At 34.8% G+C, this 72,089-nt stretch overlaps 1 protein-coding gene across 1 annotated transcript; it reads right to left on the minus strand.

The window, feature by feature from the left end:
* Positions 1-15,677: 15,677 nt before the first annotated feature.
* On the minus strand, positions 15,678-45,420 carry LOC129222274 (intraflagellar transport protein 22 homolog). The gene is made up of 6 exons (XM_054856756.1): positions 45,317-45,420; positions 39,299-39,381; positions 34,197-34,286; positions 31,286-31,384; positions 19,507-19,607; positions 15,678-17,656 (listed from the first exon to the last, which is right to left on the minus strand). Exons 1-6 carry the CDS (start codon positions 45,353-45,355, stop codon positions 17,502-17,504), a joined length of 567 nt encoding a protein of 188 aa, XP_054712731.1. The 5' UTR covers positions 45,356-45,420; the 3' UTR covers positions 15,678-17,501.
* Positions 45,421-72,089: the final 26,669 nt, after the last annotated feature.

The raw sequence follows: 72,089 nt of genomic DNA on the forward strand, positions 1-72,089 counted from the left end.
AGTAAATTGATTGCAAGTTTTTAAATTAAATTAGTTGGATGAAAATTGTAGACGTGATAATGTTTCGAAAAATATCGGAAAAAAAAACGATAAAGTAAAAACAAGCGAGAAAATGATCAAACTCTAAAATATACTAAAAAAAAAAAAAAAAAAATCGAAATCACGAAAAAATAATCTAAGTCTGAAATGCTTGAAATTAGTTAAAGACTAAAAAGTAAGAAAATAGTTAAAGACTGAAAATAATTGAAAAACGCTAAAATAGTGGAAAAAAAAAATCAAAGTTCTAAATGACAGGAAAAAACGTTAAAGTTGTGTGTGAAAGAATATTTAAGTTAATTATTTCTTCGAAAATTTAACAAGTAAGAAAAAATATTTTGTTGTATGAAAGTGAAAAAAAAAAAAAAATTTGATTTCATTTTTATTCGTAATGAAGAAAAAATTATGAATAAGAAAAAATAGTTAAGAAAATTATTTCTTCGAAATTTTAACAAGTTAGAAAAATTATTTTGTAAATTTGACAAAGAAAAAAAATTAGTTGAGAAAATTTAACAAGTTAGAAAAAATATTTTGTTGTATAAAAGTAAAAAAAAGAAAAAAACATATTTAAGATGATTTTAAAAAATTCCGTGAAAAATTGTTAATGATAAGTGTTAATTAATGCTAAGAGTAAATTGATTGCAAGTTTTGAAATTCATGCAAAGAATCAATGCTGTAAAAAAAAAATGATAAAATTTGAAATGCATGAAAAAGAAAATCAAAGTTTAAAATATTGTTACAAATTCTGTAAATAGTAATTATTGTAGGAACGTAACCTGTAAATAGTTTCCCGTAATGAATATACAACCCCTTTTTCATATGGCTAAAATATACGACCCCTATTCCCTTTTTGTTCATTGATAAAATTTGATAACGGTCAACGCATTTCGAGAAGCGTGTGGAATATTTGAGAAAATTCTTTTCGGTGTATTTAAGCCGTTAGCGATGGATAAACAGGGAGTTTCGATTCAGATTTCGAACTGTGAGTGTGTATTAGCTCTGTTTATAGCGAGGCATTTCGCTGTGTTGTTTTCGTATTTGGAAGTAAATACGTGTGTAAACGTTGAGTTTACGGTGTTGTGTGATAATTGCTTTATTGCTGATGAATAATTTAGCAGTTGTTGGCGATCTTTCCTGTACATAGTGTAAATAAATTTCCTGTGTTTTTATCAAGAACTGTGTTTTCATTTCAAGAAAGTGGAAGTCGCACCGAATCCGTTACAATTTGGCGCCCAACGTGGGGCCACTTCAGGACTTTCTTGCAGTAAGTGTGACTTTGGACATTTTTTCATAAAGACTTTTTAAATTTGGACTTTAATTTTATGGTGATTACTCGCGCAATGGATGAACAATTAAAACAACTGCTTGATGCAATCAACTCTGTGAAGAGTGATATGGCGGCTAATCAAGAACAATTAAAAAATGATATGGCGACTAATCAAGAACAATTAAAAAATGATATGGCGGCTAATCAAGAACAATGGAAAAGTGATTTCATGGTGCTGAAAAAGGATTTAGCTTCTAACCAAGAGGAAATTAAAAACGACCTTATTTCGGTAAAGACTGTGATGGAAAATAAATTTAATGAGATAGAGCATCGAGTTGATGCTTTTGATGAAAAATTTGAAACAGTAGAAAACCGTATCGCAACAGTTGAGAATCATGTGGATGAGAAAATTAAAGACATGGAAAGGAGATTGGCGACCGCGGAAAGCAGCTCTGTACAGTTTTGCGCTCCCACATCTGTTGCTCGACCGTCCATTAAACTGGCCACATTTGATGGGAAAAGTTCGTGGCAGGTGTACAAAACCCAATTCATGATAGTGGCGGAAGCGAACGGATGGGACTCTGCTACCAAGGCCTGCCATCTTGCAGCATCCCTGAGAGGTGACGCAGCGGACATTCTTCAGACCCTTCCGGACAGCCAGCGCCTGGATTTCGCCGCCCTCACATCTGCGTTGGAGCTTCGCTTCGGTGAGAAGTGCCAGAAAGATTTCAGCCGACTCCAGTTGAAGTCCCGTTTCCAGAAAACCGGGGAAACCCTGCAAGAGCTAGCGGCGGACGTCGAGAGATTGTCTCATCTTGCTTTTTGTGACTGTCCTGCGGATGTTCGAGACAACCTGGCACTCAACTACTACATCGACGGGGTTCGAGATCCGGAAATCCAGAAAGCTCTACGGATGGCGGATGTCAAAGACCTGAATTCTGCCGTTGTGTATGCGATGAGATACGAGGCCGCCCAAGAAGCAACCCGTGTGGATCGCCATCTAATTCGGACTCAGGAAGCTGATGAGTCTGATTCCAGGTCGTCCCACCTCGCTGAACTTGAGAGACAACTCGGTGACTTGACAAGACATTTGAGCAGCATAACAGCCCAAAAGAAACAAGAGCAGAAGTGCTGGAAATGCGGTAGTGAAGGACACCTGCGAAGGAGTTGTCCGGCTCGCCAAGCTACGCGAGGGAAGGAAATCACCACCACCAGAGCTCTGCAGATTTCCTCTTCTAGTAGTGGCAGTGATGGACTTTTCATTTACGCCCATGTAAATGGGAATCCTTGCAAACTGATTGTCGACACTGGAGCCAATGTGACAATCGTTAGGACAGATGTGGCTCGTGAATTTGGATTGAAACTGCTGTGGACATCGCCACGCGTAAGTCTCCAGACTGTGACAGGTGACAAAATCGAGATTGACGGTAAAGTGGACTTGGAAATAGTGTTTGGGAATGCCACCTACCATCATACGGCATTCGTCGCTAATATCACGGACCCCTTCATTCTCGGATTGGACTTTTTGAAGAAATATGACTTCACTCTCGACTTCAAGACTAATGAGCTGCACTCGATGAGAGAAGACATAGCCGTTTTCCCTGCAGAGAGTGATGTAAAATCCGCTCATCAAATAATAGCTCAAACAGATTTATCGATTCCCTCAAGGTCAGAATCATTAATACCTGGCTCCCTTGAAGAAAGCAATAGTTTTCGATTTGGACTCATTGAATACCCTAACCTAAGCAATAACCTAAAAGGAGTGCTGGTAGCATCTACGCTTGTGGACCTTTCTAAGGATGTAATTCCGGTGAGAGTCGCCAACGTGAGTGAAAGGCCAAGGAATATCCGAAAAGGTGAAGTGCTGGCAACTTGTACTCCAGTAAACTGCATCATTAGAAGAATCAATTCCCCTGAGACTGTGTCTTCTGAGTCCTTGACGTCGAAGTTAATTGGGAGTGCGCCATTATCGAAAGATCAAAGAACTGCTGCGGAACAATTGGTGGACGACTTCAAGCATCTGTTTTCATCTACATCGGAGGATGTTGGCCGTACGAATTTAACGCAGCATAGGATCTACACTGGAGAACACCCCCCTGTTAAACAGCATCCAAGACGACTACCGTTCGCTAAGAAGGAAGAGGTTGAGACCCTCCTGAAAGAGATGAAGGAGAATGATGTAATCGAACCTTCATCCAGTCCCTGATCTTCTCCCATCGTCTTAGTCCGAAAGAAAGATGGCTCCACCAGATTTTGTGTCGATTACCGACGGCTGAATGAAATCACCAAGAAAGACAGTTACCCTCTTCCACGGATAGACGACACCTTGGACACTCTTTCCGGACACAAGTGGTTTTCGACCCTGGACTTGAAGAGCGGCTACTGGCAGGTTGAGATACACCCTGATGACCGAGAGAAGACAGCATTTACAACTGGACAAGGCTTATGGCAGTTTAAAGTGATGCCCTTCGGCCTCTGCAATGCACCAGCTACGTTCGAGCGTCTTATGGAGACAGTGTTAAGAGGACTTTCCTACGAATCCTGTCTGGTCTACTTAGACGATATCATCATCGTGGGACGCAGTTTCGAAGAACATCTGGCAAATCTTAGGAAGGTGCTGCAAAAGCTTAAGGAAGCCAATCTGAAGTTAAGTCCGTCCAAATGTAATTTGTTCCGCCGGGAAGTGAACTATCTTGGTCACATCATCTCTTCTGAGGGTGTGCAAACCGATCCAGAGAAGGTATCTGCGGTCAAGAGTTGGAGTCGTCCCGAAAACATCCATCAGCTGCGAAGTTTCCTGGGGCTCTGCACGTACTATAGGAAGTTTGTGAAGGGTTTTTCCAACATTGCACGACCTTTGCATAAGCTGACGGAGAGCAAGCAAAAGTTTGAATGGTCCAAAGAATGCGAAAATGCATTTCTACGACTGAAGGAGGCTTTAACATCAACGCCTATCCTCGCCTATCCTCAGCCTGAAAAATCCTTCATCCTGGACACTGATGCGAGCAACGAGGGCATCGGAGCTGTTTTATCCCAAGAAATTGACGGAAATGAACATGTCATCGCTTACTGGAGCAAATGCTTATCAAAGTCGGAGCGAAATTACTGCGTCACCAGAAAGGAGTTACTGGCCATAGTGAAAGCTGTAGAACACTTCCATCATTACCTCTACGGCCGAAAATTTCTGCTACGGACAGATCATGCCTCGTTAACTTGGCTTTTGAACTTCAGGAATCCAGAAGGCCAGATAGCCAGGTGGATACAGCGTTTGAAATTTCTGATTTCGTTTTCGAAATCATTCTAGTATAAAGCTGTTCTCAGTTTGTTAACATTGCCAGAAAATATTGTTTGAGGGTATCAATTGCAATGAAGAAACCTTGCGTTGTGGCATACGACTGATTTAATTTATATTTTTCATTAAAAACAGAAATGAATTTGAACTACAGAGAAACCCCGAGTTCACGTTTCTCAGAGGCGTAAATCAAACATAAAATACATAAAATATGGGAAAACGTCAATTCAAATCCAAAAACATAAAATGCCATAACGTAAAATACGAGAAATGTATAAAAAGCAAAAATCAGATAAGGAAACAAAAATAGTAATAAAGGTTGCTACGATGACGCTTATAAAATGTAAAAATGCGATATTTTACGAAAAGAACATTATTGTACACACCAGTTTAGATCATTCTAACACATTAAGTAACGAATTCGGGCATTTAGGTTGAAAATAGTCAGTAATAATGAGTTATTGAATCCAAAGTAAGTAAAGCATCTTCCAGGATTGGAACACTTTGCAAAGTTTTTTTCCTGGTCTTTATAATAAAGAAAATAGTCTTTCACTATTATTAAGCTCTGAAATGTAGTATTGAAAGAAGAGACGAGTTATATTACCTCTTTTTCTTGTTCATCTTCATTGGCGGCCGAAGAGTTCATAAGGTAAGCTACGGATGGAGCAGAAGCGTTTCTGTTTTCATGGATTAACTTTCAGCAGAGTGGATTATGTTTAAAAATGCACAGAGGGAAACACTTCTCCTAATTTTAAACATTTTATTAATTTTTTTTTTATTTTTTTATTTTTTTCATTTCTCTCTTTTTTTTTTAACTGCCAAGGGAAAACGTAAAATGCGGGAAATTCATAAATAACAAACTTTTCATCCGGGTTAAATTAATATTATTAGAGTACGGAAAAACTGGGACCTGATGATAAAAAACGTAAAATGTGGGGAAAACGTAGGATCGAGGGACGTAAAATCGGGGTTTCGCAGTGAATACGATCAGCAAGCATGAAGATAAATACTACCATGCAACAATTTTAACAATGTTCCAAAGCATTTTTTGAGAATATTCAAAGTTATTGAATTTTTTCCGCTTTTTTGTCGTTTTGAACCACTGTGCGACGCTACAAAAACGTGTCCAAAACCTACGATTTTCTTTATTTTACTTTCCTTTGTAATCACAGGAAAATTTTCTATCATTACAGACAGTGGAGTAACTACGTACCGCACGGCCCTGTAACGCGGGGGGCCCGGAGTCAGAAGAGGCTCGAAAATTTTTGAGCTCTATTTTCATTAAATTTTATTACATTTTTCCGTAAATCAAACTTTGTTTGAAAAGCTTATATTGGTTCTGGAGTACCAAAACTTTGCACTTCTTTCCAACATAAATAGAGTTAGGGCCAATTAAGATATCGGGGGCCCCAGGAAAAACCCTTTTTCGGGGCGTCCTTGTAGTCAAACATCACAATGTTTGTCAAGGTTTATATAGGGCTCGATTATCGAGTGAAAGGGGCCCGAACCAGACGCGTCATCTGAGCAATCAAGGAAGTCAGGGAAATCAGATAATATACAATTCTGCATTTTTGCTTGTATTTTGATGCTATTTCCCAAATTTATACCCTTCCCCACCCCCAGGAAAACTTTTAAAATGAAGGATGCGGCCCTAACTTAGTAAATTTCAACAATTTATAGTTGTTGCTTAAATTTCATTAAAAAAATGAACGCAGCTATAAGTTGGATTAAATGACAGTTAACAAATTATTTAGCTACAACGTGGAGCTGATAAGGACAGCAGAGCTATTCCAAGTTCTTAAGCAAGGAGCTGAAAATTAGATTTTGAAACAGAAAAGTTGTGTCGACATTTGGGTTCCTCCTTGATTCTTGGAGGCCCGGATAGAAGAGTTGATAAAAGTTGGGATGTAACGAAAAATTAGATGTTGGGAATTTAAGGATGCCTTATATAGTCACATTTTTAAAACCTGAATTTCAAAAAATTTACGAAGAAGGTAACCAAAATTTTTCCTCTTTGTATTATCACTAAAGTTCGATTAAAATTGCGTGTTTTGGAAATTCAATTTCGAAAAACTACTGGACAGAGCCCCGATTCAATCCTTTCCCCAAATGACCTCAAAGGTGGCCTACGATTGCGTTTTTACGAATTCCATTTCGAAGAATTTCCGGATAGGCCCTCAAACCCTCCCCCTTTCATTAATAGAAACGAAGATTGTTTAAAATTATGTTTTTTGAAACTTTAATATCGAGAGATTTTCGGAAGAGTTTCTGACTCTTTCCCCCAACGGTGGCTCACAATCACACGTATAAAACTTTAAATTCGAAAAATTTATGGGTAGTACCCCCGAATCTAACATCCTCCTAACACCACTGAAGAAGGTTTAAAATCGCTATTTTGGAAATTCAAAACACTCCGGGGCAGAGTTCCAAACCTCATCCATTCATCTGGCGTCATCAAAGGGTGGCCTATTACACTTTTAAAAGTTCACTTTCGAAAAATTTCGAGGGATAACCCCCAAGCTCCGTTGTTTGGGGTTTACTAAATGTCATCGGCGATCTTTTGAAATTGCGTTTTTCGAACTTCAATACCGAAAAATTGCAGGATGAGAGTCAATGACCCCTTCCCATTGCGTTACAAAAAAAATGGCTTACAATCGCGTATTGTTTGAAACAGTACATATCGTTTAAAAATATTGCGGGACCGAAAAACTCCAAAATGTTAATAACAATGTAGATTAATACGATTTTTAGTAGAGGCCCCTAAATCAGATTTTGCGGTGGGGCCGAAAATTTGAAGTTACGCTACTGATTACAGATATCCATATTATAATCATTCAGATAATATTGCTTTTCTAACAAAATTCTAAATGTCAATTTAAAAATAAGTGAAATAATCTTGGCACAATTAATGTTAAAAAAAGATATCGATTACTACCATTTTTTCAAAGCTAATTGCTACTTGTTCACGAGAGAGGGAAAAGGTAAATTATTCATCGCGTATGCTGCATTCGTGATTAAATGTGCCGTTTTTATCCCCCCCTCCCCGCATAAAACGCTGCTACTAATTTAGTTTTTCAAAAGTTGGCTGCTCTGAGTTGGGAACACCACTGTTCTCAGTGTGCAAAGTTTTCCTTTCTGATAGCGCCTCGGATGACAACAGTTGCTAATTTTTGCTATGTTATTACTATTATATTTTCAGAACTTGATGAGGAGCATTTTTACTTCCTTTTACAAAAAAAAAAAAAAAGAAAAGAAAAGAAAAGAAAAGAAAAGAAAAGCAAAAAAAAAAAAAAAGAAGAAGAAGAAGAATCAAGAAATTTGAGCGAAAAAGTTTTCACTCAAAATTTGGCCATAATTTCCATTTTGCTCACCCCCAAATTAATGTTGAGTTTTTTTTTTTTTTCAACCCGACCACTCGCGGATAACTACCTAAGAACGTATAGACACTCGAAATATCCATTTAGACATTATCCGAGTTAATTACAACGACTTTTCTCGTGACGTCCGTATGTACGTATATGCGTATGTATGTCGCATAACTCAAGAACGGTATGTAATAAAAAAGTTGAAATTCGGTACGCAGGCTCCTAGTGGGGTCTAGTTGTGCACCTCCCCTTTTGGTTGCATTCGGGTGTTTCTAAAGGGTTCATCCAGAAGCTCACACTTCTTTGCATTGAAAAAGGTGTTCCTTGTAACACCAAAACACGTGTCTGCAGTACTTTATATTTTTTGTGCTTCAAAACATTGGGTATATACATACATACATACATATATATATATATATATATATATATATATATATATATATATATATATATATATATATATATATATATATATATATATATATATATAACTGATTATTCATGATGCTGGGTCAATTCCCACATTTCAAACTTCTTTAAGAGAAGGGGGAAAAAATTCCATGGTGCTGATATCTGTTGAGTAAAAAGCCAGCTAGAAGTTTTTTAAAAATCAATAGTTTTTTTTTGCAGAGAGCTGTTTATATTTGGAAAAAAAATTGTCAAACATGCGTTCAAGGAAGGGACACTGCTCCTCTAAGCAGGGCCGGATTTGGAAGTGTGGAGCCCCTGGGGCAACGAAGGAGTGGAGGCCCCTAATCAGAGTTCGAAAAGATCATCATATTTTCGAAAATATCCAATACTTTGATATATATCCGAATATTTTGATACATATTGTTACAAATTCTGCAAATAGTAATTATTTTTATGATTAATTTGTCGTAATCTAGCTAAAATTATTGTAGCAACGTAACCTGTAAATAGTTTCTTGTAATGAATATACAGTCCCCCGTACATTCGGCTGAAGTATACGGACCCCTCATTTCTGAATGATAAAATTTGTGAATAAGATAACGGTCTACGATTTTCGGGAATCTTGTGGAATATTTGAGAGTTCTCTTTCGATGTCCATAAATAGCCGTCCCGCATGATAAAAAGTCAATCTCGATTGAGAAGTTGTACTGAGAGTGTATTAGCTCTGTTTATTGTGAGTCATTTCGCTGTGTTGTTTTTCGTATTTGGATGTAAATACGTGTTTAACCATTGAGTTTTTGGTGTTGATTGATATTTGCTTAATTGCTGATGATTAATTTAGCAGTGGTTAACGATCTTTCCTGTACATAGTGTAAATATATCTCCTGTGTTTTCTCAAGAACTGTGTCGTCATTTCAAGAAAGTTGGAAGTTGTATCATGAACTCTTAACAATATGTATATCCGATATTTTCGATCAGCACTTTAATAGTAAATATATCCCATGATCCTTGAAAGTTAGGATATTTGGTAAAAATTTTATTGTGGGGGCCCCTTTGTTGTGGAGGCCCCAGGGCAGTAGCCCAGCCTGCCCTCCCCTAAATCCGGCCCTCCATCTAAGGGTTAGGTATGTGTAAAGCAGTTATAGTTAATTTTGTAAGCTATTTCTCGATAATTGAGTGGTAGAACATCTGTTATCCAATCCAAGAGTCGCAGGCTCGATTGCTGCATGGTATAAAATGAAATGATTAAACCTCACAAATAAAATTGACATAAGGACTAAAAATTTGCAAAATAGAATACTTTCATATGAAACATTTTAAAGGTGACATTAAAAAATTTGAATGTTAAATGAAAGTAACACCAAAAAACATATAAAACAAGTTTTAATTGAGAAATTAAATGAGACAGAGAGACCTATATATGAAATAACTATAATCGTTCAAAAGAACAGTCGCTCATTTTTTTAGGAGGTTGTACTGCATCATTCATTTTAAGGAGTCAGTCTTGTAAAGGGTGTTTTTTTTAGAGGTATAGAACTTTATGTTGGCAATACTGTTTGATATATATGCCATTTTGATAGCTGCCACTTGTTTTGTTTTCAATTCAGTTTGCCATTTCATCATGAATAGACAACAAGGCGGTGCAACATGGCACACAGCGCGTGTCACAATTGATTTATTGAAAGAAGAGATCGGTGAACGAATAATTTCGCGTAATGGACCCGTGAATTGGCCTGCAAGATCATGCGATTTAACACCACTGGACTACTTTTTGTGGGGCTATGAGGAGTCTGTGGTCTGCACCGATAAGCCACAGACGACTGACGCCTTGGAAGAGAACATTCGCCACCTTATTACTGACCTACGGCCTCTATTGCTGCAAAAAGTGAGAAAATTGGACTTTCCGATCGGACTTTCTCCGAGCCAGCCGGGGTAGCCATATGCCAGAAATCATATTTAAATAAAAATGGCAAAGAATCATCTTTCGAATAAAGCAACATTCATGTCAATTAACAAAATTTAACTGTGTTTTATTTGAACCTAAAGTTCTTTACCTCTAAAAAAAAACACCCTTTAGGTCCATTTGTTCATGAACGACACTTCACTTATGAGAATGTTTCTATTGTTCCTTGCCGTGGTCTACAAGCGATGCCACACACAGAACATTTTAAAGCAGTCAGAAGTCGACCATTCTCGTACCATACCACTCCAATGTACCGCCAAACATATTCTTTTAACTTTATGGATTGTCGGGAACAAAAACATTTAAAAATAAATTATTGAAAAAAAAAATTAGCATTAACTAAACAAAAAGTTATTGATAGCACACACACACAAATTAAAATAAAAGAAAATATTTACTTTTTTCGTAACTCAAAAATAACAAAAGACATCATTTGCCGGTAGACCGAAAATCTTCTTTCACTTCCAGAATACTGTTTTTCATCATCATGTACGCTTTTCAAACAAAATAAATAAATAATAATAATAACTAGTATGTTGTGACCATCACAAAACTTTCTTCTATATATCTTTCTTATAATTCTATTCCCTCCCCATGCTTAACGAGGAAGCAATATTCCCAACAAAAACAAAATTATACATGCCAAAACTTGACGACCATCCCAATTCCTGATTTATCTCAAAAGCAAAGCAAAGGATGAAAATTGAAAATTATTTTAAAAATCTTGCTTAAAATAATTACAAACATTTATTTGTTAACAAACACAGGCTGGCAACAGTTAAAAATTTTAAATCATTGAGATAATATTTCCGATCATTTCCATGCAATTAAAATCACGAGATAAACGCAGACGGCAGTCTATTACGATTTATCTTTCTTATTGTTGCAATTATAAAGCTATTTTTATTCACACAAATAAAAACAAATCAGCCCGCCATGGAGCGATTGGCGCCAAAATTGAACCAACGCCTGTTTACATATGGATTCATATTTATTCCAAATATCATCCAGAACATAGTATTACTTCTTGAGATATGGCACTCACAATGGAAAACAAAGAACGTTTGATTGCCCCACCCCCTTTTCAGCTGCTGACGCCAAAATAGAATCATTTCTTATACCCTCTACGGGCTACTTGTCGATAAATTTTTGTTTGATTACGTTCATTATTTCTTGAGATACAGCAGTCACAATTCAAGTCAAAAAACGTTCTATAGCTCAACCCCCGTTTGAGCTATTGACACCAAAATTGAATCAGAACCTGTACCTGTTAGAGGCAATAAATGGAACAAATTTTGTTTGATTCCGCCAGTTACTTCCTGGGGAATAGCAGTCACGCAAAACTCAAAAAACGTCCCATTGCTCCACCCCCCTTGGAGGAATTAGAGTCCAAAAACCAATGGGCATAAGTTCACATAGGGGTACATACGTGTACCAAATTTTGTTCGCTTTCATGCGGTCGTTTTTGCTGTAGAGCGGCCGCAAAAAACTGGTCACACACATACATGACACATACACACACACACACACAGGCAGACATTTTCTAAAAATGGTTGAAATGGACTCGGCACACCTCAAAACGTTCGAATCCGTCAAAATTCGAAAATTTGCACAAATCCAATACTTTCTTCTATATATTAGATATAGAAGAAAGTAAAAATGATGTGACATTTTCTTTTATGAGTTTGATCACTCACTTTTACAGTATAATTTTAAAATAACATTTTACAACTGAGAATCTAAATGGGTATACGCTGTATTGGAAGAATATCCATGTTACAAAGTGATGTAGAATCATGGAATAAAGTAACAAAATAATTTTTGATTTTGTTGTCACATTGAATTACCAGTGCATATTGTGAAATGAATCTGTATAAACAGGATTATAGAGATCGAAAAAATCAAGGGTGATAGGGAGTCTGGACTTCTGGACTTTGTGTGCAGAGTGCGGCACTGACTACGAGAAAATCAAAAACAGTGCAGCTGCACAGAGGAGTATTTCTGCCAAAATTCAAAAATGGAAAATGATGTTTACCTTACTCTAATATTGGTTTTAGCACACAAATACAGAGTAGGAGTGAAAATGACTGACAACGGAAATTTTAGAGCATTTGACTTCCACTCCTTTACCAAAAAATCAGTTTGATTCCTGACTCTACAGCCCTGGGAGTGCTGCGGGCTTGGAGGAAAAAAGACTAACTTTGATTCCGACTCTTGAATTTAAAACCTTAGACTCCCAATTTTGATCCCTTCAAAAAAATATTAAAAAATTAGTCTGATTGCAACCTTAGGTTTTAGAACACCTGATTAGTTGCTAGCTATGACATGTTCGTTCCAATGAACCCTCTGAACCTTCACTAAATGTCATATTAGCACTTTAACACTAATAGAACCAGCAGCGGAGTCTGAGTCAGACTGATTTTGGGATATAGTGGCTAGAGTTGGAGTCGATAGTTTAATATTTCAAGAGTCAGAGTTGGTCATTTTAACTCAAAGTCTGAAGCTCTACCAGTGCTTGCAGAGTTGGACTGATTTTGGGGTAAAGGAGTCGGAGTGGAAGGCTCTAAAATTCCTGCAACGGGAGTCGGTCATTCTTCCTCCGACTCGACTCTGCAGCCCTGACTAGAACTTTGCAAGGCATCATCAGTGGTGTGCAAACTATGATGGGGGCCTACCTATAGTTGAGGCAACCCTAACCAGGCAGCATCCTCTTGTTGTGATTAGGATCTGCATAACTTTCGCAGTGCTGCCAAGTTAGGTAAACCATAACTAAGGAATTAAAACTTTTCCGAAATTTCTAACTATGTACACTAGGTTTACGACTTTTTGAAGTGAAACATTTTATGTAAGGGTTTTGAAATTATGATTGGCAAGCTTTTTGTGTTTCAGAAGTGATATAGTTATTTTTTAATTGTTGCCAAAAACAATGAAAAATAATTGTAAATTCAAAGATTTGTTAATAAATATTACACATTAATTTCAAGGCAGAAAATGAGCATACATATAATTCAAGTCAAGACATCAGTTAAAGCGTAAGTCTTGTGTATATGCCGATAAACTAGAAACATTTGATCAATTGGCGTTTGAGCTATTGCCAACACTGTGAAGAGTGAAAATAAGGCCTCCAGAACACATCAGTTACGCAGGACCGTGTACAAGGGGAGGGTTTTAGGGGTTAAACCCCTCCCATTGGGGGAAAATAATGACAAAAAGCAATTTGAAGCAAATGATATTTAACTTAGTAATAGTATTAATGTTAATGTCAATGCTCTTTTTTAAGTCATTTTCTTTGATTTTTTTCTGCAATTTACGAGTACCCACTCTTCGCTGACTAAAATTGTATGTTAGAAAACCAGTGGCAAAAGAACCACTGAATAGCCTGACAATACAAAACATTAAATACGGAATAATGTTTGGTATACTACAGCATGTAAGAAAAAAATATTTGTGCGAAATTTTCAATACTTTCTGTAATATGCGATGTAGTTAGCAGATAAAAGACTTGATTCTGAAGAAGCTTTAAAACAATATTATATCGACTAGCGTAGCCGGAATTTACCTAACTGGCGAAACCTAAACTTCCCTACATGTATGTAATACTATACTTGTTATCTCTTCCTAGGAATAGTAAAATCAATGGCTCGGTGGCCTTGACCCCTAAAGTACTCCATTGCTTGATTATAACCATAAAACAGAAATGAATTATTTCGTACAAGGGATGTTTTCATGCCACTGCGAGAAATGATTTTTAAAAGATCTTTGAAACCCCTCCCTTTGTGAAATTCTGGACACGGGCCTGCAGTTACGAATTACCCATGGTGGCCACGTGCCAGAAATCATGCTCAAACATTGATGCTAGGTATGCACTGATTAATCTGCCAACTTTTTTCGATTCATCAGTGGAGAAAATATTTTTTAAATTAAATTTTTCTAAGCACACCTTCAACAAGAAACTATGATGAATGCATATATGAATAATAAATAAGTAATTTGCTGCAAACATCATTTTAGAACTGCAGTATGAAAGTGTGTACAGAGTAAAAACATAGTTTAGAAAGTGCGTAAAACTGAATGAAATATTAAAGAATAATTCTCACAGCTGAAATTCACATGACGCTACAAAGAATCATACAGGACATTAAATTGGAATGCAAATATTATTCATCCCATCTAGTCACCCCCCCCCCCCCTGTCCCCTACACTTTTTATATCGCCTGCCTTGCAGCTACTTTTTATTTTTATGTTATTAATGTTATTTCTATCTTTTAAAGGACACAAATGTAACAGAAAAAAAAAAAAAACAAATGTGTATATGATCTCACCTTAACTCTCTCCCCCCCTCCTTAACTCAAAGAAAATCAGGAAAATTTCCTAAAGTTTACGATGATACCCTAACCCCGGCTTTACACAACTTAATTATTTTTTTCATTTATTTTGTTCCTCGTAACTACACATGATTCCATCATACAACTTACTATTTAAATTATAAATTTTTAATTCAACAATTTTTTTTTAATGTTACAAGATGTAAAAAAAATATGTACATACTTTACTTTTTTTTTTTTTACAAACTGATGACTGAAGTACTGTCCAACCACGGATTGCATGGAATTTTCAAACGTCCAGATAAGACGAATCCATATGAATAAGGTGGAAAAGTAAAAATATGATGCGAGTATTCTGCTCATTTGAATGAGACTCTGCTTTTGCAAAAGCTAGCATCGGTAAAAAATAATAGATTCGTCCATTTCCGGCTGTAAAACGGATGTTTGTCTTTCCATACAATCTGTTTTCAGACAGTAATATTATTATTTAAATTTTTTTTCATTTTGAATAAAAATTAAAAGATGCACATATATATATATATATATATATATATACAATGTAGCATCAAGTTTCAGGAGTGAATACTTTCCCCCTTTAGAATACTGCTTTTAGATAACCTTATATATATTTTTTATAATGAATAAAAAAACCTTTATTAAATGCCTACTAATAATTTTAAAATAAATTTGAATTAAAAAATGCTCCAAAATTTGCCTGCTGACCACATGCTGCCCTAATATTTTTAAACTATCATGTCTTGTTATGTGATTTTATTATCATTATTATGAAAATTGGCTGAAAGAAATTGCATGAAATTTTGAAATTATTTTTGGAAAATTAGGAAAGATAAGAAAAATGGTCTCTCAGAAACAAACTGTTAACTATTTCTAAAGTCAAAAATAAATAAATAAATAAAAATAAAGAAAAGAAAAGAAAAAAAAAACTGACGGATGAATTGGTAGCATTAAAAATAATCAATATAATCATTAATCAGCCAGGGCCTATCAATCGGCTGATTATCAACAGCCGATTGATCGGTAATTGGCCAATTCACTTATGGGTGCATCCCTCACTGATGTCACAAAATTATCTATCAAAAAAAGTCCATTTCAGGACTATTAAAAATATTTTACTGTGTTTCATTTCAACTTAAAGTTTTCCATTTCTATAAAAAAGAGGCGGCCCTTCACTTGGCATATTATTTCACATTTTTATAGCTTTAAATGTTGTTAGTTGATGGATTACTTTGCACTTTGATGGTTTTTCATAGCATAATTTATTACCTTGTGGATCATTTATCATAAGTTTTAAATCACATTCAATGGCTTGTTTTATTTAAACGTAACTCGAAAAGACAAAATAATTTGCGATACAGCTAAATAGCCGTTTCCAGGTAACTTTCACCAAGCATGTCAGCAAGCAGTGGCGGCGCTAGGCGTCTGCGACGTCGGCGACCGCCAATAGGGCCTCACAAAATTCTCAGAAGTAAATTCTCGAAAGGTTTAAGAAATTTCCATGTTTTCAATTGAAGCTCTTGTTAAATGCAAGAGACACGAAAGTAATCAAAATAGTGAGTGCAGCGGAGACTGCACAGAGCCAGCCTTAGCAAATGCGGGGCCCAATTCTGTCGGGGCCTGAATTTAAAATATTCAGCAGCTACAGCTTATTGATCACCTAACTCTATTCCCCTCACCCCAGTCCTATTTCTTTTCTTTTTCTATTGTTTCCTAAGTTCGTCTAAAAATAAGAAAATATTCGAAATGCTACTCCTCTGAACACACACCCCTCCATACACACGCACACCGAAAGCATTATAGAGCATCTGAAGATCTTAAATTTCGCGACATTTCCAGCTTTAAGCTCCCAAATACTAAACAACATTGAAAATCGCTTAAAATTGTGTTTTTGTAGCTTGAATTTCAAAAATTTCCGCGCCTAATATTACAAAATATGGCCTTACAATCGCATTTTTAAGGCTTGAATTTCAGAAAATATTCGGGCAAGGGTCACCCATGCCGACTTTTTTTTATATATATCATTAGCAATTAGGTTTTTTAAAATACATTAACAAAAAGATTAAGTAGACTGGCTCCTGAATATAAAATATTGCTAAAGTTTTTAGGACCATAATTTTCAAAGCTTTTCGAGGGAAGAGCTCCCTTAATTCCAGTAAAATCTTCAAAGTTTGTCTGAAATTCTGTTTTTGAAGCTTCAATTTCGAGAATTTGCAGGGGATGGATTTTGATCTATTTTTTCAAACAAAAGAATCGATCTGGGACAGTCTCTGACCCTCAAGTCAATAAATATGGCCTATAATTGAGTTTTTAAGGCTTCAATTTCTAGAAATTTCCACCGAGACCTCTGTAATTTTTTTCCCCTAACATCAGCAAAGAAAGCCTAAAATGGCGTTTTAAAACTACAAATTTTAAAATTTTTACGGGGAGGACCCCCGGACCCCCCTTTTTATCAGGTCATTTTCCCCCTTCAATGTGCCGCCCCCTCCCTCCACCACCAAAAAAACTTTTGGATTGCACTACTAGTCATGAAATGTTTTTGTCCTAGCAATTAAGTGAATTGGGAACTCTAAGTGCCAATAGTTAGTACAAAAATTAATTACATGAATTCAAAACTGCATCGCCAACGTCTACTTTTGCTCTGGCGCCGCCACTGTCAGCAAGTCCTAGTGTCACTACACAATTGCACCGCCAACTACAAAATCATTAGTTCTCGATTCCGATTAATCCATTACTTCACCAATGTGTTCCTATTCTACACCCTGCCCTTGAACTGTTATTGCACATTAGGAAAATGTGGACGGGTCGATTTCAATGTTAAAGCTCTTTAGTGTTGGTTCAGGATGCTCAGCTCCTCTTGGTCTCTCCGCTCACTGATGTTACTCAGAAGTCTCTGGAGGAAGCTGTTGAATTCCCTGCGCAGTGCATTGCCGTTCTCTTCGATGTTCGTCTGTACCCATGTGATCCGAGAGAACAGGCTAGCTGCAAGGGAGAAACAAACTCAAATATTCATCCACTGAACATATCCTCAGAAACAAAGTGGGAATGAAAGTTGATGCATATTTTTAAGGAGAAAGTTGCAAATACTTATATAAGCAAAGAAGTAGTTATACTGAGTTCACCGAAAATATAATTGGGTAGATATAAACAAAGAAATAAGCCATTTGGCAACTTCAATCAGGTCACTGGAACAAATTGATGCCAAACAGATGGTGAATGCGAATAATATTGGCTTACTTTTTGTTTTATTCCAGAGAAAACTCCCAAAGATGGCATAAAGGCAAACCTTCTGGAAATCCAGGGGTATCTACCTCCCGTAAAAGCAAGGGGCACCCCTAATATATCTCAACGAGCCACTCCCAAAAAAAAGTTAAAAATGTCCTACAAAACAACCCCCTAAAAATTTCAACGCAGTGCCATGACCCCCCTCCCGAGAAGGCACCCCTGGGAAATCTGTTTGTTTACTTTTGGTCTATATTTTCCGTGAAGAGAGTATGGTATGGTGCAAATATTATGAAACTTTTAGCTATATTTTTCATATCAATACTTTATCTCTTGAAACTACCAAAAGGCACAATGATCCAAAAAAGATTGGGGCCGAAACCTAATCAGTACCGGTTCCCATTGAAGCTCACATGTATGCCAATTTCTGTTTGAATCCCCAAACTACTTTTTGAGGCATAGCAGTCAAGCTGAATTAGAAAAATGATCGACAGCACTCCTCCCCCCTGAAGCGATTTGTGCCCGAAACTAACCAGCACCATTTCAAATTTTGGATCACATGAATACCAAATTTCGTTCAATACCTCACACTACATTTTGAGTTGGAATTCCCACAAAATAGTGTTAACACACACAGAAATACACGAGCAGACATTTTCCATGAATAGTTAAAATGCATACAGCACCAATAAAAAACCATACATTCATCAAATTTTGAAACTATTCTCAAACTCAATCTTCTTTACATTTTGGATACGGAAGAAAGTGAAAAGGGGATATGGACAGTTTATGTAACGAATGCAAAATGTCATAACAGAATTCAACCGTCACTTTGATTCATTCATATTGATGTATGCAAATTAGAACGCCCTGTCTCATGTTTACTAACTCCAGGTATAAACTTCAACTTCATTATTGGAACACATTTTTATTGCATAATTTTTGTAAAAGTTCAGCAAACCTTGAGAGGCATTCAAATTGCACAGAAACCTCAGAAGCTTCAAAAGAATTATTCCAGTAAGGAGAAGAAGCACCTTTTGAATGCAATTTTCAAGAGAATTTCGGTGGTGCGGCCTACCTAACCTAGCCTCCACCTTTTTTTTTTTGGTGCACAAGCCCCTATGGCTCAAAAGACCCACCCATTCTTCATTGCATAGTAAACATTTGGGCGATTTTCGCATTGGTACTTCATTCTTACAGGCTTGAACAAAGCAACAAGTTCTCTTCTGGAAACACTCAGTGTTGCCATATTGAACTCGGCGAAAAAAAAAGGGATGTTCACTTTTTTTCCCTGTGCCCATCACTTTGAAGGAACTTTTATCTATTTATTTTTATAAGGCTCCATACATTTATTTGGCAAATTATTTTTCACTTTAATGCAGTCTTTAAATTTTTATTTCATAGGCAAATTATTTGAATGGAACTTTTATGCAATGACTTGTTTTTTAATTTGTAGATTATTTTACGTCTTAGTTGCTTAATTAACCTATTCGGTAGATTATTTTTTTTCTTTAATGGAACTCTTGGTTTTATTTTAAGCAAGGTCCATAAAATAATGTATAGCACATATTCCCAAATAATTATGATATCTGTGGATACTTCATACTCACAGAGCTCGGACGATCGAGTTTCCGGCTGGTTCGGCTTCCGATGACAGAACACGATGCACTGGCTATCTTTAAGGCCTTGGGTTTGGACAAAATTGGCATACCTGGGGGAAGAAAAGGATTTGAATTTCAAAAGATTTTTTTATTAACTTTTAAAGGAAATTTTCAAGTAATACATAAAAGGAACAATACATTAAAAAACAAGGTGCAAGAAATTATCAATTTTTTACAATACAAATTTAACAGATTTTAGTAAACTAAATCAGCTTTTTTTGACTTTTTAAACATACTTTAATAACTTCAGTTAAATATTTGATCTATGTACACTAATGTAACGAAACATAAAATTGATATTTTTAACAACATAGAAAAATATTACATTTCAATTATTCTGTCCCTCCTAGCGGCTCAACACCCTGACGTGGACCTCAGGCTTTCTCAAGAAACTTTTCCGGGACAGCTCTCTTCCAGCCAGTAGTCTACAACATGGGTGCCCATTGGAGGGGGGAGGCAAGCGCCACCCTCGAAATTAGAACTTCTTTGTTTTTAGTACTTTTTTCATTGCAAAAATGTAAAGCCATTTCTTCTGCAGCCGTTAATCAGAATTCATCCATTATTCATCTTTTAATTTTTGTTTCTTTAAACTAGGGGTCCTTTTTGTAAGTCATCAATCCATTTTAGATTTGGCCTGCCTTTTCTCTGTGTGCCAATTCGTCCAGTACTGAACTCTTTTTTTTTTGCTGAGCAGACATTGTCCATTCTCACAACATTACCTACCCATCATTTAATTCTTTACTTTGATGAAGTTAACAATGTCAGGTTCTTTACATGGATAGACTTTCAAATATGTTCTTTTTTTTTTTTTTGGCTTTTTCCCACCTTTTAAAGGATATGAATTCAATGCATTTTGAAGGAAAAAAGCATCAAAATACAACAGAAAATGCATAATTACATTATGTTTTGAAACCCAAGAGCAGGGGGCAGGGCCAGATTTGGAAGTGTGGAGGCCCGGGGCAACAAAGGAGTGGAGGCCCCTAATCAGCGTTCAAAAGGATCATCATATTTTGATACATATGTATATCCGATATTTTCGATCAGCACTTTAAACGTAAATACATCCTGAAGTTATTTATTTATTTTTTTATTAGGATATTTTGTAAACATTTTATTGTGGGGGCCCCTTTGTTGTGGAGGCCCCGGGGCAGTAGCTCTGCCTGCCCCCCTAAATCCAGCCCTGGCAGGGGGGGTGGTCAATTGACCCTCCTTGATTGCCCAAATGACGGGCCTGAGTTCAGGTGTCTGACTGAAGTATGTCAGCAGCTGAAAAAAGTCAATAAGGGTGTGGGAAGATATGAAAGCAGACCCGGATTACAAACTTTAGGCCCCCCGGGAACAAAATCTGCATGGCCCCTCTCCAGAGGCCTGCAGTGAATATTTGCAACATTAATGAGTCTTTGTGATAGTTTTTTCATTTTTTTTCAATTTCACGGACCTTTGGGCCTTTTAAGGACATGACCCCCCCCCCCTTGAGGGGTTTGCGGAGATGCAGATCCGGGCCTGAATTAAAGGGACAGTCCTGTCCATCTAAAAGTACATGAAACAACTAAACTGCCGGTTGAAGAATCCTTCAACCAACCAGAAGGCACCTACTAGCAGGGGCGTAGCTAAGGGGGGGGGGTTTGGGGACAACCCCCCCCCCCCCCGAAACGTTAGTCTCAAAAAAAAGGGAAAAAGAAGAGAGAAAAGAAAGAAAAAAAAGAAGAAAAAGAAAAAAATCAATAAGACTTTTTTCTGAGTAACAAAGGTCAAAAATTCACTTCACTCCCCCCCCCCCCAATGCCATTGAAAATCTGCTCCATGTGTGACCCTCAAGCATAAAGACGGCTCCCTCTGCTGCGACAACTTTTTGATAATTGAGTGAAATTTGACACTTCGCTTTAGAAATGAGATTGATTTATTAAATCCACGTATATGCAGCCTTTATTTGTTATGGATTTTGCAAATTGTTAAATGTGTTTAATTTTATGAGCCGCGCAGTGGGAATATTGCATACAGTCGAATCTATATATATCGAATTTCACCTTAAAGAAAAAAATCAAGATAAAGAGATTTTGAGATACGGGGGCTTTAAGAAACTTTTTATAGAAGTTTGAAATATGATGGTGAAAATTTGAAATCGATACTAAAGACAATATGGGCTCTTGATTAAAATTCCTCTTTATTAGTTTTGTTAGGCATTTATTCTATTATTACATTATTAAGTGCTTTATTGCGAGTTTAAGGAATCATTTTGACAGTAAAAGAAACTTTAAGCATATCTTTTTCAAGAAAGTCTTTTATTGCTTTTTGGTCCCTGATTTTTTTTTTTTTTTTTTTGATTCATTATTTATCCTCTTGAGGTTAGCAATTGTTGCAAATCTAACTTGGCCAGTATTCTACGATTTTCCTTTTTTCATCACTTGAAAAAAACTTATACTTTCTTTTCACTCCAATCATTTCGGTTTTCTAAGGAATCACAATTTTAAGAAAGAGAGCAACCAAAGAACAGTACTAATGTACTAATCCAGATAACAGAGCGAAATGGCTTTTAACTTGAATGACCTTTAACCATGAACTTGAAATGTCCATTTTTTTGCATGTCAAACCTGTGAATTTCACCCCTTTACTCTTCTGCCAAGAAAGTGCGCGAAATGACTGTCCTTTGGTTAATCTTCCTGGAAAGCCTATTCGTGGAATGTATTTCTCCCTTTTTTCCATGCCTCCTCAGCTCTTGAAGACAATTCTTCTGTTTCTGAGTTGAAGAAAATGTTTTTGTTTGCTGCTTTAAAGATCATTGGGCTTCGAATTCAAAAATGATAGCATAACCGGAATTCGAAGCGATAGAGGTTTTTGTTGGTTTGGTCTCGTGTGTGTCATAAGTCATAGTCAAAACGACCTTTGCTAACTAGAGTATCCATTGCAATCACATTGATTTTTCAGCCAGTATTTACTGCATATTCTTTTGGAAAAGTACAGTCTGGTTAAAATAGTACATTCTAAGTGAAAGTTGTTGCATAATGAAGCGAGCAAAACCGATAACAAGCTTTTTTAAACCCAAAGAAAAAAATCAAAATGATGAAAAGGATTGCTCTAAAAATAGAAAGTTAACGTTATCTGAAGAAAACAAAGTCTGCAAAGCAGCAATAGTCCCATCGGACCCTTCTGAAGGTAATTTTATTTTAATTCAAAAGAAAAACTGCATTGCATTACATGAATAAAATGTTTAAAAACGAAATGAATCTAGATTATTTCTATTAGCTTGGTTCGCATTAAAAAGTAGAAAATAAAAAAGACTTCTGTTTATAATACACAAAAATTGCTGTTGCTCTTCCAAATAGATATTTATGTAAATTCTAAAGCAGCTAATAAAATTAAAAATAAAGACTTGAGAGGAGAACAGATGGTATGCATTTGAGCGAATAACTTTCTACCGCCTATATTTCTTCCCTAACTTTTTTCATTCAAATTTTATTAGCTGCTTTAGAATTAGCATAAATGTAAATACATAAAAAGCAACATATAAATATAACGATATGAAAAGCAATTTCATTTTTTGCGGGTTATAATTCAAGAAGTCTTTTTTTATTTTATTTCATTATGAAAGTATGAATCATACTTTTAGTGCAAAACAAGTTAGTAAAAATAGTCTTTATTGTCTGACCACCGATGAGATTGAAAGCCAAACATCCAGTTTACAGGCGGATATGGAAGTATCTATTAGCTTTTAGGGATGTCAGCTTTTGTAGATGTGTGTTAGCCTCTAAATTAAGCAGTCACACTGAAATGAACGGAACACGCTCATCAGATGTTTGATTTCCCCCTGACAGGGGCAGCTCTAGCGCCGGACAAACCGGACCCCTGTCCGGGGCGGCAAATTTGAGGGGCGGCATTTTGGTTTGAATGTCTAAAATACATTTTACATTAGGAGCAAATTTGTATGAGAGTATTTTGCGAGCACAATAGCTTGGGAGTCTGAAAAATACGTGAAGGTTTTCTTTCCTCTTCGTTTATTGTACCTTAATTGCTGTCGCCGACAGCAAATGGTCAACAGTTGCCTGTTTTGGTTGGGAAACGAGACTGAATGGGTGGGGGGTCAGGGTCTGATTACCAGAACTCTCGCCTGATTCTGGGATCTGCTGGGCCCTAGGCTATGTGCTTTACTGCCCTATTATTCATCCCTGATTATTCCATGCTCTCTTCCTCTCTTCCTGTCAATTGCTTCGCCGACTCGGGGGTTGTATTTTACCAGGGTTAGGTACTTCACACTTTTACTTCTCTTTTATAACAGTTATTGTGCGGCGCCGTATCTTCCATGGTATTTTTTCTTTCCGTTGATTGTAGTCCACGTGTCCCCGACAATTTACCGTACACTTGAAGCAGGGAACATTCAAACAAATAAGAAGTGATTCTAGAAAGTCTACTCTGTATCTTGGTAGTTAAAGAACTGAATATCATTTGTTACTCATTGCAATTTAGCTCAATTATCGTTGCAACCAGCACCATTGAGCAAAGGAAACATTTAAAGATTATAAATATGTATTTCACATGCAGGAAAGGAATCTTTCTGAAGTGAGTTTTATGTTTTTAAATAATTTTTCGTTTTTTCGTTCTTGTGTTGTATTAAAGTTGAATAATATTATACTTTGAAAAACAATCTTACTTTCATGTTGAACTTGTATTTATGAAACAAAATCAAAAATTGAAGAAACATCCCGTGTCAAATTAACTGATGCATTATGCTACCGTGGTATGGATTTGAATTTTGTTAATCTTCCGGGGATATTTTTTATTCTTAGGTAAAAGTTATTGACGAGTTAAATTATGTAAAAAGGAATAGCAATGTTAAGTTCTCAGCTTGAAAACATTCCTTTTAAAAGATGTAGTAATTTCCTTTCAACATAAATACTTTTTGATCAAATACAGGGGCGCTAATCCATTCCTTATTCAGAAAATTCTTTCAAATTTGGCAAATTTGAAAACCTAATTACGAAAAAAAAATGCTCAAATGTTCTTTTTCATCAGATGTACTAATGAGTACGTACCAGTGTTTTATAAATTGGGAAAAATTTGGAGTTTCGTTTAGCATATTGAGAATTTCCGCCAGCATAAAAATAAGTTCGGGGCGCCCCAGATTATAAGATTAAACGTGTACTTAAACTAATAATTTGTGTGTGTCAACTGGAAATCTAATGTGTTGCTTAAGTATTTTTTTTTTTTTTTATTATTTATTTATTTACAAGAAAAGTCGACTAGAAAGGAAAGGAGTGGCGTCTAATAAATATTTTGTTACTCGCCCCAAGCGAAAATTTCTCAATCTTGATTCTTCCTTTATAAGTGTTTTTATTGACTTCCCGAACTATAAGACTTCCATTTATTTTTTCTTATTCACACACAGACACACACATACATGTTACATATATAATCTGCCAAATCTACATCCTGTCAGGGAACATTTATTGCAATAAGTATCTTGAAATATCACGCAAAGACAATAGAAAATTATTAAAGTTTACTTCATTTGTTGTAAATTTGAATATATTTTTTTAACTAAGTGGCTCCGCCCCCTGCTCGTTGACGCTCACCAACCCCTGAAGATTACTTTGCAATCTGACTTGATTCACGACGATTTAAAACGTCTATTGGAAATAATTAGATTAAAAAAGGTGCTACGAGTTCCATTTCGAACAAAATGCAAATCCCAGTCTCCCTCTAGTAGAAAATAGAGTTGACGTAAAGAGCTCAAAATTAGAATATAATGTCGCACCCAGGGGCGGACTCGATAAGGATAGAGGGCCAGGGTGTCAACCTTGGCCTCCAAAGGGCGCAAAAAAAAAAAAAAAAAGTGCAAAGGGGAAAAAAAAAACAATGTTTACGAACAACACAGGTTTACGTGTTGTTACAGTAACACAGTTTTACGTGTTTAACGAAAAGAAAAAAAAAGCGAAGTGAAAAATCGCACAGGTTTGTTAGCGCAAAAATTTTAAAAAAGAAATAAATAAAAATTTGGGTTGCACCAAAAAATCAATTCAAAAAAAGTTGTTCAGGCTTAAAAGCGTACAGGCAGGAGGGTGCATCGGCTCGCGGGCCGACGGGCCAGTCCGCGCCTGCTCGCACCCACCAGAAGACAAAAAAAAAAAAAAAAAACCTTGATAAAAATATGCTTAACCCAGACATTAAAAAAAAAAAAAAAAGACAAAACGGCTTGTAGAGCACCCATTTCACGGAATCCAAGCTAACTTGTACCAATATGCACACAGCAGTGCAGAAGGGCAGCCGGGCTCGTATGAGCATTGTAAATTGGCAGTTTTTTGTGCGTTTGAAAAGTTGTTTTCTAATTCATGGTCTCTAGTTATATATTTTGCTCTTTTGCTTCGGGCTTGAATTGAGTTGAGCCTAGGACTTTCCGTTAAAATAAAAACCCTTTGTATGCTGTTCTAAATCAGTGGGCAATCATAACTGGAGCAGTACTTGATACAGAAAAAAATCTCTTTAAAACGACATATGATGTTAAGTGGTGTGGGTAAATTTTATTCCATTTATAGGCAATTTACATGAAATTTTAGCTTTAAGAAAAATCGAAATTTAAAATAAAAAACTCCAGGAGCAAACCCTTGCAACTTAAAGTAATTTTGTAAAAAATTTCAAGGCTGTAGGTGCTCTGGGGTCTCCTGGACGCAGGCCCACCACAGACTGCCTTCTAGAATTTCTTTGAAACTGTACTTTTTTTAACCTCCAATGACTTTAAAAGGAAGAAAAAAGGAGAAAGCACGATAATTATTTTAATCTTATAATCATTTCTCAGGGATTTTTCGCGAGATCATTAAAATTTCCTCTTCAGATTCATCAATGTCTTTTTCGGGGCTTAATTTCTAATGAAAAAAGTGCAAAACTATACTTCCTTGAACTTGTTTTAATGCGTAAATAGTCTGAATTACGTCCAAAATATGAAAAATCACAAACAATTTTTTTACAAAAAAAAAAAAAAAAAAAACAGGACTGAGCTCCCATGCAAATTAAGCTATGGTTTTTATGAATGTACTGAAGTTTTAGAGCATTTAATCATTCATGCAAAACCGCTATGAGAAATTCTAAATTCATGAGAGACTTTTTTTGCTTAAGTATTACTTCAAATGTGGAGTAGACACATCTATTCTTTTAAGTTTTCAAAAAGGCATCGATTGGTAGGGTTACAAAGAAGTTATGTAGTGTACATTGTACACATCACATTTTTTATTAGATACTCCATTCTATATAATTGCTCAAAATCACAACAAAAATTTAACATGTGAAAAAAAAATATATATTGATTGTGATTTACAAAGACTTATTGCTGCGGAAACTAATTATTGGAGTGAAGTTCTTCTGCGCATTGTGGCAACATTGAAAATGCTTGCTCAAAATTGTTTAGCAATTCGAGGTAAAAGTGATAAACTCTATGACTCCAATAATGGTAATTTTTTACAAATAATTCAATTACTTGCTCAGTTTGACCCAGTAATGGAGGAGCATGTACTTAGAAAGGAGGAAGCTAAAGTCCACTATCTAGGGAAAATTATACAAAATGAAATAATCTCCCTTTTACATCAAAATATTAAATCACATATTGTAAGTGAAATTTTGCAAGCCAAATATTACTCCGTAATTCTGGATTGTACTCCTGATGTCAGTAAGATTGAACAAATGACATTCATGGTAAGATATGTATCAATTGACAAATCGCACCCAAATCAGATAATCGTTAAAATCAACGAAAGGTTTTTAGGTTTTCTTCCAGTTGAAAGATCAACCGGAAAAGACCTTTCAGATATATTAGTCGAAAAACTTTCAAAATTAGGTCTGAATTTAATGGATATGAGGGGACAAGCCTATGATAACGATTTGAATATGAGAGGCGGTAAATTAGGGGTACAATCCAGAATTAAGGAGTTAAACTCACGAGCCGTCTATGTTCCATGCAGCAATCATTCCTTAAACTTAGTTATCAACGACATGGCAAAGGCATCCTTAGAGGCCTGTAATTTTTTTAATTTTGTTCAGAAAATTTATACTTTTTTTTCCTCATCAACTTTCCGATGGGGCATATTGCTACAACATATAAAAGGGTTCACCTTGAAACCATTAAGTAAAACTCGATGGGAAAGCCGCGTAGAGGCTATAAAACCCTTAAGGTATGAATTAGGGGGAATTTACGATGCTTTCCTTAGCATCTATGACAACATAGAAATCGACAACTCTGTCAGAGATGAGGCATCAGGATTGTTAAAAGCTCTGAAGCAATTTAAATTTCTATGCTCAATAGTTATATGGTATAAAATTTTAAATGGCATAAATCCAATCAGTAAGTTATTGCAGACCATAGACTATGACCTTCCATCCGCAATAGAACTCATAAAACCTGTGGAGATTTTTTTAAGGATCTGCGATCCGATGCGTCTTTCGAGGAAATGCTCTCTGATGCAACGGAATTGGCTGAAGAGATTGACATCCCGGCTAATTTTGAGCTGACACAACCTCGTCATAGAGTAAGACGAAAAAGTACTCATTTTGTGTATGAAGCACAAGATGATCCAGTGGAAGATCCGAAATTAAAATTCAAAATAGAGTTTTACTTTTTTACAATAGATCAGGCAATTAATGCCTTAGAAAGTAGGTTTGAATTAATGAGTACCCACAGCAGCTTTTTTAAATTTTTATACAATGTGTATGACTTAAGGGACACCCCAAAAGAAGAGTTAATTAAACACTGCAAAGATTTAGAATTAGTGCTGACGGATGGAGATTCACGAGACATAAGGGTAGTGGACTTAGCAGACGAAATAGTGTCAGTTTCCGCCTTATTACGAAAAAGGCAAAGCCCAATTGAAGTTTTGTCGTTAGTTTCAACTCTTGATATCGCACCAAATTTAGCTATTAGTTTGAGAATTTTATTGTCTTTGCCAATAAGTGTGGCAAGTGGAGAGAGGAGTTTCTCAAAACTAAAATTAATAAAAAATTTCTTACGCTCCACAACTCTTCAAGATAGGTTAAATGGTTTAGCTACATTGGCTATTGAACATGAGTTAGCTGAACAAATAGATTTAAAAAAAATAATCACTAAGTTTGCAGAATTAAAAGTAAGAAAAAAAGCCTTTTAAATGTGTTTATTTAAGGTGCGCAGTAGTAATAATTTAGAGGAGGGGGGAGGGGCGGTACACATTGAATTCTAACCTTTGTCCTGGTATTCTTTTTCATTTTTAGTTATTTAACAGACTTGATGCAGACTGAACTTTTATTATAAGTTACTACAAGAAGAGAAACATCGGTAAACAGTAATCTGACTTCTAAAACTTTTGTACAACACGAGAAAGTAATTTTCATTAAGCTGTCATGAAAATATGCACCAATACAAAAATTGTTTAATTGCATTCCTACTTTATGATTATTTAAAAAAAAAAAAAGATGAGTTAATGTTTTTTAAAATAACGATTCTATTTTTTTCGTCCATTTTAGTATTTTGCTTTGCTGTCACTTTAAATGTCAGTAATGCATAGCACTTCCAAAATCCTGTCTGTTCTCAAGAAATATTGTTAAATTAATTAAATACTATAATTGTTTTTTTCTTCCAATAATTTGATAATCCAGCTATGTTTCGAGGTCTTTAATACAAGACACGTTAATTTGGTGTTTGTTTTGAAGTGCCCTTTTTTTTTGTCTAGTTTAATGTACAGCTTTAATAAATTTGATTTCATTTCATTGTGCTGTTTATTTATTGGCATGATCTATTAAAGGTTTATTGGCATGTATTTACTGTCAATTTATCCCTTTTTATTTTTTCCCGTGGGGAGGGGCGCCGTGGGATATTGTAATTGCGTAGCAAGTAATTATTATATACCACTAAAGTAACGTAAAGTAAAAACGTCTAAAAAGCACAAATTCGCAGAATTTGTGCTTTTTAGACGTTGTTACTTTATGTTACTTTACTGTTCAGCACAAAGGTATTTATTTATATTATTTACCAGGTTTTAAATAATGATACATATTTGACGGTCCAGTTTTTGAACTTCTGCATGTTGTCGGAATTGGATCGCGCACAGGACTCCTCTCTCTCCCCCACCCCCTTCCTAGATTGAGCATTTTTAAAAAAATGTTCCATGCTATTAAAGAGAAGAAATTAATGCTCCTTAGGGAAACAAAGTAATTTTAATTGGAAAAAATATCGATTGTCGTGAAAAAGTCTTAATTTATTTTCAAAAGAAACTTAAAATTAAATTTTTCTATAGTTACACATTATTTCTTAGTTAATCACACCCCACACTACACTTCATATTTGTTTTACCCCCACCTCTCCTTTTTTTTCTTTTTACTTTTACTAGACGATCAAAAAATAAGAAAATACTTAAAATTCTACGCTTCGGATGCCTCCTCCCTCAGTTAAAATCATTAAAGTGCTCTTCAAATCTCGTTTCACCCTGCTTTTAATATCATACAAATCGTCTAAAAACGACGCCTTGTTGAGGTGCTTAGCGAGAAGTCCTCTTTTAATACATTGAGACGATGCTCCCGTATGCAATCTGAAAATGAAAAAACTATAATTTCAAAAAATTAAGATGAGACCTTTTAACCCTCACCCCAGTCCTTGAAAATGGCTTAAAAACATCGCTTTTTATTACTTCTGTTTTGGAAAGTTTCTTGGGGAGATTCAAAGAGCCCTTTCCTGTAATCATGAAAGTTTGTCGGTAACTGCCTTTTGGAACTTCAGTGTCAAAAAATTGGGGTGAAAAGTTTACGTCATCTCAAATCTATTTAAAAAAAAAAAAATCATCGAAGACCCAACCCTTACTCTGAAGTCAACACATTTCGCCTATAATCGTGTTTTTAAGACTTCAGTTTCTTAAAATTCCCCCCTCAAAAGACCCCCTGAAACTTTCCACCGTCTAAACCGCCACAGAGCGTCTAAAACTGCGTTCTTAAGACTATAATTTCAAAAAATTCTCCGAGGGAGAACCCCCAGACCCCTCTAGCAGATACGGGTATTTTTTAAGCGTACCCCCCCCCCTATAAATATTTTCTGGTGGCACAGCCCAAGTGCAGGAAAGCCATGGTCGTACTTAGGATTGATGAATTGATGAATACGTGAAGACAACGCGAAACTGCTTTCAAGCATGACCATTTTAGGGGGTGGGGGTGGGGGCTTATCGTTTTTTTTGAAAGAATGTTTTATATTTAAAAAAAAAGAGGAATTACCAAAAAGAAGGGACTATATTTGTAATGCAAAAATTGTAATGTTTGGTTTTTTTTTACCGTGGAGAGGGGCGGCACTTTGGAAATTTGTCCGGGGCGGCAAAACTGCTAGAGCCGCCCCTGCCCCTGATTTGGATAGACTGGCTTTGACAAGACCGTTGCTAGAAAATTTCACTTTAAATTAAATGGAGGGAAAAGAAAAAAAAAGTTGAATTTTCCATAACATTAAAAAAAAAATCTTTGCTTTTGTTTTGTTTGACACAAGTTTTGGAATTGGGGCACTCCATTCCAAGGTATGTAAGATTCACCTCCCTTTTATTTTTTTTAATACTAAAAAAATGTACACACACACACACATATATATATATATATAGATATAAAAGAAGTACCCCCCCCCCCCCCCCCCACCGAAAGTCGGGTCTAGCTACGACTCTACCTACTAGCAGTTCAGCTGTTTGAGGTTCAAGTTGGCAGTTGAATACAGCCATTAAGGCTATGGGAAGATATGAAAGGGAAAGCTTACCACATATCCATTTCTTTCCGGGTGTTGGAAAACTCTGTGCTGTAAACAAATATGACTCCGTTCCCATCTCTCATCAAAGCCGGCCAGCAGTTCTCAAATCTGGAACAAACAACCTTGTCATTTCAAATTTTCCCATAGGAATTAGTAAGCAGTATGAATATGTAACAATTCATAGAAAAAACCTCAGTAAAATGCATACAGAAATGCATAATTAGATTAAAGTTCCCAAATCCAGGTGGTGGAAATTAACCCCCTTGATCCCTTCAGTGATGGGTGAGGAAACAAAGCAAAATTATGTGCGTAAGACTATAGTAAAAGACAACTCAGATATCAGCACATCGCTAAACAAAGCAAAAAACTCTGAAACGAAATGGACATGTAAATTTCATTGCTGCCCGATACTTCTCAGATATGTACATCCCCACACTTCCAAAAGATAACAACACAGATGCAAACTTCTATGCATCTCTATTGGAATACATTTAAAAATTATACATTTATAACAAAACAAAAACACACATATACAGCACCAAACTATGTAGACTGAAATTTATCCCCTTACACACCCCTAGATGAGAAAATAAGAGTAAGTGTGAGGGACTAGTTAATGAAACTTCTTTATTTAAGTTTAAGTTCAGATTAAAGGTCAGGGATCATATTTTATTCCCAGGAAATACTCTCCAGGATAAGCAGCAGCTTATGGATGTTAAAAAGTTAAATTCCAAAGACCAGGACTTTATGTTAATGCCCCACCCATGATGGAAGAGTTGTATCTCAATATATATTTTTAAAGAAGTAACACCACGGAAATTGTGAAATTCAGTCTGTTGCGAGCCTGTGTCCAAGAGACTCCATAGCCTCTACAGCCTTGAAATTTCGTACAAAATTACTTCGAGTCTTTGGGGATTAGCATCATATTTTTTTTTCCAAAATTTTAAATTACCTTTTTTGTAATTATTTTTTAAGCTGAAATTTCACATAAACTGCCTAGTGAAGGGATGAAAATTTTCCCACACCCATTAACATCCCATAATGTACAGAGATATTCTGCCGTGTTAAGAGCAAAAGTGGTATCTGCAGTTGAGTTCAAAATGAGGAATTGCCATTTAAAGTTTTGCCCCTCCATGTATTTGATTCAGATGCAATTATTTCAGATTAAAAAATATATATACATTTCCCATTCACAAATGACCGTAAAACATTGTATTTAGGTCAAATATGTAACAACGAACCACCAAGTGATCGTAACTCAATTTTGATATAAAGTACAGAATGACTTTTGTGTTTAGCACGGCAACATTGACAGGGCTTGACTAACTAAAATTGAGGCTCACGAGCCACAATAAAAGGCTCCAATCTCTATTCTATTACTCGAAAACAACACAAAATGATGCTTAAACTTCAAAGTATGGGGACTAGCCCCCTTGTTGCGCCTTTGTATATCGCTGCAGGGTCCTGTGCAACCGCAGTTTGCACTTACAGTCGGACCTCCATACATCAAAGTAGCAAATTTCTGGAAAAAAAATCGATATATAGAAATTTTGATATATAGAAACGATCTTATTTTATCGTACAAATCTCCTAAAACACTAAAATTAAAGCTAATTTTTGTGTATAAAACCCAATTTCTAGTTTATACGAGCATCGGATTAAATGAAAGTTGAAAAATAAAAAATTAACACAAATTACATTTTTGTGCCATCATACATCTTCATTCTTCGACAATTAACTTGATTTGCAAGATTAGGGGGGTTTCGTTTTGACAGTGTAATTGAGAGAAAAGTAAAAAATCAATCTACTTAACTTGAATGATTTTTACTGAAGCCAAAAAGGCTAGGAATGATAATCAACAGACAAAAGGGATAGCTTGAAACTGATTTTGCAGTGTTACTGGTTACAACTTAGATTTGAAATAAACTTGAGGGAATTTAAGAACTCCAGAACAGAACAACGACCTATCTACACAGCCCTCTACCTCAGATTCCTTATGAGTTTCATAGCAACCTTTAGTAAACATAATTTTCTCCACTAATTTTTATTTTTCAACCGTCTGAAGTAGAAAAAAATCTACGAATGTTTCGAAATTTTTTTCGATATATAGAGATTTTTTCGATATATAGAAACAATTTTAATATGTAATGAACATAGAAATTTGCTGGGATTTCAATACATAGAAAATTTCGATATGTGGAAGTTTGATATATGGAGGTTCGACTGTATTTAGCACCATCTTTTTTTTTTTAACATTAATTTTATAACTTAACTCTTTTATAGCCCAATTAAATAGTGAAGAGCATATTGCTCCCTCCAATACAAATATTCAAAAGCAAAAAGGAGGCCATTTACCAAATAATTCTTTTTTCAGAGTCTTTTTAGCTTTGTTAGTCATAAAGTTCGCTTTGTGAAGAAAAAAAAATGCTTTGCATAAAATTACTCATACAAAACCAACTAAATAAAAGAAATACTATTAAAGTATCCAAAGAGGTTTTTTTTGTCAATTAAGAAGTCATTAATTTTTATTATCTTCTCAAAATTGCATGATTTTGTCATGCTACGCACAACTTCTTAAAAAATTGAGCCTCTTAGGATAATGGAGTCTCAGGTATAGATGGCCTGTGCAATAATAAGGCCCAGGCATCATTTGAAAAATAAAGAAAATCAGTCATGTCTCCAAACTTTCTGAGTAAGGAAAACATTTTAGAGGTTGCAGTGGGGTTCCTCCCATTGGGATGTCGATATCAATTTTTGGCAGCCTGATCAAAAGAATACAACCAGGCTTTAAAAAAAAAACCATCAACAGTCTTTGTATTTCAGATAATTACAGTCCAATAACAAGAAAAGTTAAAAATAATAAATCCAACATAAACCAGTGCTATTTTGCTCAAAAAAAAAAAAAAAAAAAAAAACATACTTGGTGTCTCCACTGCAATCCCAAAGTTCAACTTCGGCCTTGGCTATCCGTCCGCCGATATTCAAACTGTCGCTTTCAAACTCCAGAATGCTGAAAAGAGAAACAGATGAGTTAAAACATCTTAATCTCCTTTCACTAAGTCCAGTTCACTTCACTTTGTGTAAATCAGTCTTCTGGCTTATTTAGTAAGAAAAATGATAACCTCCATTTAGGCATGGTATTAATGGATTATTAAAATGCTTTATTTTTAAATTAAGTAATACTAAAGAATAAGTATCTAATATGTATATTTGTGAGACAAAAAATTAAAATCTCAATATAAATTCGTACGAATATTTTTTTCCACCTGTGTAATACAGAAACTAAAATGCAGATATTCAACATCTGATGCAAATAAATTAGAGCAACCGATCAATGTTTTCCAAACTGCTAAAAATAAGAAACTATCATTAAAATAAAATTAGAAAATTGGTTAAACTGAATGTTAATGCATAAAATTTTCCTTCAAATGAACAGAATTAAAAAATAAATAAATAAATAAAATAAAATAAATACCAATATTTATAACAGTTTGAAATACAGCAGAATACCTTCAAACAACCAACTAATGAAACACATCTTTCCGTAAACCACACAACTTTTCAGAAGGAAACAAAAAGTTGTAGGTTAAAAAAACTTATACATTCTGTGTTGTAAAGTTAACAGCATTATTTGACCAACTAAATTTTAAACCAGTTTTTCATCTTTGAAGCTTTATTTAAAACTTTTATGAAAAATAATATTCACAGAAAAAAAGTACTAAATGTCCTTAAAAGCACAGTTGCTATGAAACCACGAAGCAAGCAAAATAGCAGGACAATGCATTTACTTTTGATAATAAAGCAAATTTTTTGTGAAAAATGATTACATTGCTTTAATACTCACTGCAGTTAAAACTTATTTTCACTTGTAAATATAATTAATATGTTCCGATTATTAGTTTAAAAATTTGTGAAATGATCTGTATAATACCAAAATTTATTAAACACAAAACCTCTGGTTCTAAAATGTGCCTTAAATCAGTCTTCTACTATATATATTGTTAACAACATGGTAAATAAATAATTCAATCAACAATTTAATTGTTTAAAGGTTAGTTTTCAGGAAAAATTGGCTTGCTATCATTTAACCTAAAGCAGGGGTGCCCACATAAATATCCTAGACACCTCAAAAAGTGTGAGTCCCACCTCAAAAAAAAAAAAGAGAAAAATATCCCTCAACGCCCCCTCCCCCGAAAAAAAAATTTCAATGGTGCAATCTGCCCCCTAGGTGAGCACCCTTGTCTGAAGGTTACTTTTTACAAGGATATCAATGTTAAATACTACTAGTTAATGAAATAATTGACATAAGTGTGTTATTTTCGTAAGATAAATGCAATTAATATCTTTTCATGCATCTTCGCTTGTTCATCAAATAACCACATAAAAAAAACACATAATAAGTTGTTGCATTTAAGCCTTTGGGAGAAACAAACCCTATTAGTTTTGTAAGTATGGTCTTGTGGTTATGGTTCCTAAGAAAGTGATGCTACCCCTACATGGAGAGGAGCTTGATTTTGGCCAAGAGAGATGGCAACACCACCTCCGAAATTTTGGAACAGTTCTGAGAGGGAGGAAAAGTTTCCAGAAACTCTGTACCAATGGTAAGTGCTTGTGTCCTAACACAGGACTTTTGCTCCCATAGAAATGATAAGCATGTACTCTGCAGGTAATTAGTGGCAGTGGGATCTGGATCCGGAACCCCTCGAGGAAAATGGACTCTTCTGAGTCCATTTTCCTATCCAGTAGGCGATCCAAGACCCCAGAATGATTCTAATACTCAGTCCTTAAAAACAGTAATGTTTTAACAAACAATTTTTGTAACATGTTTTCTGATCTTCATAAAGTAGCCTTACTGGTTTTTCTAATGGTTCAGGAAACCAGTGTTACTGGTTATCTCCAGTTCAACATGCAATTGTGCGACAGACACTATTAGAAGTTTGCCAAGAAAACAGCCTTTTTCCAAAGTGATCTACACTGAAGGGAAAAAAATAAATCTTGGAGCAAATAAAAGTACATCCAATGGCAGTACAGCTATATGAGGCTCATCAGTCATTAGGGCTCCATAGGCGGATTTAGGACCGAGTTCCTGGGGGGGCAGGATTTTTTTTTTGGAGCAACATTTTTAATTGCCCTCCCCCCCCTTCCATGTTTTTGTCTGTTTTCTGTGATGCGCAAGGCCATTCTTTACTTTTTATGTGTCGTTTTCATTACTGTGTGTAATCGTGCTGTCCTTTTTAAATCGACCTTAAAAGATAGGGGGCTAGTATTAAGAGAGTAACGCAGTGCTCCCTTTTAAGTGGAATATAGGATATCCCCATTTTTAGGGGGCCCGGGGGTTACTCCTCCGCAGGAAATTATCTAAAATGGATATAAAATTTTGCATTTTGAAGTCTTATAAGGGTTAATTGGAAATAATAGGCAATTTTTTTTTTTTTAAGTTTTTCCGCTTTAAAAGATCTTTGTGATGCAAGTTAATACTTTAAAAGAAATGGTGCACAGATTTAGAGAATAGGTATCAAGAGAGTAACATACTACCCATTTGAACAATTCTTAATTTATACACTTGATAAGAAATAAAATTGAAGCACACTTTGCTTAGGAATTTCAAAGACTTGTCTAATTATTTTCAAGGTTTGCTTGGTTAGATTGGGTTTTTGGTTCAAGAGCCCTTGTAGGCTATACTGTGCCAATTCTTTTCAGGGATTTTAGAACCTATCAATAACTTGCACTTTCCAGTCTCTGAAATTGAGTAGTAAATTATACACTTGTACAGTATTGTTCAAACTTTGTAAGAAACGGCTATTTTAAGTTTAAAAGAAAAATAAACTTTAATTTCCTATTCAAAAAAGAAAAAATCATGATTTTTTTTTGTTATAAGATTTTGGAAGATAAGTTGTTACTATATAAACTCCTCCCAAAATTGGGGGTCATTGTCCTCTTTGCCCCCCCCCCCTATAAATCCACCCATGCTCTTCTGAACTATTCAAAAACGAAAAAATCATGATTTTTTTTAAAAATTTTTGGAAGATGTGTTGTTACTACATAAAGTCCTCCCAAAACTGGGGGGGCATTGCCCCCCTCTGACCCCCCATAAATCCGCCCATGTAGGGCTCATCATCATATAGGGCCAACGAGTGGTCGCATCAGTCTAGTCAGAAACTATTGGAAATTTGTATGCTAATTTAAAACAATTTTGAACAAATAGTGAATAAAAAACTTTTTAAAATGCTTTTAAGCTGATGATTTTACTTGAATTACAGAAAGGTTTGAAAACTTACGTTATTTGAAACATTTCAAACACTCAAAATCCAGAAAATTTGCTTGCTTAAGTGAAGCCTTGAAGTGAGTTTGATGAGAAAATTAACTTTACAATTACAATAATTGCTCATTGTTTTTGGCAAAAGTTTAAAAGAGATGTTGGTAGATCTTAAGACAGAAAAAATAACTTAAGAAATTGTCTTTAAAAAAAGGAGAAAATATGCTGGTTACATAAACGTTTTTTTTCTGTCAAGGCCTAAACAAAAACCAGTCAAGTGAAAAGGTACCTTTTTTATAGAAAAGTATTTACAAAATTTAATTCCTTTATAAGCAAAGTTTGTTTACATAAGAGCAAAAACATCAAGATAGATAAAAGATAAAATCTAACATTAATGAAGTGCAACTTCACAATGTAATACAAAGACATGACTGTCATGAGTTTCATGGTTACCCATGACACACAGGGGCACCTCAATGGGAGGTCACAAGAGGTCGCTGTGACCTCCGAAAAATTCTTTATCTGGCAAATTTTTTTCTGACCATTTAGCAAATTTGAGGATATATGGGCATAATAATTTTTGCACTTTTTAAATACCCAATTGTAAATTTTTATTAGATTTAATTAGTGAACAAACACCCATCATTCGGCAAAACTTTTTCCATTCAGCATATTGATAATTTTGGCCCTCCTAAAAATTTAAATTTGGTACACTCATGAACAAACATTAAAGTTTGAAAAATTTCAGCTTTAATGATGTTGATTTCTATTCGTTAGCTTTCTTTCATCAAAGTTAATTTTTTCCTTCTTAAATGAGAAACTTATTTTATCTATTTATCCATTTTCTAATTGGAACTTTCACGTTAAAGGCATTTTTTATTTTTAATAATTTTATTTATCACTAATGCAAACTAAAAATTTTGTTATTGGTGACATTCAACAACTTCAATAGGGAAGTTGCAACCTATTAAATGTTCATATTTTGGCTATTGGATATTGTTAATTCACCCTCAAAACTAAAAAATTCACCATCGCCGAATTTTAAAACACCGTGGTTGATTTTTAATGAATTTTTAAAAATCCACGCGCAAAAGTGCGCACTTCTGAAACGTCACTAGCTTACGTCACAGGGTGCGAATGGGCAGCCTTCCGCCGAAGATCCCTTGTTTTCGCTAGGAACATTTTGAGCGCGCTGATATTTTTATTTTTTAGAAATTCAATAATCCTTTTGAACACACTATGGAGACCGGATTCGTTAAAGCACAATCTAAATAATCTTCCTCATGTAACATCAATGAGGATATTGGAATATTTCCGAGAGGATGAGGGGTTTAATGTTCCAGAAACGCGAGGAGTTAAATGCGAGGAGAAAGCCTTTTACGTTTCGTCTTCGAAGTCGAATGCGTGACATTCGGCTTCTCCCCTACCGGAAGGCGCATGACGTCACTTCCTATGCCATCTGACGTCACAGGCGCTTGAACTTTAAAAATTAATTTAAAAAAAACTACTTATCGTATCGCAAAAAATTTTTCACCTATGATGTGCATATATGTTACTCTATCATATAAAAATAAAATTGAAAAATCGAAAACTTCCCTATTTCTAAATTATAAAGTTGATATATACTAATACTTGTAAATAGCGTCAATCAGTTAAATCAATTTTTCTATAGTCGCTCAGGTAGAAAGTAAACAAGTTGCCACGCCAAGTGTACCTTTAGTGGTAAAATACATTTAAAATTTTAGATGAGATTTGAAATAATTTACCGAACACCTTGTGTTGGATGATAATCACTCGAGATGGTCTCCGTGGCATCCGCTAGGAAATTCGAGATCACGGTTTTGCCACTCTGAAAAGGTAAAAAATCAATAAAAATGGAAGGCATGTATTTTAACAACCATTTCATAAAACTTCATTTCCACATGATTAATAACAGAGTTAAAAAATTTTAGGAAAACCAATTCTCCAGTTTATATAATCCAAAATAAATAAATGTTTTTATTCAAACAATTTTTAATAGTTTTATTTTAAATTTAAATTTTTGCACAGTTAATCTACGATTTTCACTTATAACAGGGGTGCCTATCCCCCATAAGGGGCCATTCATTAATTACGTAAGGATGATTTTGGCAATTTTTGACCCCCCTCCCCCCATGTAAGAGGGTACGTAAGATCTTTCAAACCCCTCCCCCCTATTCTTACATAAGATTCCATTACCTTTTTCAAAATGATAAAATGTTGTTAGAAAAGGATCAGTTATACTAAAACTCCCAGTTTGGCATAAATCAAAGATTTTTATTTTTCAAATATATTATATGATGCAATACTAATTAAATATAAAACATGCCATGAATAGTGCGATTCTTTAATTATGTTTTATACTACTCATTCTTTGTAAAACAAGTAAAAAACAGCTCATCATTATATGTTTTTCACCTTCCAGAACCTGAAATATGATCTCTTCCAAACTACCTGACTGCAAGATTTCTAATATAAAATATCGACTTGGATAATGTTACGTAAGAATAAGTTTGTCCCCTCCCTCCCCCCAAAGTAAGGGTATGTAGAGACTTTTGTAACCCCCCCCTCAGGACCCTTACCTTATTAATGAATGGCCCCTAAGAGCAAGGGCGCATCCCCCTAAATATCATGAAAGGCTCTTGCTTTTAAAGTGCATCAAAAGCAAGAACCCTCCCAAAAAAGGAAAAAATACCCATTAAAAGGGGACCACCCCCTAAAACTTTCAATGCCCTAGTCTACGCCATGCCTCCCCCCCCCAGGTGGGCACCCTGTCTATAAAATAATTTATATATCCACTATCCAGTAGGGGGAGGTGGGGTACGTTGGACCGGTCTCAATTATGTTAATACTATTTATATTTTTTATTTTACTTTATTACCAACAAATAGCAACTATGGTCCTATAAATCCTATAATGAAATCACACAGCACAGTTACATTGAACAAATTTTATTCCAGAAAGTGTTACAGTAAAGTCTCTTGAAAATCCGAGTTGATTGGGGCTCATGTCACATATGATTACTGAAAACTCGAATTATCCAGAAAATTCTTCCAGATTGAAATTGACACTATTTGGATGACATAGGATGGACATGTTTTACTTCCTTGTGCAAAGAAAAAGAAGTATTTTCTTCATGCAAAATTCTTACTCAAATTTCAACATAAATTTAAGCTTTACTTACATCTAAACAAATTATGATTTTTGTTCTTCACCATATCAGCGCATGTTTATGTGCACAGTTTTAAGCATCAAAACATGCTTTTTGAATGCGCCTGATACCATTTCGACCAGTTTTCTGCAGAGTGCACACGTACGAGATGTATCTCACATAACACAAAAACGGTTAGTTGGGAAAAATTTCCTTTTTGAAACTCATTGGCTTCGAGTTGTGCACCTACTTTTTTATTGCAATCAGATGCTCCAAAAAGGATGTTAACGTGTTCTTTGTCGAAAATCAATGTCAATTTTGCGTATCAAGTTATTATCTCCAAGGCATCTTTGAATACATATCTTGTAGTACATATCTTTTAGTCGATGAACATTTTGCTTCATTGGGAGTTGTTGAAACAAACTTCTCAATACATTTTCCTTATTTCCTGTTGGAAGTTAATTAGTTTTCCAGAAGCAAAATTTCTATTTTCAGATTTTAACGAAAATATTTTTTGAGCGACTAAAAAATTCAATTTAAAATATAAATGAGGCACCTCCAATTAAGCAGAACCTCGCACTTTCAAGACTCGGATTTTTGAGACTCTACTGTATTTCAGTAGTTTTGAGTAATTTTCAGAAAACTATAACTTTATTTTATAAAATATAATTTTCGTTAAGATTTCGGAAAAAAAATTTGAACTCCTTTCTGTCAACTCTTATAGTTCACAATAATTGCTTTTTTTTTTGTAAACAAGAAAAAAATTATGACATCACCTTTTTAGACCAAGAACGTGGGGTAGGTTGTTCCACTCTTTGTGAGGCACATTGGACTGGTCCAACCTACCCCACATAATTTTAAAACTTTTCTTTTTCTCTTAAATCTCAATAATTATAACAATATTCTACGTTCAGTAAATTACCGCCCATTAGCCAGGGCTAAAGCAAAAATACGTGAAATACACCGCCAGCTCAGTCATTTCCAGCCGAGGACTGCAGTTTCGTGCTTATTAGCACTCATTCGCACTCTTGGCTGCCTTAAGAGGTTTTCCATCTCCAGCTCAGTCACTTTCCTATGCCGGGCTGATGAGTGCTAATAAGCACGAAACTGCAGTCCTCGGCTGGAAATGAATGAGCTGGCGGTGTATTTCACGTATTTTTGCTTTAGCCCTGGCTAATGGGCGGTAATTTACTGAATATACCTGCCTCGCGTTCAATCTTCAAGTTGAACCGAACCATTGCTTCGGTCACTCGTCTGGTCTGCTAATTCTATATTAGCTACCAGTTTGTTTCGCACTCTTGGCTGCCTTAAGAGGTTTTCCATCTCCAGCTCAGTCACTTTCCTATGCCGGGCTGATGAGTGCTAATAAGCACGAAACTGCAGTCCTCGGCTGGAAATGACTGAGCTGGCGGTGTATTTCACGAATATTCTACGTGTTTGTATATTATACATTCATTTCATTTCATGTTACACATGTTTTGAAATTAATAGTAATAAAAACTTAAAGCAAAAAAAGGCAAAGATACATTTTATAATTATTTAACAAAATTTGTACTAAATTAATTTTACCAAAAGGTTTATATCATATCTGCGAATTTTCACTACTTATATTTTGAAATATACTTTTGAATTGTTGCAGACAATTTTTTCTAACAGTAAAATATGCAATGCATGCTATACACTGTTAAAAAAAACCTGAAAGTTCAGGTAGTTTTCTGACTGATTTTAACAGAATATTTCCGTAATGCTTCAAAACGTATTTTTTCCTTCCAAAAACAGAAATATCACGAAAAGAAGCAACGAAAACAGAATTTTTCCATTTCTAGGGTTGCCGCTGTGCTGTACTTTGTTAGTATCCTGATTAGCCTTCAAGTTATGATAAACATCGCTTTTTGATAGTGCTTATTAAATCGCACTGTTACATTTTTTAATTAAAAGCTTATTTAGAATAACAACTCAGATGTCGAAGACAAAATAGATAGCTTGCTATTTCATGTCTGGAAAGTAATATACTCATATGTCGAAATTGTTTTTACGCCTTTGGACTTTGTAAGTTTGGAAAAATGTTTGCGCCATTTTCAGACAGGCAGCTGTGTTTTGATCGCCCTGGTGATTTGATGTGAGTTTTACTGAGTCAGTATTAGAATATTATTGCGGTGTATTATTTTGCTCAATACTTCGAACAATTCTGTTCGTTAGTCATATTGTGTGTTCTAGCGGTGAGAATAGCTTTAGAATCTCGTGTTATCCATTTAAAATAAAGGCTATTGGATTACTTGTGTACAGACGCAATGGAGACACTTAAACTTAGCACCGCTGGTCACATGTAAGTATTGTAGAATATCTTTGTACATGTTAATATTCAAATGTATTTTTCTTGTTAATATGCATTTGATAGAATTCCGATGGTAGCTGATTTGGAATTTATAGAACTATTATAAAGTTACTGTTTTTGCTCTAACGCGTTGTATTCTTGAAAGTCATTAAAACGTTAAATGCCAACATTTCGTATCAACCGGAGATTATCGTGGTGTGCGAGCAAGACAGAAAAAAGTCACTCAGTTTTTTTTTTTTTTTTGACAGATTGAAAGTAAACATTTTGAACCTCTAAATAAAAGTATGTCTTGCTGTTATATTTTTTGCGAAAAGGCATAGCAGATTGCTAATCTTTGAAAATACAATTACAATTTTGACAAGAATAAGTTTTCTTGACTACTTAGAAATCTGGAAACATTCATTACTCCTTTCGGGATTTCATTTATAATAAAAAATATAAATTATTTAATTTATTTCCTTAGGATCTCATCCAATAACTTATTTGAGATTATAGCAAGTTTCTTGTTAAAACATTTCGGGTAAAACAAACTAAATGATATGTTTAGCCTAAGTATAATGCTTATGCACTAAAAATCTATGTTGCTATTCCAATGAGAGAAAAATGCAGAAATCACCGGGTGGGGGGGGGGGGGTATACATCATCTGAGCAAAAAATTCTTCACGTGTATGTCAATGATTCTGTTTTTAAACACAGTAAATTGGTATGCGGTACTCTCCATCAGGTATATTATTCCATGATAAAGTCAACCGGTTTTTAATGGTATTTTATTTGACTCATTTTATTTGACTTTTCATGTATGCTTTTCCATGCCACGCCAGAATATGTACGAGAAGAAGTCGAAGGAAATATCGAGCAGTATCAGCATCAAAAATTGGTGTTATATTTAAATCCACTAATTTCCTTGTTGGTACTTTTCGATTATTTTCATTCATCTGAAGATTCGAATTTCGAGATGCTTGAAAGGTAAGTTATCAAGCAAAAATTTCACTAAAAATATATTTTAGTAATAAATACAAATTAAAAAAAAAATAGCTTTTGAATAGTTAAACTATTTTTCTATTATATATCATTTTAAACATAGGATAGAAAAACGAAAATGAAATTTTAGTAAAATATGTGAAAATGAGAAACGATGAAATAGCGCAACGAAAAATCAAGAACCGAAAGTTCTGTAAAGACACAGAAAGTTTTAAAACGGAAAAATAGATGAACGGAAAATTTAAAAACGGAAAAATAGATCAACGGAAAGAAGAGAAATGGAATTTTCGTTAAATCACAGAAAATTTATAAATGGAAGAACAGAACTAAACGGAGAAATGAGAAATGGAACTTCTGTTAAGTCACGGAAAATAATTTAACGGAAACGTAATATTTACGGCAACTTTGCTGCCGGTACTTTATCCGTTATTTTCAGGAAATTTTTTTAACAGTGTAATAAAGTTCCTGTATTAATTTTCTTACTTTTTTTTTTTTTGCTAAACAAGCATTCTATATAGAAACAAAATAAAACAAATGATTGATTAAAGGAATAAAAAAGTATACGTTTACTTAAGATGATCTAATTTCATTTTTTATATTTGATTTTAGAACGCTAAAACATGCTAACTTAAAGTTGTCAATTTTATTGTACTTTTTCTTTTTGAAATGTATAGTATTGGTATAGCAGGATATTTTCTTTTTAGAGTTGTTTTATGCAATGCAATGAAGAAAAAAAAAGTGTCCCCCCCCTTGCAAATATTGATGTAACTTTGCATAAAAGTAACACTTGACACACTAATGACTTATCCTTCCAAAACCCAGTCCAATAAAAGTGCTATTTCCAAAGCTCTGGAAGTAACACTATTATATTCCCAGATATCATTTGACACATCTTTGGTTAACTTTAAGTCTTACACCTTTGATTATTTTAAACCAATGGTACGAACTCAGATACTTTTATGTTAATTTTCAAAGCTAATCTAGACATTTTATTCGTTACATCACTTGCAATTGAAGGAAAGCAGGCCAGCAATTTCGAAGTTTTCCAGGGGATGCAGGATATACATTTAATTCATACAATATAATGAAGAATAAATAAATAAATAACTAAAAAATCGAAATATATGCTCTCAGACAAATACACTGTGTGTTTCAAAGCAGAGCATTTTTTTAATTTAATTTTTTTCTCAATTCGAATTTTAAGTTGGGTTCCTCTTAAGCCGCCATTGATTAAAATACCTCAACAGAAATAATTATTCGCGTTTAAGTTTATTAAGTATCTTTTGAAAAAGAACATACTTCACATGGCCCAATAACTAAGAGTTTAGTTTTATACATCGTATAATATATCAACCTTTCACATTTATATTTTCCATTTAAAAAGAAAACATTACACACATAAATAATAATTTACAACATGGAAACCATAGCAACCAATGTAACTACAGCTCGACAAATCTAACCGGTCAATTGGTCGCGTGATCAGTTAACCGGTAGCTACCGGTTCATCAGCGGTCTATTTTAAGCATGGAAGTGTCTGCTACTCCTCGATTTTTCTAGCAACCTTTGTAGTAACTTGGCGTGGTTTCAGACGTCCTCGATATTTGGCGATCACGTTCGCGTTGTTTTTTCCAGCGAGCAACAACTGCGCCTCGTGCTTTTCTCATCTCAGCATACTTTCCTATATGGATAGTATTTTAATGATCTAATTATTGTAATTATGGAGGAATGACTTTTGAAGTAGGGGCGAAGTTTTCCTCGTTTGAAAGCTTACAAGACAAATTACGGAAGAAGAGAACTTTGTGCATTTTGATGTGCAAGATTCTGCTAAATTGACGAGTGATGTTCATATTCGACACGTTAAAAACATGGAAATGTCGAATTAGTGTATTACAAATTAAAATACACCAATGTTTTTGGCGGGTGAGAGTGCCAAAAAAGGAAAGAAAACAAAAATGAAAGGAAATCTATAAGTGAGTATAAGTTTTGTGTGTTGACCAGTACACCAAACTGACATATAAGAAATATAATCTAATTTTCTTACAAGTTGCTTCCTCTTTAAAACATAATACTACGTTGCATGTATTAGCTGTTTTATAAGGTTATAAATAAATACACTGCTCAAAATGTGTCGCAATTCATTAACCGTATTTAGTCACCAAAGTCTGGTGTTTTTGGGACCTCGATTTGGTGTAATTTTAACGCTTTGGCTATTGCCACGGAAAGCCCGTGACGCTAAACAACAAAAACAGCTATTGCCACAGAAGACCGGAAGTACATCCAGGAATAGTCTGACAGCAGCTGTGGCATTGCGCGGCGCAAGTATTCTCCTCCTCATCCCGTGACTAATCAAGCGTTTAAAAGGAAAATGAGGGGACCGTATATTATGTATTAAGTTATTTAAAGGTGTTATTGAATAAGTTGCGCTATTTTACAGATGACAAAGTTTACTAAGCGGAAAATGACCAGTGAATTTATTAAATCGCTTTGAAGCAATGGATTTTTTTTCATTCCTCGCTTCTCATGAATGAAATTTGAGATACAGTGTACGCTAGTTAATTGAATCAGTGGTTAATCAAATCACAGCAGCTTTAATGAATCAAATCGTCAAAAACAGAACAAAATCCAACTTTATTGTATTAGCCGACTGTTTTGATGAAACGTGATTTATATAAGCGGCGATCACTGTATTCGTAATTACCACTTGATTTTTTGCGTATTGTGATGGAATTACGTTTTCCCCTGCCCCCTCCCCCACCGTTTTGCGGATTTATTTTATTTTGTTGCTTTGAATTTCCCCCCGCCGCAGCGCGCTCAAAGGCAAAAAAAGAAGGATATGGATGTTTTTTTTTAATTACACGCGCAGAACATTTTAAATGACAGAATTTTTTTTGAGGATTTGATGTTATTGGGTCACCCCCCCCCCCCCCGCGCAAATGAGAGGATATCAAGTTTTTTTTGTTTTCTTTTAGCCATAGCATTTTTAATGAAAGAACTATATAATATTTTATGAATTTGATTCATTGCATTACTTTCATGCCCCTCTCCTATTCAACGGCGAGCGCAAAAAAAAAAAAAAAAAGCATCGAAGGACATTTTTAAAAATTATATGTAAAAATTATATGTATTTTAAATGAGAGAAATGCAGGGCCAGATTACCGCACAGGCCAACTTAGCATTAAAAAGTCATGCATTTTTGTGAAAATAATGAAAATTAATGATTTATTAATTGAAAACATACCTCTAAAATATTGTTAAACATTTGCATTGACTTAATGTAACAGAATAGAGAGGGGGGCTTCCAAAGCATTGTAGGCCTTGGGCCTCACATTTATTTAGTTTACGCTACTTTCGATGTTGTATTCTCTTCGCCCAATTAAAGTTGTTAAAATATTTAAGAAAAATGTCCATTAAAAAGCTTTAAAATTAATTAACTGATTAGTAACATGAATTGTTTTACTTGAGTATTAATCACACTCTTAGATTTAAACAGCATCAACGTGTGGACACATTTTCTGCTTAACACATTTGCCAGTTTTTGTCATTAAAATCAGACATTTTTCACCAGAATTGCCCATCCCCCTCCAGAGTAATGGTACACCTCCAAATACGAAGACCATCAAGCTCAAGAAAAGAATGAGAGTGCCCCCCTGCCCCCCCCCCGAAAAATAAAAGAAATACCCGATTAAACACCTTTAAAATGTTCAATGACACCGTCTGCACCAGTAACTATTACATGGGGGGGGGGGGAGCACGCACTCCTGTTTTCACATTTCACACATACATCATACTCAGGCCGCAATTCCCAATAGCTGCCTTGGGCACGAAATTAGTTTTAACCACATATTATTTTTAATTATTATTCTTGAAACTGAAACATTCTTTCATTTTCCATAGCGATATTCTTTTCTTTTAATTTTAATGAAAAATAATGAGTGATAACAAGAAGCTGGTGCTGATTGCAGAAAAGCAGGTGTTATTGCGTTTAGCCAGAAGTCGCTACAAGATTGGAGTTTGACTGAGATTTTCAGTGCCTTATTAAAGTTTACTCAATTGAGGTTTCTTGAGTGATTGACATTTATTTTCTCTTTGATATTCTTAAAATATTTAAATTTAAAAATTAGCTTCTGTTAATGTTGCCTCGGAGGCAAATAAAAATGATTGTCGAGCAAAAAGGCGGAATGATTTTTAAGTAAAGAAATATGTAAAAATGAAAACCGGAGAACAGAAAAGAGTCATCAAAAAGTTTTTAAAATGGGCAGTTTTCAAAAGTGGAAACTTTCAACTCTGGAATGTAAATCCAGTTACAATTTACAAAGGAAATAAAATCGAAAAGTAAGGAGTGGTAAGAAATTCACGTAAGTGAACGCAATGACTGGGAGATGAATCAAATAGACGGGGGAAGAAGTTATTCAAATCGTAATGGATTCGTAGATGAAAAAAAAAAAAGAAAGAAATGAAGGAAACATCATCTGAATTTTGAACGTCTTGAATTCATATTACGTTTTCGCAATCATGAATTGCGATATAACCCTACTAGTTTCTACAAATGGAATGGAACGGAAATGGCCAAGAAATTCGCACCCATCATATTATGACTGGTGATTTTCTAGAATGGGTATTTCGCGGCCAATCCATAAAAAAATGGAATGATGATTGGGATACGCTAATAAACATAAAAAATTTATGGCCGCAACACAATTATCATAAAGATTATTTACCGCGTATAACGTTATGTACCTTTATCAGTATCAAATGATGGGAATGTATAATTAGGTTTATATGAAGTTCTGCATTTTAAATTCATCTATATGGTGTTTTTTTTTTTTTTTTCGAAAAACCTAATTTTACACCCCTTTCCCCTTTCCTTTTTCTATTTTTTGTCTGTTGAGTTAAGCACCGAAAAAAATATTGATAAAATCAAATCGTAGACGATTTGTAAACACGACAACTAAAATTTCGCTCTCTAAATAAATATAAAAACAACAGTTAACATGGTAATCTGGAAAATCCGAACAACATCAACTTTGGTCAAGTGATGATAAAAACAATTCGCGATTGTTCAATAACAGGATAATGTTTCTATTATAAATAAAGATGACACCTATGATAAAATGGTAAACGCACATTGGGCCCGACTAACAAAAAGTGAGGCCCAAGGCTCACAATAATTCAGAGAAACTCTGTCTCTATTCTATCACTAAACCAAAATATTGTTTAACTTTACAGCAGTATCGGTACTAGCTCTAGCGGGGCCCTTGCATATAGGGCCGCGGGGCCCTGTGCAGTCACTGTTTGCCCACTGCTTTTTTATATTCAATTATTCATTTTATAAATTAAAACTTTTATAACCCAATTAAATAGCGAAGAGGATATTGCCCCCTCCCCACCACCCAAAAAAAAAAAAAAAAAAAAAAAAAACACCATATAAATGAATTTAAAATGCAGAACATATAAACCTCATTATACATTCCCATCATTTAATACTGATAAAGGTACATAACGTTATACGCGGTAAATAATCTTTATGATAATTGTGTTGCGGCCATAAAATTTTTATGTTTATTAGCGTATTCCAATCATCATTCCTTTTTTTATGGATTGGCCGCGAAATACCCATTCTAGAAAATCACCAGTCATAATATGATGGGTGCGAATTTCTTGGCCATTTCCGTTCCATTCCATTTCTAGAAACTCCCACTCAAACATTTAAAAGGAAGAAAAAAAGATTACTTTGCCAAATAATTCTTTTTTCAGTCTTCTGAGCTTAATTAGTCAGTTTACTTTAAGGAAAAAGAAAACTAGGAACCATATTTAAGTCTTTCTCTTACAGAATTACAAACTAAAAGAAATACTAACGAAGTATCAAAACAGTTTTTTTTCCAATTAATATATCATTAATATTTTTTTTTTATTTTCTTAAAAATATATGATTCTTAAATGCTACGCATTAGTATTTCAAGAATTTCGGACCCCGTAAGAAGATCAGCAGGCCTACTTGGCCTGTGCGGTAATTAGGCCCGGAACGCACAAACTGTTGAAGTTCAGAGCTTGGATTCAGCTTCATAGGCATAAAATAGCTTGATTAGATATTCGATCTTAAAACACAGGTTTTAATCAAAACAGCACTAATGCCTGATTTTGAAAAAAAATTCCAAAATTATTTGGAATGTACTCGTTTTTTTTTTTTTTTTTTTTTTTTTTTAAATGTCTTTTTGAGCAAAAGATAACGAATAATGAAACAACTCAAAGGAAGTTAATTTCTTCTGAAAGTAAAAATGCTGTCTCGAATAAACCAGGCTTAGACAAATCTCGATTAATGTTTATTCCCCCATTTTCTGTTATTATACTTTCCCTTATAGGTCTAACTCATGTTTAAACCATTTTACAAAAATTCATCTGCGCGGTCAAAGAATGGAATGTTTTAAACTTCAAAGGATAAAAGAGAACAAGTGTTATGAAACTACTAGGGAGCGCCGCCTCCTGTTCGCTTCGCTCGCCAAACCACATTTTGCCGAATCATGTTCCTATTTCACAAAATGATGAAATACGACCGTGCGTGCATATCTTACAATAACATCTAACGAGAAAGAAAATTAGGCATAACAAAAAAAAAAAATAAATAAATACAAAGAATTTTTAAAAAGAAAAAATATTAATGCGACAATTTTTTCTCCAAATTCGCGGAATCGTCAACAAAAATAGCCGAATTAGGTTTTCTCTTTTTTCTTTTTTTTTTTTTGGAGGGGGGGGGGAGATTTTTGCGTTTTTTAAATCCAGGAAATTTTGCTCCTATTATTTTGAGGGGGTGAGGAGCGATTTCAACTCTGCCTAGGAGCCCGAACCGGGCCACTATATAGTCAGTTTGGTCGTTTACTTCCCTTCCCCCATCCCGCATAAAACTTATAACTCTCCAGTGGCGTAAATAGCGCCCCAATGGCGGATCCACAGGGGGGGGCGATTGGGGCGATCGCCCCCTCCCCCCCCCCCCCCCAACAGACTTCGTGAGTTTTTTTTTTTTCTTTTTTACTATTAGGTTGCATACAAAAATAAATCGTTTTTGTTTGAACACTTTCTGAAGAATAATCTAATTTTTTTTTCAAATTCAAAATTTATACATTAAATTTTTTTCATTTATGCTCAAAATTTAAATGATAAATGTTAAAAATTGAAAGCGTATTTCTTTCTCAGCGTTTGTTTTATATCGTTCGAAGGTGTAATCATTCCTGCATATTTATAACTGGTGCCATACATACGTTTTATTTTTGCTACAGTGGAGGGGGGTATTACATATTCCCTTAATTTGCGGTTTTTTAGTTGATTGATATGAAAATATGGGGTTTTTTTTCTCCTTTATCTATTTGATAAATTTAATTATTTTATATATAAATGTGAGTTGATGAAGTCAGTAGCATTGCTACGGTGGCGCGGATGGGTTTGCCCCAGGTGGCACCCGAAATTGATCTTCAACTTTTTTTCAAACATTTAAATGCTTCAATTCTAAAAAAAAATTCCCCAACATTTCAATTTATATTAAAAATTATTTTGCAGGGCGGGGCTAAGCCGGGTGACACCCCCTAGAGTGTGACACTAACATGAATATGAGAAATTTCGATGTTTCAATTCTGAATTTTATTTCCAACATGAAAAAAAAAAAATATTTTTTTTCTATCAAACATATTGGTCTCACTAGAAGGGCATTTGAGGCGGCTGGTACTCATATGGAGTGGGGCGGGGGGGGGGGCGGAGACACCCAAAACGCATGTAAGAGTTCCGGAAAAATGTTAATACCAACAGAAATTTGCATATGTTTTATAATCTCTCAAATGCATTGGTATCAATACGAGGGAAACGTTTATTTCGGATGATATCCCTCTCGGGGGGGGGGGGGGGGACACAATTTCGTTTTGTTTATGAATATTGTATGAACTTCGTTTCTTTCATCGAACATTGAATAAGGTTTTTTTTCGCCTTCGGTTGATGGGGAGGGGTGAGGGGTGATAGCCCAGATTACCACCCCGGTTGACATCCAAGTTTGCTACGCCATTGATTAAGTGTAATTTAACAATGCTGTAACAGAATATGGTTTTTTAACAGATCAATTTTTTTTTAATTGTTAAAAGATCTTTTCTGTCTCTTGTATTTCGCATTTCCTAGTAAAATCTTATTCAAACAAAAGTAAACTACACTTATAACGTTTTATTTTGATCCTAAATTAATTTTAATACTGGTTAAATAGTGGAAAATTATGTTTTGTATCACGAAAATTAACCGCTTTATTTGCTTCTGGTTCTATCATAAAAGCAATTTTTGTTACAAGATTTATTTCGATATATCTTTATTTAAACTTTTGTTTCGCGTTTTTTACTGCCGCTATTTGTAGTTATAGTGAACTTTGGTAGTTGCTTGTTTTCATTTTTTCTGCAATCATTAGACATTATTTTTGTTCAAAAATGTATTACCGAGGAGATTCATAGAAATGCCTCATAAATCCATGTCATATCGATGTCTGAAAATCCCCCGTTACATTAGAATGGTTTTTTTTTTCATTCCATAATAGGATGAGAGAAAATATATAAAAAATGGCGATATAAGGGAATGTATTTCCTTTATTTGTAAGACGCAATTTAAAAGCTCATGAATGATCTTCGCAACGAAATAGCTTTTGTGCGTCCGATACTTTTGAGCGCATGTGAGAACGGATGGGATGGAATCATAGGCGGCTCGTGGGGGCAACTGCCCCTCCTTTTCAAAAACAAAGGGGCACTGCCCCTCCGTTTTTCTAACTTCAAAATTATAGATCGACTGGAAAATGCTGGTGCTGATCGATTCACGTGTTTAAAGAAAGAAGAATTGACTTAATAAGAGTACTTTAAATGTTTGTCACGTTTTTTGATGAAGATTAAATTGGAGCTTTGAATCGAAAGAAGGAAGTCTACTGTTGATATTTGTCTCGAGATTTCAGGTCGTGTCCCTAGGGTTTTTTTTTTTTTTTTTTTTTTGAGACGATCATTTAACCAACAACAAAAATACCATAGCCCAATTTTATAAAATTTAAAATTAAATAATAAATAAATAAATAAGGGCGCTGCCCCCTCCCCCCTCCCGTGACTTCTCTGACCCCCCCCCCCCAAATTTTTTGTGGACCAATCGCCCCCCCCCCCCCAAAACAGGCCTCTGGATCCGCCACTGTAGCGCCCCCGCAGCACCCGAGATGCGGGAGGACGCACGAAGTTTCAGGACTCACGCTCCAGAATAATCAGTTTTAACAGTTAATTTATTTTTTATGAGTATTTATTTTTACCTGATTTATTGTCATAGCTTTGTCGTGGGCTTTCTGAATAAAATCTCTAAAAAAACTTGACACATGCTTTCATTTCACGCTTTTTTTTCTTTCAAGATTTTAATTTATTTATTTATTCATTTTTTTTAAATTTTATTTTAAGTTTAAATATAATGTAAAAGATTTAATTTCGTTTCAAAAAATCTATATCTAAAATTCAACACTGAGGCGTATGTTTAATTTCGAAAAATTGTATTTCATTATCGATATGATTTACATCACTAACTATATGTGAGCAAATATAACTTTAGGATCTTTATGCTTTCCAAAAACATGTAAAACTTTTAATGTTGGGACAGAGATGAAATGAACTGCCGATGATGTTACACACTTTGAGATCCCACTCGGCTATAAAGGCAGAGCCAAATTTCTAAGACCGAGTACGCAGAGCTGTCAAGAGCAGCAAAGATTTATTGGGGAGAAAAATTTACCCTTCATATAATTTTCAAGACCCATTAAAACAAAACATCAAAAAAAAAGAGAGAGAAAAAAATCACAACTGTTTTGAAAAATCAGAAATTGCTTATTATCCTGACTTGACCAAAGTTGATGTTGCTCTGATTTTTCAGATTACCTTGAAACCGATTGTTTTTATTATTTATTTAGGGAGCACAATTTCCGTTGTTAGAGTTTCAAATCACCCGCGGTTTGATTTTATTCATATTTTTTTGGGGGCTTAACTCAAGCAGACTTTACATTAAAAAAAGGATTCTTTGTGTAAAATTACGTTTTTTCGTTTTAGAGAAAAGCACCTAGATGAACTTTAAACAGTTAAATTTCATCTAAATATAAAATTTCCAAATGACTTATTCCCATCATTTATGATTGATAAGAAATAAAAATACACACGGTATACCCTGTAAATGATCTTTATGATAAGTGTATTCGTCGATATCGGCCACAAAATCTCTATCTTTTTCCCCCGCATCCTAATCACTATTTCTTTTTTTATGGATATGCCTCGTATGCCCTATTGTAGAAAATCACCAATCATAAGAAGAAGGGTGCAATTTTTTTTTTCCGTTTCATTCTATTTGTAGAAAAAAGAAACTCAACGAGTAGGGTGCTATCGCAATTCGTGATTGCGAAAAACATAATTTGAACTCAAGGTGTTAAATTCAAACAAATGCTGGATGCATAGACGGCCAGTTTCAACGCAATTATTCACTAAAATGATCTCTCAAAAATCGAAGCAGATGGCCACAGTAGACTTCCTCCTCCCAACTCAAAGTTCCATTGGGCCAAGTTGGCAATTTTTATGAAAATAATAACCGTGAGAAAAATATAAAACGCACACCACTAGCGCAGCCAGAATTTCTTTTTTTCTTTTTTTGATCAAAACTCAAAGCAATGCATGCGTGTAAAACACCCCCCCCCCCTTTCCGCTTTGCGCCACTGACGCGCACTTATAAGGCAATTTTTTATTTCAACGCGTGAATTCACCAATACTAGCATTAATTGATCGATCCATAATTTTTAATTTAAAAGTGGAGGAGCAAGGGCCCTTTGTTGTTGAAAAAAGTAACGGGGCAGTCGCCCCTTTCTCCCCCGTATGAGCCACGTATGGCTGCACGTTATATTGTTTATAAATATTTTGTTTGAAAAATACATTTTGATATTTTTCTATCATTCTTGTTTGCATTTTTGATGGGTCTCTATAAATAAAAATTCTTATATAAGGGAAAAAAAAGTTAAACTTTGGTATAAGTGAATGAGTTCAGCTCTTTCTGAAAAAAGACATGGTGGTGAGAATTTTGTTAGTTCATATTTCCTTAAAATTCCATTTTTTAAAATAAAAATTTGGTGACCAATTTCTACTTTAGAAACGTTAATAATCAGGAAAGGGTCACTTAAACTAAATGAAAGAGAGAGTAGACATATAGGGGAGAATAAAAATTTACATTAGAGTTATGAATAAAATTATAGCTGGACTTTATTTATTTATTTATTATTATTGCATTTATTTATTTATTTATTTATTTATTTATTTAATTATTATTATTGGTTGGTGCAAACTCTTTTAAAACGGTACCTATAGTGGAAATTTAAACTGCATTCTGTGCCCTAGCTTTAAAGATATTTTGTAAATTACACATTTTTATCTTAAGGAAATGTATGTCTGATCAATTTCTTAAAGTTCGTTGATGAAATCAATTTGAAGCAGTTTTTGAAATAAGCGGTTGTTAGTCTCATTTTTAGATCAAAAACTTTGATTTGATGCCTAGATTTCTAACTATAGGTACCAAGGCAGAGCATTTTGGATCACGTTGAAGCTTTTATTTCTTGTCTTATTGTGATTAAAATAAAAAGACCCGTGATTGACTCAATTGATGAATTTGTAAAAGTAATTTTCAAATGCAAATCAACTTTGTCTTTGAAAATCATTTCCATTTGATTATTTTACAAATGTCTTATCGGCAGCGTGTTTAATAACAAATTTAATGTTTGAATGTGATATGTAATTGACTCATTGAAAACAGCGTCCACTTAGGCATCCAACATGACGCCTAAATTTAAATTCTCATTTCTAACCCTAATTTGAAGGATATTTTTTCTGACCTGTGGAAAAGTTTAAACATTTTTTTTCCTATTTCAGTATCTGTTGCAAGTGGCATTGCCCCTTTTCTTTTGAAAGTCTGAGTCTGCTCCTCTTACCCCCCCCCCCCCCTTACGACAACGAGCCGCTCTTAATTGTTAAGAAGATTAGGTAATGCAATTAACATTATGAATTAATTGATTTGTTTGGTTATTATATTTTTGATATGTAATAATGTATTATGCTGAGTCGGAATAGAAGTCGTAGAGTCACATTCATTTTAGGGTAAAGAAGGGGTTAAGATAGAATGGGTTCTGTGACCATGCAGAACTAAAAATTTTCAGACATATTCTCAAATCTCAATCCTAGTACTTTGTGTAAAGACTTGATATGACCTTCCCCGAAGGTAAATTCTGGCTGCGCAAGTGTACTACCGTAACTTTTTACTGCATTTTTTAAATTATATATGTTAAGCGTTTTAAAGAAAACCTTGTTTTCATAATTTCCCCTTTATTCAATCCTTTAATCAAACATTTTTGTATAAATTGGTTTGATTTCACCAAATTACATTTAAGTTCGTCTTGAAACCACTGAAAAACGACTCCATACTCCATACGAAAAACTAATACTTTTTTGTTTTAAAATAAAACCGCGCTCTTTCCTTTTTTAGAAAAAAAAAGAAAAAAATCGAAGGTCCTTGATTTGAATTTTATTTTTCATTTTCACTAAAAATTCAAATTTCAACAGCATCTTGTTGCTTATCAATTCAAATGTTAAAAAGCAGAAAATAAGGACCAAAATTTAGAAAAAAAAAAAACTCTCAAAAATTATTCTAATTCAGCCATCACGGCACTGGAAGTCATCTATCTCATTCTTCAACATCTAAGACTGGGCAGTGACCTTGAGTGACCCCGCGATAACAACTCTTTTATTCGTTTTATACCACAAACGCAAAGAATGCAGGGGTAGGGGGAGATCATCCACACGTGTGGAGAGTTTCAGAAGAAAGCTATTGTCCTAGAGTTGCCGACACCCCGTCTTTCGGCAGACACGTGGGAACGTTCTCAAGAGACAAGAAATGAAATAGGTGTAAATTGTAAAACAGAGAACGGCTTAAGGCTCTTCTAAACCTCTCCGTAAAATCTGACACGGCAAAATCACGGAATCTGTGGCAACACAGAGGGTGTATCTGGGAGGGTCTAACTCGTTTTTTTCTGCTCTGCTAATTGGTCAGATTTCATGATGGACAGCGTCAATCACTGAGTACGTGAATGGACAGCCATAAATCTAAGCTGTGCCCGTCGGTACTGTCTTTGCTATCGGACGAGGGTAGAGAGAGACTGCGGTGGATTCGAAAAGGATCCTGTTCCAAAACATGTTTCCCACCCGACCAGTGGCGGATCACCGCATAGGCGCATGAGGCGATAGCTGGGGCCTCCAGCAGAGCAGGGGGCCTCGGAGCCGCCAAGTGTCACATTCTCAAAATTATAGTTTTCCATGATAAATCCTCAAAACTCATGGAAATTGATAGATAATCATGGATTTTAGGCGCGAAATGATTGCTCCCAATAGAGCTAGGGCCCCCTGAGTCTTAAGGGGCCCCAGGCTTCAGGTGCCTTTGTTTAGATTTTCCCAGGAGTTTGGATATTCCTCATTCTTTCCAGAATTTTAGTACAAAATTGTATGTTTTTAAATACTCCACAAAACTATCTAGTACTTTCCGATAAAATGCACAGTTAGTCTTGCTAGAATAAATTTTACCGTTCCAAGTAGTTTTTCGGGTGAGTACTCCGTACACTCGGCCACTTACTACTCGGCTGAGTAAAAAGTATGCATCTTGTTTAAAAAAAACACTATTGATCATGAAGATATTTGCTTTAATTGGAATAGTCAAGGACAGGCTCGGATCTGCGTACCCGCAGATCCCGCAGTGCTGGGGGGCCCACGTCCGTAAGGGGCCCAACGGCCCAAGAAATTGAAGGAAAAATTAAAAAAAAACTAGCACTAAGGCTTATTAACGTTACAAATATACACTGCTGACCTCTGGGGAGGGGCCCTATAGATTTTGATGCAGGGGGCCCAAAATTTATAGATTCGGGTCTGGCCAAGGACGTGTCTAGAGCGGTTAGATCTCTCCCCCCTCCCCTAAACAAACAATAACCAGTCGTCATTTGTCACAGTATTATATCAGTCTTCAAAATATCCCAGTCGTCATTTGTGCGATTATGCCCCAGTCGGTGTTTTAACAGGACTTATTACTTCGACCTCTTCGAATGGTCACTTTTCTTGACGAACAATTATATTGCCCTTTCTTATCTAGAAGGACGAAGGGAGCAGACAGATCTGTGGGGGGTTCAGTCATCGGCACAATCACAATGGCACAGCTGTGTTTTCTTTCTTTACTTTTTGCAAAGTTTCCCGCTTTCCCACCAGTAACAACCAACCCGTAACAAGATAGTTTTATGACGTATTTAGTTAAATAAGTAATTGGGAAAAGGCGGGAATTTTTTTCTTTTTCTTTTTTTTTGGAGAAAGAACAAAGAACGTTCGTCGCTGTTTTGATTCACTCCTGCTCGTGAACGTGCTTTTGCTTTGTGTCTTCAATCAACGACAAGACCATTCTCTTTGAGATAAGTTTAATAATGTTTTAATAATTTTAATTTTTAGAATAATGCTGCTATCATGGTGTTAAATGATGATATGGTGTTTTGAATATAATAGGTTTAATGGTACAAAAGTATAGCTTTTGAAAAAAAAAATATTCTGTTCATTTTTTTTTTTTAATTATATTTCCATTACAGAGAAAAGGAGCATCTGTCAATTCATTGCAAAAACGCTTTATAAAATTACTATAAAAATTTTAAATGCCTCTGCTGCGAAAGTAGTTGATTTTGAGTATTCCCCTCCTTTCACTGGTGCCATTTGTTTGTAATAAATTTTACAATTTCTACTTCATAAAGATTGATTTACTCATTAAAGGCAAAGGTTATATATATAAACTGTAGTTGGGGCAAACCTAACCTGACAGCGTCGTAATGCCATAATTAAGAATTACATCTGCGTAGCTTTCACAATGCTACGCAGATAACCTAACCTGGCAATGCTGTCAGGTTAGGTTTTCCCCAACTATAGAAGTGTTTCAGTTTTATTTTCAGGAGTGTACATATGCCATATTCTGCACAGGTAAAGAGCGTGTTTTAAAGCTTCGAAAAAAAAATGACGGTAATGATTAAAAAAAAAGAAAGAAAGAAAAACATAGGCTTTAAGGTTTACTTGAAAACTTCTGCAGAATAAGGATTTTCGAATTTTGAATTTCAGAAGAAAATAAATAATTCCGGGAAAATACTGTCAAAAAATCTGGATACTCAGAAATTCTGATGTTTTTTTTAAAATATTTTCTTCATTCTGTAAACGTACTACGAAAGAAATTCATCATCCAACTGAAGTCAAAAAATAAATAAATAAATAAAGGAACGAAAATAAAAGGGCTTCATTGATGACTTATTAAATGATCCTCGAAAAATTACTCGCCCTAATGTTACAAAATATGGTTTTAAGAATCGCCTTTTTAAGACTTAAATTTCAGGAAACATTCGAGCAAGGGTCCCCGAACTGCCTTCCTTTAATATTATTAAAAAAATCAAGTTTTTTAAACCACATTTAGAAAAAACTTAAGTGGAATAGCCACTGAGTAAAAAAAAATTGCCGAAGCTTTTAGGGCCATAATTTTTGAACAAGTTTTCACGGAAGAGATTCAGCACGTCTTTCTTGAAAAATTGTTTATTATGTAAAGTATGTTTACAATTGCGTTTTTGAAACTTCAATTTCGAAAATTTGGAAGGGGGGGGAGAGAGAAATTGATTTCGATCTATTTTTAAAAAAGATTGATGGGGGCACTCCCTGGGCTCCCTTACTCTGACGTATATAAATGTGGCCTATAATCGCGTTTGTAAGGCTTCAATTTCTACTACATTCCGCTGAGACACCTGCACCCTTTTGTCCCCAAACCCCCACGTGTTTAAAACTTCAAGTTTCCGAATTTTTCCGGGGGAGAACCCCCGGATCCCCCTTCACTCATCAGATCTCAGGTTTCCTCATTTTTTTTTTTTTTTTTTTGTTAAGTGCGCCGCCCTTCTAAGACTTTTTTCTGGTTGCGCCACTGAATTACACTTGCATTGGAAAACTGGGTAAATCTGGGATTTTGCTAAATGCCAGACATCGGGGGTCGGTGGAAATCTCCCCTTGCTCTGACTAAATTGCGAAAAAAATATGTTTTTTTTTTTGAGCAATCACGATTGCTTATTGTTCTCATTTGACCGTTTTTGGTGTCCGTGCCTTTTTCAATGGACCAGAAGCCTATGCAGCAGGACCGCCCACCGTCCACTGCTGGCGGCGCGGCTGCTCCGGTTTTGAGCTACCCGCGTCTCCTGGTCGGAGGCGTCCATGTCCTACACACACGCACGTTCACACATACACACACACGACTTCACACACATACCCTCACACACGCCTACGTGCATACACACAGGTCTACGTACACACACAACTATGCACATACGTAACCGCCCAGGAGGGGAGGCAGGCTTGGGGGTGGGGGGACAGGAGCCGTTTCTAGAAACAATAACTCCAATGAGTAGGGTCCTGTCTCAGTTCGTGATTGCGAAAAACATAATTTGAATTCAAAATTTCAGAATTCAAATTAATTTTCTTTTTTTTTTTTCTTTTTTGTCAGAAACGTCGTTTTTTCCCTTTTAAAGAGGAATGTAATTGCGCCTCCCACCTCCTCCAAAACTTGTTTTTTTTATTCAAAAAATAAAAAAAATATGATTTTCTGCATTGTTAGTATTAATAAACTATGTCGTTTTTGTTGTGTCAATAGAGGGCCTCTGGATAAGGCTGCGCCTGGGGCCTCACAATCCCATGATCCGCCACTGCACCCGACCTGTTTCCCCTCCGTAAGAACATGTGTTTTCGTTTCTAGAGCTGACTGCTTACGATTTCCGAGAAATCCGTATTCAGCGAAAGGAATAGCAGGGAAAGTTGTCTCAGTTGTCCACTCAAGTTCTCCCGCCAAAAGGGGGACAGAAGAAAGAAGACCATGTGTCAGGAAATTAACTTATTCTGCACATTAGAAAATTTGCAGAATGCGTAGAAAATAGAATTGAGAAATGAAGGCTGAAAAAAAAGAGAGAAAAGAAAAGTTATAACATAAATTCAAGTGCTTTATTAATCATCTAAATTTCAATATTGAACATGGTGCGCACAAATGATGAACAAAATTTTTAAAAATCGAATTTTCGAAACTACTGCACATATCACAATAAGTGATACTTGAGAATAAATAGGAACATTCCAAGGTTTTTTTTTTCCTTTTCAGTTACAAACAGTGGCGGAGGGCGGAAACAGAAATTAATGTTGCGAGGGGGGAGGGGGATGTATAATAGTCATTGAGATAAAAGACGCAATTTTAAGAACTATCACTAACAAAAAAAAAACATTATTATTCCACTATAAATATGGATGTTATTCTCAGACATTAGTCATTCGCCCTGAATAAAATTTTATCAATCCCACAATGCTACAAGTTAGAAATAAATTCCCGTTCCTTGAATTTTTTTTTCCATATCAACTGATGTATTTGACTGTACTCGGGTTTTCAACGCAACATTTCAATCCGAAGAAAAAGGAGCAAGTAATAAAAACTACCTAATAACATAACATAAAATCAAGTTACATGATATAAGGTATTTCTACTTCTTTCATTCGATTTAAAACTGCTCAGGGTTTGAATTTTTTTAATGCAGTAATGAAAATAATTGCGATCAATATCATTAAGTACAATAATGACACCTTGAGAACAAAAATTAACATTACCAAAACCCGGTGAACTATGCACTGGAAAATTGTTAAAAGCCATTTTATAACTGCCGAGCACACACCAGGCATTAAAAAAAAAAAAAGGTTCGCGTACATTCAAGGAGGATATAATAAAAATTCTAATTTTATCAACCCAGTATGTCGAAGGGAGAAACATGTTAGGAAATATTTTTTTAGCATTTCATTGAACAAAAGAACCTTTGAGTAATTCATGCATTAGAGACGTACCGAGTAGCACTTTGGTCGAGTATCGAATTCGAAGTTCCAATTATGTTTTAAGAAGAACCACCGACACACACGTAACGAATTTTGAACTCAGTGGTCAGTGGAAGAGTTGTATATACCTCCATGTCCACACACACACATACACAAATAATAGTTTTAAAAACAAAATTCCAGCCGAAATTTAATTGCGCATTATTGAAAATATTTGTTTCTGTCAGTAATTTGACAAATAAGTTATCTTTTAAATTAAAAATAAACAAATACATAAAAAGTAGGGTTAATCAAGTTGGAATTAAAACAAATTATATCAATCCATACTTCTAGTCCGCCAAACGTAAATAATTTTTAAAAGCAAATGGAACGTTAAAAGCACAAATGTGCAGGATCACTGCAGACACGTGTTTCTGCATCACAAGGAACATCTTTTTCAGTGCATAAAATGTGAGCTAATGAATGTTTAAAAAATACGACTTTTGTCGGATGTCTACAAATCCATAAGCTCACGTTTTGTGCATTGAAAAATGCATTTCTTGTAATGCCAGAACACGTGTCTGCAGTGTTCCTGCACATTTGTGCTTTTAACGTTGTTTTATTTTTTAAGAAAAGGTATTTTTATGCTTCAAAAATCCATTTAATAACATAAAAATTTCATATTTTCTGTACTTACCTTTTTTGCTCCATTTTTAATAAATAAGTTCCATTAACTTTGGAGCATTAAAATATAAGATTTACTCCATTGAAGCATAAAAAAATTCGTTATTCTCAAAATTTGAATTTGACTTTTAAATTTGAATTGTAAATGATTGCAGTATATTATATTCTTGCACTTTTTTATTAATTGTAACATCTGCTTTGAACAATATTCAATTTTTTACAACTACGCGGTATTGGCCGAGTTCTTGATCAAAATATGGCCGAGTACCAAGTAGTTACCGAGTACTCGGTGCGTCTCTAGCATGCATGCTGCAACAGGGAAACACAAAATTTTTTTTAAAGTTAATGACAATGTCTGAAAAATATCTACTTGCAAAACTCTAACTTGCAATAATCTATTCTATTGTGCTAGTAATTAAACTTTCCATGGCTGTAATTCCGTGATCAAAATACAAATATGCTACAATCCCACAAAGCTTTTTTAAAAAGGCTTCTTTTGGTATTTCTGCTTTATTTTCGTTCACGTGGAATAGGAATGAGGCTCTTTTCCGTTACGATTAAAATCTGTAATTAACGTATGAATGTTTGGTGTTTTTTCAAGTTTTCTTGACGATGTAAAATATGAGCACCTAACATACTTGATTAAAAATTTATTTTAAAATAAGGGAGAAGAAGAAGGAGAAAGCTATAAAGACATATTTTTTAAAGTTTAAAACATTTTCAATCAGGAGTGCCAGTGCCAAATCTTTCTGCGATGCTCGAGTATACTGTTAAAACTACAGGTTGCATTCGGCACCTTTTAGGGGTTGAACGCTTGACCACCAGGGGCACCCAATACGGAGCCGAAATGGTACCTCTAACTAGGGTGAAAAACAGGCACCTTGTAAAAAAATAGGCAGCTGGGGTGAGAAATAATCATTCTCAAAGAAAGAAAACGGCAAATCAAAAGTCCCGAAAAAATTGAACGCAACCCTCCATAAATACAACTAAAATCCCCCCCCCCCCCCAAAAAAAGAAGATAAATCGCCATATAATAATCAAAAGGGGAATTTTTTACCTCAAAACAAAAATAAAATTTTATTTAGTCACATCCGAGAAAAAAAACCTGGCAACCTTCTGAACGCTAATTTAAAATGAGATCGTACAAACGATAGTGTTCCGATGTAAAAATAGAGTTCCATTAGGCTTAGCAGTGCTTTTTATTTTTTTCCCGGTGATTTAACGGCCTTTTTTTTTTTTTTAATTCGAAAGAAATGAATGAACTGTATGGGAGTTTTACGCGCGTTTTCGATGGCGCCAAAATCGAACTGATCGGATAGTTATTTCGGGTAGAAAGAGCCATTTAATGTCATTTTCGGGCCCTAAAATTAAAATTCGAATGGTTCGGTTCTTTTTTGGCATTTGAACCCCCCCCCCCCCTCCCCTACGTTCCTTCTCGGGTGCCCAAGCACCTCCCTGCTAAATTTGGTCCAGATCCGACGAAAACTGTGGATTAGTATAGGGAACATATATACACACACACACACACACATATATATATATATATATATATATATATATATATATATATATATATGTATATATACACACACACACACACACATATATTTGTTTTATTTATATACGAGCTGCGTTGCCCTACTTTGCACGGTCTACCTCGAAAATAAAAGTTAGGTCAAGTGACGCATGCTCAACAATCAAGCTTCAATTAAAGAAAAAAATACTACAAAATTTCCCGTCAAAATAATCATTCTCAAAGAAAGAAAACGGCAAATCAAAAGTTCCCGAAAAAATTAAACGCAACCCTCCATAAATACAACTAAAATCCTGAAAAAAAAAAAGAAAGAAAAATCGCCAAATAATAATCAAAAGGGGAAAATTTTACCTCAAAATGAAAACAAAATTTTATTTAGTCACAACCGAGAAAAAAAACTGGCAACCTTCTAAACGCTACTTTAAAATGAGATCGCGCAAACGATAATTTTCTGATTTAAAATTTCTGTTCCATTAGGCTTAGCCGTGATTTTTAATTTTTTCCTGGTGATTTTAAAGCGTTTTTACATACAAAAAAGGAAGTATTGTATTCACGAAAAAAAAAAATCTCAAATTTCGGACTTAATTTCCTTTTTGCTCACCCATGAATGAATATTGAGTTTTTTTTTTCCAACCAAACCACACGCGAATAAGTGCCTATAAACACCCAAAATATCCATTTTTGACATTCCCCGAGTTAATTACAACGACTTTTCTCGTGACGTCCGTATGTTCGTAAGTGCGTATGTATGTCACATAACTCAAGAACGGTATGTCCCAGAAAGTTGAAATTTGGAACGTAGACTCCTAGTGGGGTCTAGTTGTGCACCTCCCATTTTGGTTTCATTCGGATGTTCCAAAAGGGGTCTTTTACACCTTTTTTTGGGGGGGGGGGGGAGTCAATGTTAATTCAATGCAAACTCAAGTAGTAGTAGTAGTAAACTCAAGCTTTTGGTCACCAAGTTTTGTCGCCAACTTTGCGACAAATTTGGCGTTTTTTGAGCAATCACGATTGCTAATTGTTTTCATTTGACCGTCCTTGATGTCTGGTTCCTTTTTCAACCCCCTACGTTCCTACTCGGGTGCCCAAGTACCTCCCAGCCAAATTTGGTCCAGATCCGACGAAAAGTGTGGATTTGTATAGGGAACATACATATACACACATATTCTTTATGTATCTATATATATATATATATATATATATATATATATATATATATATATATATATATATATATATATTTATTTATTTATTTATTTATGTGCATGTGTGTGTAACGGAAACAAACTGTTGATTACATATAACTAGCGACGATTATTCATAATTTTCAATAGACTTGGTAAATATGATACATTATGTAATGTTTATCAAATTTACTAGTTTATTCACATAATTTCCTATTCTTCGTGGATATTGCAATAAATTAGGATCATTTGTGGAGTAATGAGATCTTAATTACAAAAATTGAACATTTTCAAGCAACACAAGAAAACTCAATCGTCTAAAAAAAGAAAAATGTCTCGGTTGCAATTAAAATTTCTAATAATATTTCAATTAAAAAACTGAAATGTGCCTTTTTTCGTACATTACTTTTATTTCTTACCTTGGAAAATGTATATTAGATAATAGTATTAATTCTATAAAAAAAAGTTTATATTATTAACTATTTAATTTTTACCTAAACAAAACGGAACTTCAAATTTAATTACATATTTAGAATTCTAGATAATGTCAAAGTCTTGAAAATTAAAGATCTGAAAGTAAATGCACAACACACAAAGCCTCCATATCAAAAAGCAAACTAAGTCAATATTCTAAAGAAAAACATTTTCTTGTAGGATAACCTATTCGGACTCATTCTGCTATAACCTTCAGAGAATTATTACCAACTTTTTCACTAAACTTCATTTTCAAAGGCATCGTTGTGTGTGATATATCTGATCCTTCCAGGAAGATATGATTATTTTTAATTAATATTGCTAGTTCTGGAACATTGTCAAGCAAAATATTTGTTCTATACAAATTGAGCTGATTTTTAGTAAAGCTATGGACTTTTATTATATTCACCACTACGAGTCAAGGAATATAGTTGATAAATATTAAATACTAGTAGTACCCACACAGCTTTGCCCGTAGTAGAAAAGTAAAAGGTCTTATGGTTCGCCTGTATAATTACAAAAAATGTATGGTGAATTTTTCACCAATTGGCTTACACCATGTTATGGTTCCACGTTATGATAACTTGGTAATTTACTCGTCCATCGTATGATAATTTTGCTCGTGAAAATGTTCTTAAAATTGGAATAGAAAAAGAACAAAATCGAATTTTCGAAAAATTGCTTCGAGGTGCACACCCCACGCTACAAACTATGTGCCAAATTTCCTGAAAATCGGCCGAACGGTCTAGGCGCTATGCACGTCACAGAGATCCAGACAACCAGACATCCTCCAGATATTCAGACAGACTTTCAGCTTTATTATTAGTAAAGACTATTTCCCCTGCTTTGACGCTTAGTGAATGACAGTAATTTTTGGTAGTGTTTGTGGGAAGCTTTCTTTTCTATTCTTCTGAAATTACATTACACCACAAACTGTCTGAAGCCTGTAATTTACCCCGTAATTTACCCCAAAGAAAACACGTGAAATGGAATGTTTTACCTTTTTCTTTAGTATTGTTAATCACCGCAAGGTAGCGTATTCGAGCTCTGGAGTTGCGAATAGGATTTGACCGTTTTTTAAATAATTTGACTAATTTTAATAATTTTAAAAATTTATTTTAATCGGTGCGCTTTTATTATTTACGGCTTCTGCCGATGACATCACAAATGATGAAATGCCATTCACTGTTGCCATTCGTAGAGCGTAATATTTAATTCGCATTTTTACTCAAGTGTAATGGCAACGATATGGTTGATAACAAGCGTAGAGCGCAATATTTAATTCGCTTCTTGATTACAATAACGTGAAAACGCAGTACACAGATGCGCCTAAGTACATTATTTGTGACGTCATAAAGACTGTCTTATTTTCAAAATCGGACATGTTAAAAAATTCATTAAAAAATAAGCGTCTGGAAAATGAAATTTTTTCTCGCTTCATGTTATTATTTTTTTTTTTTTTTTTTTGCTTATTCAATCAATTTCAATGACTAAAAATAGTACTTTTGACTGAAGGAAAAAACCCCATTTTGAATAATCTCTGCGGAATATGTATAATCTCGCCAGATTAATCTTTTTCTACTGCACATACACTCAGGAGAGGGAAATTTCATGATTTACTCGCCACTTCCCCTAATGTGGCTAGTGTATTTTAAGTGAAAAGGTTTATATTTTTGCAAATTTCACATCGAGATATAACTCGCAATCACTGTGCTTGGCAATATTTTTTTTAAATTAATAATTTAATGAAGAAATACATATATAAAAATGGCATTTCGAATTTTTTTTTCCCCATTATAAAATGCGGTAATTTTCACCCATTTTTCAAACAAAATAACTTCTACATTTAAACGGGGTACTTATATTAAAACAGCATTGAAAAATATATCACCTAAATAATTTCAAAAACTTATCGAATAGAACTCGAAAGAAGAAAAAAACTGTTCTTTTTAGAACGAATTTCGTCGATGTCACAGAGATGCAAGACCAACACACAAAACGACAAAGAATGAATAGTCATTAGTAGGGATTCAGTAATTTATTGCCTGTCATGAGGCAGAGCGGAGGAACGGAGAAGCAGCAGACAAGACCCTGAAGACCCTGGGGGGAGAAGAGAAAGTGGTCCCTCAAGGTGGAAGGAAATGGGTGTGGTCTGGTGAAAGGCGTGTTTTTCGCAGTTTTTCACAATTTTTCGAAAACAAGGCTTTACTACGTGGAGAATATCAATAGAACAAATTGTCGCAGAAATAAACTTAAAATATGTTTTTAAAGAGAAATGTTCAATCTCTTGCGCTCCTTTTTCAGTTTTTCCATATCATTTTTCAAACGTGTGAAAATAGTCGTTTAAAGTTTTAAAATGTTATTAAAAAAAATTCAAAATAACCACAGAAAAAATAAAGAAGAGCATTTCTAGTTCTGTGCCATAGCCATCGTTTAAAACAAACCGCATGAAAATATTCCAGTAATTTCTCAAGTTATGCTTTGAATAGGTAGCAGATTTTCCCGTAGAGAAAGCATTAGCGTCGAAAACCAAGATGGAGGGTATAGAAGAGCCTTAAGAAAGATTTTTTTGCAAGCTTAACACATACTTCATACTTCCAAATTTTATTACATTGTATTTTCAACTAATAATTTAAAGATCTGAACATAAGCTGTATTCTATATATATTGTACCGGTTCGGTTCCCCGAAATGTGCTTTATTATTGTAAAAATAATGCAAATACATGGTAAATTTATGAAAAATCACCTCTTTCAAAATAAACAAACTAGTTTTGACAAAATGAAGGCATACAGTCAATTGCCCATACTTGGGACAGTTTTGAAATTTTACCTTTAGTATCACATTAATCATTTGTTTTCCATTTGAACGAAGTATTATTTTTTTTAGAATGTGCCTTAGTACTTCCCCTAAGGACAAGGCATTGATTTGTTGATATGTCCCTTTAAAAATACAGCAAAAAAATGTTCATTCCCCCAAGTTAGGGAACCCACTTCCTAACTTGGGACACTTAATATTTTGATCTTTCTTTAATGTATGCAGCAAAAGATAATCGTTTGGGACACCAACTATCACTTTTCGGAAATTATTTTTACAACTCAATAATAAAAAAAATAATTAGATAGAAATAATAAAATCTTGTAGACGCTCAAAGATTTTAGAATATATACTTGCCCCTGAAAATATTGCATGCCTCTCTAGTCATCTTAATGCTTCTGAATAAACGTTTTCCTCTATATCTGGAAGCATAAAAGCAATTGTGAACCCAAGTAATACTTAATGCAGCTGATTTTTAGCTCTCCATGTTCCTCATTTCACATCTTTTCATATTCATTTTCATTACTTCATAACACGTAAAGTTCACAACAAATAAATTAGTCTAACCAATACTTTGAGACTCATTTTCATTAGTACAACTAACATATATAATATTTTGGAAAAACGTCTTTTATCTCACCAATTAATTCCAATTTTTTTTTTTTTTTTTTTACAATGACACTTTTTTGTCCTGCTACTGTATGACCCATTTATCGTCATCAGAAAAATCTTCGTTTTTTAAAATTTTGTATCTATGCTTTTTTTTAATGCAATTAATTATATATACTTTATTTCCACAATAGGATAAAGACCCCAATAATTGGCACTTTAAGAGTTTGTCCTTAAACTTACCTCTGTTTTAAGTACTTAGAAAAAAAATACTCTCTTGCAAATATTTTTGTCTCAAAGAGTGCACATCTGTGCATCTATTTGGTTCACTAAAATCAAAAATGTCTTTAATCGATACTTTTATAAAAATATGTATGTAAAAAGTTACCAAAATCCCCAGTAATTGGCACCTGACACTCCAGTGTATGACACCTTGTGATCCAATAATTGGCATATGTTAATAGAACTGGAAAATCACTTTATTTTTTACTTTTAAATTACATACAAATTTTATCATCATAAGAAACATGAGTAATGATAATGTAAAGTAAGTAATCTTTACTAATAATAAAGCAGAAAGTCTCTCTCTGTCTGGATCTCTGTCTCTCAGGATCTCTGTCTCTCAGGATCTCTCTCTGTCAGGATCACTGTGACGCGCATAGCGCCTAGACCGTTCGGCCGATTTTCATGAAATTTGGCACAAAGTTAGTATGTAGCATGGGGGTGTGCACCTCGAAGCGATTTTTCGAAAATTCGATTTTGTACTTTTTCTATTCCAATTTTAAGCCCATTTTTCAAATAAATTTGATAATATGAGGAAGAATGTGTTTATCTTTCTTCTTCTTTATCTTTACTAATAATAAACCTGGAAGTTTCTCTGTCTGGATCTCCCTCTGTCCGGATCTCTCTCTGTCCGGATTTCTGTCTATCTGTCAGTATCTCTGTGACGCGCAGAGCGCCTAGACCGTTCGACCGATTTTCATGAAATTTGGCGCAAAATTAGTTTGTAGCATGGGGGTGTGCACCTCGAAGCGATTTTTTGAAAATTCGATGTAGTTCTTTTCCTATTCCAATTTTAAGAACAAAATTATCATAAGATGGACGAGTAAATTACGAAATTATCATAAAATGGAACCGTAACATGGGCACAAGCCAATTGGCGAGATACGAAATTATCATAACTTGGAACCGTAACATGGGTACAAGACAATTGGAGAGAAAATTCGCCACACAGGCGCACAGGCGAACCAAAAGACCTTTTAATTTTTCTATTACGGGCAAAGCCGTGCGGGTACCACTAGTTTTATATAAATTAATGCTAAATCACTCTTCTTCACGTTGGAAAAGTATTTTAGAGAAATAAAAGCATAAATTTGGAATGTTCCATGGAAAAGATATTGAAATTAATGCTGTTTCATCCTTCGGTTTACAGTTTTGATTTTACGAATGCTACCAAGTTAGGTTTGCCCCAAGTATAGTTAAAAACTCATATATAGCATACTTTTTTGCATAAGTTTTCCTCTTTTTTATTTATTAAATGTAACAAGTCGGTTTTCTTTCTCTTGAAAAACCACCAGCTGCAGGCGGCATTGAGATACCGTAGGTGGCGAACGGGGGTTAGCGAGCGAATCGAGCAGAGGACGGAGCCCCCAGTATAAAATTAATTACTGACTAACTTTCATTTGGATTTTTTTCTGGTGAAAGTCACTCCAATTGACAAAAAGCCGCAACTTCAAAAATTGGTGATTTTGATGCTTTTTTTTGACAATTACTGTACAAAAGCTACCGATTTCAATTTCCGCTTTATCATATTCGTAATCTACGCAAAAAACTGAAGATAATGACACCTCACTCAGCTTTATCGCGGAAGTGACGCTATTTCCACAGTACTTGGCACACATGCCAATTACTGGGGACGAGCAAAATTAAAGCACCAGTAAGTGGCACCCATCATTATTTTAAAATTCCAAATAGGGTTAAAATTTAGTAACATGAATTGAAGTTATAATCTTTAAAATTAATGTACATTCAGTTGGTATATAGCTTTCTTTTTTAAAAAAATTGGATACGAGTCTTTTTTTAGGACATTTTTGTAGGAAGTGCCAATTACTGGTGCCGTGCCAATTACTGGGGATGTTACCCTATTTCTTATAGACACTTTATGCCTTAGTACCTGGAACAGTGTCCCAAGTTTGGAGCGTATTTGCAATTTCTTAAATTTATGAATAAATTAGTTAAACCGAATTAGTTAAGTGGAAATGAATTTACCCAAATAAGACACAGGTACATCAGCCGAGATGAAATGTGAAACAAATTAAAACTAATGCTGTTAAGTTAGCGTAGGTAACCAAAGTTATTTCCATTCTTAAAAATCGCATGTTTTTTAAATTTTCAAAATCGTTAAACTAACCCATAAAGCTAAAACATCAAAGTTTAGGTCTCATAGCCTCAAAAGATAACTATTCATTTATTCTGTAACACCATTTATTTCATACTGATGAAATACTGGCAGGTGTACCAGCCCACTAAACTAATTTCGGCAAAATGTCCCAAGTGTCAAGTTGGGGTACTGTCCCAAGTATGGGCACTTGACTGTAAGTAATTTAATCTGAGCTTTTTTTGTTCAAACAAAAATTTGTCAAATTTCACATTTACCTCGAAAAAGGATACGTTCCCGCAAACAAGGACGGAAACAGACTAGAATGTAAGGGTGGGGGGTGGGGGGGGGGGTGCTGAAAAGTATGCAGCTGTAAGTACGAAAAATTTCTGAAAGTATCAAATAGGGGAGGAATAAGGAGCTTAGCATGGTACAAACTTTCT

The sequence above is a fragment of the Uloborus diversus genome, chromosome 5 (assembly GCF_026930045.1).
Source record: "Uloborus diversus isolate 005 chromosome 5, Udiv.v.3.1, whole genome shotgun sequence".
NCBI lineage: Eukaryota > Metazoa > Arthropoda > Arachnida > Araneae > Uloboridae > Uloborus > Uloborus diversus.

Bases quoted from the DNA above. Each gene is read 5' to 3' on its own strand.
- LOC129222274 (XM_054856756.1), bottom strand. From the start codon at position 45,355: ATGTATAAAACTAAACTCTTAGTTATTGGGCCATGTGAA. The intron at 39,382-45,316 runs GTATGTTCTTTT...TTACCTTTTCAG, and splicing joins TAGTTATTGGGCCATGTGAA to AGTGGCAAAACCGTGATCTC. The intron at 34,287-39,298 runs GTAAATTATTTC...TTCTCTTTTCAG, and splicing joins CATCCAACACAAGGTGTTCG to CATTCTGGAGTTTGAAAGCG.